The 72,089-nt window shown below is 35.7% G+C and overlaps 1 long non-coding RNA gene across 1 annotated transcript; it reads left to right on the top strand.

Moving 5' to 3' along the window:
* Positions 1–16,993: 16,993 nt before the first annotated feature.
* LOC112661856 (uncharacterized) lies at positions 16,994–58,005 on the top strand. The gene is made up of 4 exons (XR_003138045.3): positions 16,994–17,084; positions 26,350–26,437; positions 30,165–30,265; positions 57,238–58,005. It is a non-coding gene; the product is annotated as an uncharacterized LOC112661856 (long non-coding RNA).
* Positions 58,006–72,089: the final 14,084 nt, after the last annotated feature.

The raw sequence follows: 72,089 nt of genomic DNA, 5'->3' as shown, positions 1-72,089 counted from the left end.
ACCACTAATTTCAGAACCTGAGGCATCAAAGAGCAAAACATTTAGAGAAGATATTCTTTTATGTACTTCTGAAATCATGGTGGGTGAAAACATATTCTCACTAGTACAAGGCTAACTCTCCTTACCATAGTTATATGGTTGTTTCCAGAACCTTCTACCCAACAGCTTCCCAGTTCTGATCAGATGTAGTTGGCAGTCTGCTTTACTCAGCCACTGCATCAATTCCAAAATTGGCAGTGAATCTGCAGCAGTAGGGGTATATGGAGCTGTGGTTTCTAGGGCAAGTCATTTTGGGTCACCATAGACTCATTACCTTACAACATTTCTCTAATTTCCCTGTCTGTATTATTTATTTTTATCACTTTATATCAGCAGCCAGAGTTTTCCTTTAAATACATGTCTCCTCATGTCACTTTATTCTGTTTAGAACTTACTCATGATTTGTTTCTACTATGGTTCATAAGCCCTACATAACCTATACCACTACTGCCTCTCCCATTTCGTAAACCCCATCAGCCTACCAAATTTCTGATTTCATCTCCTCTCCTCTCCTACCACTGTCCCCTTCTCTTTTCTGTTCCAACATTGGTCTCCAGGCCATTCCTCAAACATGCCATGCACATAGGTTCTCTTGGCTTTTGAATTTGTCAGTCCCTCTGTGGGGGAATATTTTCCCCCAGTTATCTACATTGCTTTCTTCCATGTTTCCTTCAGGTCCAGGTTTACGAGCTCTTCCTTGAGTTTTCCATAGAAAGCACTGTACCACCATCACCACACCATCTATCCCCATCTTTCTTTATTTCTTTTTTTTTTAAGATTTTATTTATTTATTCATGAGATACACAGAGAGATAGGCAGAGACAGGCAGAGGGAGAAGCAGGCTCCCTGCGGGGAGCCTGATGCAGACTCTCTACATATTTATATACTTTTGTTATTTCCCCAGATCTGCCCACATTAAAGAATAGAAACTTCACGAAAGAATGAACATTACTGTTTTCATTTATGTACCATCAGTTCTTATACAATGCTTGGCAGATAGTAGATACTCAACAAATATTTTAGAATAAGATGGCTTTTTCTGTGGATCTGTTATTAAATATATACTTGCAATACATTCCTTGCCAACCCCTCAGTGGTAAAGTGGTAAGCTTTTAATTACAGCTTCCTTGACTAGAATCCTGAAATCATTTCCAACTCTTGCAAAAATTTGTCCTTAAGAAGGAAGGTCCTGATAAACTTTAAACCATGCTTAAGTAATGATCTGAATAGACTGACAAGCTAGAACCACAGTGCCTCTTCTGACGTGTCTTTGTCATCTGCTGATTGGAAGCTGGAGTATCACTACTTGATGAATAAATGAAAGAAATCCAGTATGTGTCATCCACAAACAATTTGAAACATGGTTTTCCATGTCTTTAAACTTTCTATGGGTTTTAATATTTTCTTGCCTTTTTTTTTTTTTTTTTTTTTGGCCATCAAAGATAAAGAAAATATCTTAAAACTATTGTAAAATAAAGGCATTTCCTTAGGGAAGAAAAGAAAATTAAAACTGACATCAGGTTTCATAAAAGTAATGATAGAAACGTTGGACTAAATATTCATAATGCTAGAAAAAATAGATCTCACCTATTTCTTACTAAACTATCATTTTTGGATTAAGTATGAAAGAAAGCCATTTTCAGATAAACAAAGAAAAAATGTCGCTGAGAAACTTAGTGAAAGAACTAATAAGGAATGTGTTTCAGAATGAGGGAGTAAAATACATGAAGCAAAAGAATAGGTTAACAATTGCATAGTTCTAAGCAATCATGCCCTGCTTTTTATTTATAAATGTGTCAATTTAGTTTAGATATTATGTTTATCTATTAATGTATTGTCATTTACTTCTCCTATATCTGCCACTATATGGAGTGTGATGAACCTCTCTTGAATTGTCCAGTTGTCTGAAGAACTTTCTGATCATTATAGCCACAGACTTTTTGCTCATTGGAGAGCCAGCAAGGAGAGTGAGAAGGGCAGCTAGAGATGTAAAAGAATAACTTGGATTGAATAGTGCTACTAAAGCTCAAAAAGAAGCAGCTTTCAAGAAAAAGACAACACCAACAGTATGAATGAGAAGACAAGCAAGATGAGGATAGAAGTACATGTAGTAGTTTTAGCAGCATGGCCTCTGTTGGGGACCTTGACAGGAAAAGATTCAGTGGAACAGAAGGAAGGATAGAATAGGTGGGAGAGTGGGTGGGGGAGTCAAACATAGTGGCTTAAATATATGCATTTTGCTTTGTTTCTTTTGCATACCTTATTAAAATGAGAGTAGAGGCAATTTTTAAAGACCACGCCTACTGGAACAAAGTGGATGAAACAGTAGTCAACACATTTTTGAAGACAGATGTTGGCTGAATGAATGGTGAGCCTGGACATGGCAGAATGGGAGAAATGAAAACCTCAGTTTCTTTAGAGAAGGTGATAAAAAGAGCCATGAGTATTCAACAGAAATAACTGGCAAAACCCAGAAATTGGATCCATAATGGACTCCAAAAAGACAAGATGAAAGGGAGGACAGAATAAAGGTGAATCTGTTAAAAATCAGAATTTGACTGGAAGAAAATAACTGGAATTAACATACCTGACAAAGGACTTGTATCCAGAATATATATAAAGAAAAGACAAAATGATAAGCAAAAAAGCCCACAGTAAAACCATTAGCAAAGACTTGAACAAGCACTTTACAAAAGATAAGATATAAATGGCCAATAAGAATAATAAAAGGGGGGGATCCCTGGGTAGCTCAGCGGTTTAGCACCTGCCTTTGGCCTGGGGCGGGATCCTGGAGTCCTTGGATTGAGTCCTGCGTTGGGCTCCCGGCATGGAGCCTGCTTCTCCCTCTGCCTGTGTATCTGCCTCTCTCTCTCTCTCTCTGTGTGTGTGTCTAACATGAATGAATTAAAAAAGTTTTTTTTTTAAGAATAATAAAAATGTATTCAATATCATTTTGCATCAAGGAAATACAAATTAAAACCACAATGAAATACCTCAACATAGCCATCGGAATATGTAAAACTAAAGGAGTGACGATACCAAATGTCAGTGAGGAGACTGAAGGCAACCAGAACACTCATACATTGCTGGTAGGAGTATAACTAACAATCTGTATCGTTATGAATTTACTTGTCTAGATGTTTCATATAAATGGAATTATCTAATATATTACTTTTTATATCTGGCTTCTTTCACTTCCCAGAATGTCTTAAAAATTCATCCAAGAAGTTCTTAATTTTAATAAAGTCTAACTTATCAACCTTTAAAAGAACCAGAATATGAGGCAGCTAGGTTCCAATACCTCTTTCTCCAAAACGTGACCCATTCTTAAGAGTCTTTAGATTTAGTTCTAAATGATTTCAAATACCTGAACAAGGCTTCATTAGATCAGAGTCTAGGAGTGAGAAGTGTTGGCTGGTCCAGTATTATTTTGCTTCAGTCAAGGTCCCAAAATGCTAAATCACAGCAACCGTAACAAATCCTTTTTCCATATATGTTCCAGTAACCTAGGGTCTGGGGAGTGTGTGTGTGTGTGTATCTTTCTAGGTAAAAATAACTATGTTTTTGAAATTATCTTATGATTATTAGTAGTTTAGGTACCTCAAGGGCTAATGGAATCATATAGTAAAGTGGAAAAAATGCATAGTGCTTTAGATTCAAGCAGATCTGGGATCAAATCCTGTGGTCCTACATCTCCTTTAGACTGACTGTCTTCATCTAGATAGGGAAGGCAGGAACATCCAACACACAGAGATATTTGAGGATGTGATGCTGTGCCATATCAAAAGTATCTGCCATAAATTAGACTTTAAATGAATATTAACTCCCTATTCCTTTGACCTTACTGAGGCATCTAACTAAAGCCAAGAAGTGAATCCACAGGAGAATTATACCAAGTGGCATTTGATGAATTAAAAATGAAAATGTGGTTAAAAATAATTAAAGGGTACAAACTTCTAGTTATAAATAAGTCTTGGGGACGTAACACACAGCATTGTGACTATAGTTAACAATACCACATTGCATATTGGAAAGTTGCTGAGAGGACATCTAAAAAGTTTTCATCACCATGGAAAAACTCGTAACTGTGTGTTGATGGGTATTAACTAAACTTATTATAGTAATTTCACAACATATACATATATCAAATCATTACGCTATACACCTAAAACTAATACAATGTTACAAGTAAATTAAAAATAAAATGAATATTTGGAACAATTATAATTTCAACTCTCAAATTTTGATATAAGTAACCAACTGATTTCCCTTTTTATAAAATAAACACTGTAATTATAAATGAAAACAATGCTTTTATGTTTCCTTAGCTTTTTATTTATGGATGTGCTAAACTGTGCGAATAGTAGGATGAATATATCCAGTTTACATATACAGAACTTAAACACTATAAAGCAAATTTTGAAACCCTTGGAAAGTAAAACCAGGATAAAACATTACAGCAATCTTTAAATGGTTTCCAAAAGAAATTCCACACAATTCTTGTTTATTCTCTGCTATCATTTTTTTTTTCAAGAAAATAAAATCTCTTTGGAGATGTTAAGGTCTGTCATCAACTGCTGTAAGAACACTGTACTAAATATTTATATTACCAGGGATACTTTTTAAAAAGCAAACCATAAATTTTTTGTCCATTTTTTTTTCCACCAGAAAGGATACACTTACTTTTCTCAGTACATATAATGAAATAGGTAATAGTGGATATAGTCTGACACCAGTATTAGTGGGAAATGGATATTGCATCTGGCTCATGGCATGACTCCAGTCCAGGGTGATAGTGTTTGCACACCCTATGAATTATTTTTCTCTACAACCAAATGTGTGTTTTAATTCTGAATATAGACCTTAGGCAATTATTAATCTTCAGTGGCAGAAAAACCCAAGCTCAATCTTTTTATGTTACCTCATTATTCCTGTTCATAAATGAAAATTTAATTTCTGTTACAGTGCTTAGTGCAGTCAACTGTTATATTATTAATTATAGAACTGCTGCTAATGCCTAGGGATGATATTTTAATAAGGTTTAATCTCTTTTCCATATTCTAGTGTCTTTCATAATTATGTCTCCATTTTTCTCCTTGCTTGTATTTTATTTGCAAACAAACTCTGCAGTGCAAACTATAATTCTGACCTGGCTGGTGTTCTTGACTCAGCCATATCACTCATAATCCAGACTCTGTGAATTTGTTCAGAAAAATAGGGGCTAGGGAAGAAAGGCAACTTTATTTCAAATGCCAACTGCAATGTTGAACCGCATCTCAGTCTGGTTTTAAGATTGAGTCTCTTCACAATTGCTCGGGGAGATTTTATGTATTCGGCGATCATTCTTGAAAGTTCTTCGACTGGAAATTGTTTTGTGTATCACAAGAAGCATATATATTTTTTTGTTTTTAGTTATGCCTTAAGGCAGTAGGGTATTCTCTAGAAAGGAGGTAAAAAGCAGGTGATCATGTATGCAACTGCACAGAGAAGGTGAAAATTGAACTATTTTATCCTATACATTTGACAGTTTGTTTCTGTCCAAGGGAGGTGACAATTAACATTCCGCAGCTGTGTTATTTTCCTTGATTAGGCATAGACACTGAGATCTAAGCTGTTTTGTTAGTATTATTTCCTCTTTATTATCAAGAATGCATAGTATTTATTTCCCTTATGCTACCTCCATGGTGATCTCTCCAGTTTTCTCTCTTTAGTTCTTAGAAAATTTTAAATTCACTTTGGTGTGATGTATTTGTGTAATTGCTGTATTTACCTGATCAACTCCTGGGAGAGAAACTTAATGGTATTCTTAGTGCCCACGTGTTGCAGGATCAGCCCTACTAGGACGCTTTTATTTGTCTTATGGTACATGACACTGATGAGAACTCACAATGGGAAGGAGGAGTCTCATCTATAGGTCAGTTTCAGGAGAAAGATGAAAGCGAAAGTAGAGATCCAGTCTACTTGCCTACAAATATTTACTGAGTATTCCATGTGTTTTGGTTACTGATCAGGTACAAGGTGCATGGTTAAATGGTTTTAGAAAAGCAAAAAAGAAAGAAAGAAAGAACTCTCTCAATCATTTTTTTTTTTTTTGCAGTGAATTAAGTATGTTGAGAGAAGAATGGGATGGGATGTCCAGACCTATGAGGGACTATTGTAGTCTAGAGGGGTAAAGGAGATTATGTAAGAAAGGGTGAGATTAAAAATTAAGAGACATAGGGATGAAAATTTGGGGATCACCAAAATTGAAAGATTAGAGAAAGAGAATGAAAACTATTAAGAGCATTAGGAGGTATACAGGAGAATGTGGAATTAAAGAACCCTAGGCAAAGAAAGTTACAGAAGGGGGTACTGATCAAAAGCACAACCTGTAGGAGAGAAGGCAAGTTCTATAAGGAAGTATTTCCTACGGATTGACAACTGCCAGAGCAGAGTTAGCCAACTTTTTTTTCTGCAAGGTACCTGTTGGTAAATATTTTAGGCTTTGAAGATCATAGGGTCTCTGCTGTAACAGCTCAACTCCATCATCAGGGGATGAGCAGTCATAAAGAATACATAGATCAATGAGGGTGGTTTCATGCTCCAGCAAAACTTTTCATGCAGTAAGTGGCTCAAATTTAGGCCACGGGCCAGAGTTGCCGGCTACATGGAAAAATTGAGGCAAGAAAACTTAAGTTAGTTGTTTGAGACTAGAGAGCCAATAAGTGACAGAGATAAAGTCGCCCAAACTTTAAGGTTTATGCTCTTTTTATTGTATCATATTGTCTCTAAAGTCCTAATGCTACAAAATTCAAATTTATGACTTTTGCCAGACTGATTTAGGCTTGATCCTCTTATTGAGTATGTAGCCCACATGCATTCAATCGTCTCCTTGTCAGGATCATTTGCTTTTATGCAATGTCTTGCTTACATTCATCTCATTACTAGCCTTGTTATGTACAGCAGCAATCTTGTATGTTGTTCATTCTCTAAAATATTGTCCCTCAAAAGTGCCCTGACACTTGCCAGTCTTTAGGCATTCAGAGATTCATTAGGAAACTCTTTTTAAAATGCAGACACTTTGGGGGTACCTGGGTAGTTCAGTGGTTGAATTTCTGCCTTTGGCTCAGGTTGTGATCCCTGGAGTCCTGGGATCGAGTCCTGCATCGGGCTCCAAACAGGGAGCCTGCCTCTCCCTCTGTTTGTCTCTCCCTTTCTCTCTCTGCTTCTCTCATGAATAAATAAAATCTTAATAAAATAAAATAAAATAAAATAAAATAAAATAAAATAAAATGCAGACACTTTTGCAAGGCAAAATACATTGGTATTGACAACTAAATTTAATTTGTTATATCAGATATTATCTATCTATCTATCTATCTATCTATCTATCATCTATCTATCATCTATCTATCATCATCTACCTACCTATCATCTATCTATCTAGTTTTCATTGAGATATAATTGACGTATAACAGTTTAATGTGTAAATATAATGATTTAGTATATGCATATATTTTGAGATGATCACATATTTTTGAAGCACTACTGGGCATATTGGGGATAAATGGTCTGAAAGAAATAGAAAAATCAAGGGAAGAGGGAATGGAAAAAATTGTTTTCACTTTACTACATAGTTGCTGAAATCATTATAAATTAAAAAATAAATATCTCAGCACCATTCAATATATGTGCTAACATGTACTTCTTTTCCTATAGTTCTTTATTTTATTTTATTTTTAAAGATTTTATTTATTTATTCATGAGAAACACACAGAGAGAGGCAGAGACATAGGCAGAGGGAGAAGCAGGCTCCGTCTGGGGAGCCTGATTCAGGACCCGATCTCAGGACTCCTGGATCAGGACCTGAGCCAAAGGCAGATGCCATCCTCTGAGCCAAACCTCTGCCCTCCTGTAGTCTTTTAAATGATGTTAGTATATACTACCAATAAAAATAGCCAGAGATGTTCTAAAGATTGACTTATTCTCAGATATTAAAGATTTTGGAAGACACAGTTTGTGAAAAGTAAGCTGAATAATGAGTTTCATATGAGTTTTTGATATAAATTTTATACCCATCTCTATTTCAATGTTAAGATTTAGTCCAATCATAATAGTTAAAATCATATTTTTAGTAGGTAATAAAGGTGGCCAGTCTCATAAAAAAGACTGTCACTATTTTCACATAAATCCTAGAAGAGGAAAAGAAGGTACATGATAAGTATATTTATGCTTGTACATATGTGCAAATAGGAGAATTAATGAATGACTAAGTGAATGACCTCTTTAATCATAATCTTCAGAAGGTCTCAAGGTGCAGTCTTATTATTCTATGAAAATCTCACCCAGAGACAGTAATTGTATTTCCTACGTGGGGAAAGTAATAGATAAAACTGCTGGTTAGGGTGACTCTTTGGTAATGCTGATGGAACATTAAGGATCAGCGGGGACCCTCAGGCGGGTTCCACCTCATAGCATCTTCTGGATTGAAAGCAGCAGGGGAATCCTATTCCACATCATTTCCCAAATCATTTCTCTTCTTGAGAAGAATGACTAACAACTGTGAAGGAAAATTGAAGTCATAGTAGACTTTTGAAAGGGGGAAGAGATTATGACATGAAAGCCTGTGGAAATAAATGGATTGAAATAATTTTAAAATAATGAAAATATCTTGTAAAATTTGTTAAACATCTGTGTGCTGTTTAGATTGAGTCTTTTCAATTACTTAGAATTCTAGGCTCAATATTTTGGGATCAATATTTGAGGCTTTAAGAATGATATATTTTGTGTCATTTCTAGTAACAAAGCATTGTCATAGCTGTAGGAAAAAAATAAAGAGAATTTCTTGCTGGATTTTAAAAATTATGTTTGGTGAGTTATCACTTATGTTAAGTATTAAAGAAAATATTCTGATTTCTTGAAGGTTCAGACACATCTGAGAGTTTTCTTGAAGGTTCAGACACATCAACTCTGTGTAGTTGTCATCGAAGCTAGGAGCTATTATTTGTATATTTCCTTTGAATGTACATAATTTGCTGATGGGCTTCTTCTTCGCCTTCTTTTATCCTCTGCTTCCATGAGAACAGAGATGAAAAATTGAATTGGCTTAAGGCATTAACAAAATCTTAACTGCTGGAAGCCAAATAGATGAGAAAGAGTTTGCTGGGTAAGCAAACCTGTACTATGTTGTTCAGGACAAACTTCTGCACCATAAACCTTTGTTGAACTTGCATTTTTTTTGTACATTATAGAAAATGAACAAAATCCACAGAAAAAGGAGAAATCACATTTTTCACAATTTAATTAAACTCACTGATGATCCTACGATGTTATTTCAATGTTCTGACCTAAAATAATACATTATTATGGAAAACAAAATCTTGAAAGTGGAAGAAACAATATGATGCCCTTTACCTCCAGTGAGTACCTGGAATGATGACACAAGCAGCTCAATCTTTCTTTAAAATGGTAATTTTTTTCAAGTATCAAAAGTTACTGACAGATTATCAATCTTTTCTGGTTGTCTTAATGCAGGTGTTTAACCAGATTAGATCAATCCTTCCCAAATTGATTAGTAAGTAATTAATAAATGCAAAGTGCTTAGAACAGAGCCTGGCATAGTAAGCATTGAATGTATAGTAGGCATTCAATAAATGTAAGCAGTCAATATATTATCATTATTATTATTTTTGAATCAAGGTATAATTGACACAGCATTATATTAGGTTCAAGTGCATAAAATAATGATTTGATATTTATGTACACGGCAAAATGATCATCACTAAGTCTAGTAGTTAGCATCTATCATCATGGAAATTAAAAAAAAATTTTTTTCTTGTGATGAGGACTTTTCAGATTTACTGTCTTGGTGACTTTCAAATATGAACTATGATATTGACTATAGTCACCATGCTATACATTACATACCATGATTATTTTATACTTGAAAGTTTGTACCTCTTAACCCTTTCACCCATTTCTGCTACCCTCGACCCCCCTGCATTCTGGCAACCACCATTCTCTTCTCTATATCTATGACTTTTGTTTTGTTCATTTGTTTTTTAGATTCCACAAATGAGTGACATCATATGGTATTTGTCTTTCTCTGACTGACTTATTTTATTTAGCATAATATCCTAATGGGCCATCCATGTTGTTACAAATGGCAGTACTTTATTCTTTTTAATGGCTGAAGAGTATTCTAGTGTGTGTGATTATATGTGTGTGTGTTATTATATATGTGTGATTATATATATGTGATTATCTATATCTTACATGTTTTTCCTTTCGTCCATTGATAGACACTTGGATTGTTTCCATGTCTTGGGTATTTTAAATAATGCTTCAATGAACATAAAAGTGTATATATCTTTTTGAATTAGTATTTTCATTTTCTTCAGATAAATACCAAGAAGCAGAGTTCTTAAATCAAATAGTAGTCTATTTTTAATTCTTTGAGTAACCTTTGTGCTGTTTTCCATAGTGGCTGTACCAGTTTATATTTCCCCAACAGGTGGTTCCCATTCTTCACAGCCTTGCCAATGCTTGTTACTTCTTGTCCATTTGATAAGAGACATTTTAACAAATGTGAGGTAATATCTCATGGTTTGGTTTGCGTTTCCCTGATGGTTAGTGATGTTGGCATCTTTTCATGTGCCTGTTGGCCATTTATATGTTTTTATGGGAAAAGGGTCTGTTCAGATCTTGTGACCATTTTTAAATTGGATTGTTTGGCTTTCTTTCCTATTGAGTTGTAGGAGTTCTTTATATATTTTGGATATTAACTCCTTATGAAATAAATGATTTGCCAACCTTTTCCTCACTTTCTGCAGATTGTCTTTTTGCTTTGTTGATGGTTTCCTTTACTGTGGAGAAGCTTTTTTATTTGATATAGTCCCACTTGTATATTTTTGCTTTTGTTTCCTTTGTTTTTGGAGTCATAGTGAAAAAACCATTGCCAAGACCAAGGTCAAGGAGTTTACCATCTATGTTTTCTTCTAAGAGTTTTATGGTTTGAGGACTTATATTTAAGTTTCTAATCCTTTTTGACTTAATTTTTGTCTATGGTACAAGATAGTAGTCTAGTTTCATTTCTTTGCATATGGCTGTCTAGTTTTCCCAAGACCATTTATTAAAGGAGATGTCCTTTCCCCTTATGCATTCTTGTCTGCTATGTCATACATTATTTAATCATATATATGTGGATTTATTTCTGGACTCTGTATTCTGTTCTATTGGTCACATATCCATTTTTATGCCAATACCATACTATTTTGATGACTATAAATTTGTAATATAGTTTGAAATCAGGAAGCATGATGCCGTCAGCCTTGTTGTTCTTTCTCATAATTGCTTTGGTTATTTGGAATATTTTGTGGTACAATACAAATTTATGATTTGTTCCATTTCTATGAAAAATAACATTGAGATTTTGATAGGGATTACACTGAATCTGTGGATTGCTTTGGGTAGTATGAATATTTTAGCAATATTCTTCCAATCTATAAGCATGTAATATCTCTTTGTTTATTCGTATCTTCTTTAATTTCTTTCATCACTGCCTTATAGTTTTCAGTGTATAGGTCTTTCATTTTCTTGATTAAATTTATTCCTAGGTTTTTGGCTTTTTAAAATTTTTGATGCAACAGTAAATGGGATTGTTTTCTTCATTTCTTTCCTAATAAGTTTATGGTTAGTGTGTAGAAATGCAACAGATTTTGTATTTTGATTTTGTACCTTGAAACTTTAACAAATTCATTTGTTAGTTCTAACAGTTGTTTGGTAGAGTCTTTAGAGTTTTCTGTATAAAATATCATATCATCCACAAATCGTGACAGTTTTACTTCTTCCTTTTCAATTTAGATTTCTTTTATTTCTTTTTCTTACCTAATTGCTTTGTCTAGACTTCCAATATTATGTTGAATAAAAATGGCTACAGTGGATATTCTTGTCTAGTTTCTGATCTTAGAAGAAAAGCTTTCAGGTTTTACTGTTCAGTATTATATTAGTTGTGGGCTTGTCATATACGTCCCTTATTATTTTGAAGTATACCCTCTACACCTAGTCATAAATTGATATTGAATGTGGCCATATGGCTTTTTCTGTATCTATTGAGATGATCACATGATTTTATCTTTCACTTTGTTAAAATGGTGTATCATGTTGATTGATTTGCAAAATCTGAATCATCCTTGAATCTCTGAAATTAATCCCACTTGATCATTGTATATAATCCTTTTATCATATTTGAATTTGATTTGCTAATATTTTGTTGAGGATTTTTGCATCTATGTTTATTAGGAAGCATTAGCCTATATTTTACTTTTCTTTTTATGTGTGTGTGTGTATATCCTTGTACAGGTGAAGCTCTCTTGTCCTGGGCTTTTGTTTGTTAGGTCTTTGATTACTGATTTCATATCCTTACTAGTAATCAGTCTATTCAGATTTATTTGAAGATTTATATTCCTATTTCTTCTGACTAGTGTATCCTTTCTGAGAGGTACTCATGGGAGCTGTGGTGAAGCCAAGGGAGAGCACAAATCTGGCTTCCTCCAGCCTAAATTCCATGAGAGCAGCTCTGCAGCTTCTAGATGTGTGGCAAACCTAAAATCTGCCTCTTAGGCCAAAACTCCAGGATTAGTAAGTAGGCGTTTTTCATCAAAAGACTGCCGATGTGTTTTGGCCTACTGTCCGTGCAGTGCTCTGGGGTTACTTGGCTGCAAGAACTGTCTTTTAATTGTTACAGTGCTATGGGACACAGGAAGATAAGCCCCCGGCCACCAAAGCCTGGTGATTGAAGAAACATCCCTCTGTGGACCACATATGCCTGCTGTCTTTCACAAGGCCATGGGAAATTCATTATTACTAATGGATAAACTCTCAATTGAGTTTTTGCATATAAAGTCTGAGTATCCAAGGACTGAATAAACCATGTGTAATCTGTTTCACCATGCTTCATTCACAAATGTAACCAAGTCTCCTTGCACAAGTAATTTTCATAAAAATTAAAATATAGTACCACTGTGCTTTTACTAGAAAAAGGCTAATAGCAACTGATAGAAAATGTGGGAAAATGACATGTGAGAAAAGATATTTCAAAAGCTCTTTGTAAGTTAATTAGAAACTTAAAGATGCTGTCAAATGTATTTTGCATGATTTAAGATGAAACCTTTAAAAAGAGGGATAATATCTGATAAATTATCCTATCAACTGCTGTACATAATCCTGTTATTTCAGGCAAGATAATTGCATGGTAAACAGCATTAGCTATTCATTAGCTGTAGCTGTTCCAGCTGATTCTTTCTTAGCTGGGCAGATTTAATTTAGTGACAAGAAAAATACTGCATATCAACTGTCAAATGAACTAAACACATATAAAAGTAAGTAAGAAATAATTTATATACATATGAAGACTATGTTTAAAGAATAAAATTTCTCACAGTCTTCATATATGACATTACAACATTGTTACAACATTGGTTGTAACTATCTGTAAGTAATAATATGAGCAACCAATAGAATATTTTGGTGTTATTAATGTATATGAATATGTTAGATGTTACAAAGAATTACTAGCAAAGTAATTTTGTAGTGTGATATTTGTTCAACATAGTCAAAATATTTTTCTGTCTGCTTGAAACCAAACTTTCTTGATCATTCCTGCCTTAGATATATTGTTTATAGGAAAAAATGTGATTAAGTTTATCATGGACATGCAATCTTTGTCATTTACTCTCTTAACAGGGATGTAGATTTACGTGGTATTTTCACAAAATGTTTTTGAGCCAGAACATAAATTCTTATCAGAAATAATAAATATTTTTCTTCCCCTGAAATCTTTAGTCAGGGCACTTTTAGTAACCTGGTTAATTATTTGTCATTATTTTAGACTTTGGAATCTTACTTTTAGAATACATTTTAGTCAGATAGTTATTTCTATAAATTGCCCTTTCAAATTAAATATTTTGCTGCTAATTATGAACAATATTAAATACTACAGTTCATTTATTTTGGAAAAATTCCTAAAGGAGGGACAATTTTAGTTTTTGCACTTTAATTCTTACATCTTTTCAGAGCATATATTGTTGAAATGTTTTCTTAAAAAAATGATATTACAAAACATGGACAGCCCATTAGAAAATCTTGGCCATTTCAACATTACCTTAGGGAAAGTTCCTTAAGTAAATCCATGGGTAGATAGAGTAGAAAAAAGTTACATTAACTTGGAGTAGATTAAGTCAGGATATGCAATAATTGTTATAGTTCAGTACTAGTAATATACTTATACAGGAAATAGGCTTAAATTCTCTGTTTTCTTCTAAAGGAACAGTGGATATAATTTAAAAAAAAAGTTTTGATTTATTTATTATATAATCTTAACACCCAGCTATTAAAAAATCGTTAATGTTTGTGAGTTTTCTATTTTTAATCAGTCTTTTTCTAAGATAGACATTCATCTATTGTATCCATTTATCCGTATCTATGTATCTATCTATGTATCTATCAATCATCATTTATGTCTATCCTCTAAACCTCAATTGAACAAGTAACAACCAGAGTTATAAATCTGGCCTTCACAGTGAATTTTAAGCTGCATAATTGCATTTGGAAGACTACATGTAAGCATGATGCAGACATGGTTCTTGCATAGATAATAGTTGAACAAAATAGCCTCTAAGACCTTTTCATAGGGCTAAGATTCTATGCGCTAACAATTAGAGTGGAACTACAATAAACTTTCCTAGGATGAAGAAAAATGAATATGTAAATAAACTTTAAGTTAAATGTATCCTGGATAGTATTGACTTATACTTTGTGTATTGCCCCTTTGATCATGTTCAGCTTGAAAGTCAGAGAAGTCATCTCCCATTCTCCTACCCAATGTCATAAACTCAGGCTATACCACCATGATTCATTAAGCACCTGCCTTCAGCTCAGGTCATGATCCCAGGGTCCTGGAATTGAGAGCCCCATGTTAGGCTCCTTGCTAAGCCGAGTCTGCTTCTCCCTTTTTCTTTCTCTCTGCTTCTCCCCTGGTTTGTGCTTGTGTTCCCTCTCTCTCAAATAAATAAAATCTTAAAAAAATTAAGATAATATTAAGGAAAGCAGAGAAAGGGAACTTTCTTATGAGCCCTGAAAATGTAAATGGAGATAATTTACATCTAAATTGTATATATGTATTCAAAATGATGCTTAAAAGTTTAAATACATTCATCTATTTAGTCAATTAAAAAAAATTTATTTATTTATTCGTGAGAGACACAGAGAGAAAGAGAGGCAGAGACACAGCTAGAGGGAGAAGCAGGCTCCATGCAGGGAGCCTGATGCGGGACTCAATCCTAGGTCTCCAGGATCAGATGCTAAACCGCTGAGCCACCCGTGCTGTCCTATTTAGTCAATTTTCTTTAAGTATAATCTATGTCAAGCCTTGGGGTATATGCTGTCTATAAAATATTGATAAAACTCAGTCCTTACACTTAAATAATATGCACATAAATTGATTTTGCTATATGCTCAACTGGTCTTTTGAATGCCATTCCATTCCTTTGCTTATAGAGCAAAGACCATTCAAAGCAGCTAATAAATAAACATTATTTTGACTGAACTCTATTCATATAATTATCCTATAGATTAATTTTTCTTTAAAGGTTTTGCCTACTTCTGTGTAACTGTTATTGGTAATTTTAATTTTGACATAATTGTTTATGCTTATAACAACAAAATAAATACAGAAAAAGGAGAAAACAAAATAAAAGTTGAGAGCCTTATAATAAATGAACTTAGATGAACTGAGTTATTTGCATGAAAGGTGTTTTATATCTATAATATCATAAAACACACACACACACACACACACACACACTGGGTTTTGTTTACAGTTACTGTCCCAGGGCTCCTAAAGTCCTCAGAATTTCTTAAGTGATGAATAGTCATTTGTTATTTGAAAGAAGCCCTCGGAATATTACACAGCCAACAGAAAGAATGAATACTGACCATATATTAGGATGGAACTGGAGGGTATTATGCTAAGTGAAATAAGTCAATTGGAGAAAGACAATTATCATATGGTTTCACTTCTATGTGGAATATAAGAGATAGTGAAAGGGACCATAAGGGAAGCAGGGGAAACTGAGTGGAGAAAAATTAGAGAGGAAGACAAATCATGAGGAACTCCTAACTCTGGGAAACAAAGGGTTGCAGAAGGGGAGGAGAGTAGGGGAATGGGATAACTGGGTGACAGGCACTAAGGAGGGCACATGATGTGATGAGCACTGGGTGTTATATGTTGGCAAATTGAATTTAAATAAAAATATTTATATATAAATATAAATATAAAGGAGCTCTTTCAATCATGCCTGAATTTATGCTAATAGAGACTTAGTGGGTGAGGGAAGGGTAAAGGTGCAAGCCCTAGAAAGCTTTAGGATGGGGACTGATCACCACAAAGATCAAACATGTTGTTAGTTGGAACTTTCAGTCTGTGGCCTCCACAGAGAATAGAGGGGCTATAGATTGAATGCAGTCCCCAGTAGCTAATCATTTAACCAATCATGCTTCTGTAATGAAACCTTCATAAAAACCCCTAAATGAGATTGGCAGAACCTATGGGTTGGTGAACACATGAGAGAGTTGGGAATGCACTGCACCCAGAAACAGCATGTGTATCCTTTAAAATAAACCAACGATATTAAGTACTTTCCTGAGTTCTGAGAGTCATTTCAGTGAATTGTTAAACCCGAGGAGGTGTCATGGAACTCCTGAATTTGTCATTAGCCAGGCAAAAATGAGGTTTATGTAGGTGAGATGGGAGGAAGGGTAGGCTCAGGAGACAAGCTGACCAAAGTAAAGACATTTTGGTTTTAGGCTGATCTTTCACCCAAAAGTCAGCAGACCATAAAAAGAATCACAAGATCTGATTCATGGAAAACAAGACCCTATACCCTCTGGCAGTAAAAGCCACAAAGCCTGAACATTCTTTAAAATTGCTCCCTGTAGGTAATTCCACAACCCTAAGACAATGGAAAAAGCTAACAGCTTAATGTAAATAATAAACGCAGAGTTAAAAGGTAAGTCCCTCCTTATATAGTTGGCTAATTTTTAAAACGTATAAGATCCTTTGTTAGAGGCAAAGGGGAGGTCCTCTTCCCCATCTGGGAGGAGAGAACGCTACTTTGTGAAATATCTCCCTTCTTTACTTCTATACTTAATAAATCTCTGTCCCCTTCTCTAGATGGCTTGCTCTTGAATTCTTTTCTCACCCAAAGCCCAAAACCTTCTCCGAGAGGGCCTGAGGTCCTCCCTTTCACGGCCTTGGCCCCTTGGGCAGCATAGACACTCCATTTATATTTGGCATCTGAAGTGGGATCATGCTTGTGAGACTAAGACATTAACCTCTAGGGTTTGATGCTAACTTCAGGAGTTAGTGTCAGAATTGAATCGAACTGTTGGGTACCCAGTTGGTGTTGGAGAACTGGAGAATCGGTGTAGGACACTAATTTGGAAAAAAAAAGCCTCTCATATTCCTAAGAAATAAAGGATTATAAAATAATTTGCCTGATCATTTTATTTTCTTGAGAAAAGCAATTTTAAGTGATTTTAATTAAGTCCTTTTGCATCAAATGTGCCAAAAAGTGAAACAATAGAGCTAATTTGTAATTTTAACCAGCATTTAACTAAGCCCCTACTAAATGCTAAGAATATCACAAAGCCCTAAAAAAATAAAAGAATATGAAAAATCCTTAACATTTAGAATTTGAAGTATAGTGTGTGAGGTGAACATCTAAACAGATACTGACAGTGTAACAAAATAATTGCAAAGATAGAGGTAAGCATGAGGTTATAAGGAGCCTGGGGAAAACTCTGGAGTCCTAGGGGCAGAGGAAAGTTATGAGATGGTAAAGTGGGGAGGTAAGTGAGACAGGAGGCTATTGGAAGGGAGCACTGAGAGGACATGACCACTGTTGACCCATAAGCTGGACCTGTGCGTCTGAGGCCTTTCAACCCCGCCTCTGTTCTTGGAGTATTTGTCCACTTACTAGCAGCCATTTTATGGACATGGCCTTGAGAGTAAGGTGTTGAGACCATCTATACTGAATATATGACTAGTTTCAATATAACTTAAAATTCTGGCAGGCAGGTGTGGGGATTTACTTATCCTGCAGCCACTCATGACAAGCCTCATGTGTAAGTCCCCTTGCTTATTACACCTACTGTCTACGAATGTGACACAACCTGCCTCTTTCTTCCATCTCTCTTTGCTCTCTTGTATGATGATCAATTTCAGATTTCATCCACAAAATCCCAAAGTTTATGAACCAACGATTGGCAAGCCAACCAGGAGACTAAAGAAATGAGTCTTAGGAAGTGAGACATCTGTGGGGGAAATTCTGCATTGACTTCAACCTCTTTGTGGGAAGGGCTGGCTTGAGGACCACTATGTGAGTATTAGGGATGCCTTCACGATGCAGACTGGCATAATGCATGTGTTTGAAGCACTTCACACTTCACATATGGCAAAGAAGGCATATGAAAGGCGGATGCTGTGGTCTGGACTCTGCTGTGGTCAGTTGGTTGGCCACTGATGCTCAGCTAGAAGCCAAAGATGGGGTTAGAAAATTGGAAGAGCTGAAATTAGAGAAAGCCATGCGATTGTCCTCTACTCTGCCAGCTTTGGGGCTGGCAAATAAAGGGTGACAGTAAGATAATGGGATAGAGACCTGAACGTGCAGTTTGATAAAGCTAGAGGGAAGGAGTTGCCATGGATTAAGATCTGGGTGCTTATGACGAAGCCTGATTGAATTGGTAAGGGTGGAAACCCTGAAGATGTGAGGAAAGCGAGAGGAGGATGCTGTGGTGATTGACAATGAAATAGATTAAGTACCACATGCCATCTGACCTCAAATATAAAGGAAGATTTAAATATCAATTACCCTAGATGACTGACAAGAGAGAAATATGCTTTGAAACTCCTAGGAGAAATCTTTTCTGCCCCTTGAAGATGTAAATCTTGTCATTCTTTTACTTGTGACCAGTTTCCTCAACACCATTTACTGAAGAGACTGTTTTTGCTATTAAGTGTTATTGGCTCCCTTCTTAAATATTAGTTGATTGTATGCATAGGTTTATTTCTGGGCTTTCTATTCTGTTCTACCAATCTTTGTGTTTGTCTTTATGCCAATACTGTCTTGTTTTAATTATTTTAGCTTTGTTAAATAGTTTGAAACAGGGAACATGATGCCTTCAGCTTTGCTCTCCTTTCACTATGCAAGGTCTTTTGAGGTTCCACATGAATTTTAGGATTATTTTTCTCCATTTCTGTGAAAAATGCTTAGAGGGATTTTTAGAATCTGCCAAATTCAAAGAAGATTCCTAGTCAAATTTGATGGTAATGGTGCTAAAATTATACATACAATTTTGGTAGAATTAGAATCTGAGAAATATTCCATGTACTTATTCAGTAAAATTGCCATTTAATTAAGTCTTCTTTCAGAAGTCTTTCAGACTTTATAGTTTTCTTCTTTCACAACTTTTCAAAGTAAGTATCTGGCCTTTTCAATCTTTGTTTGCATTATTTGTTCATTTTCTATTTCAAAGAAAGAGAAGAAACATATACAACTGTACATATATGCTCATGTATATGTGAATATATGTATGTATATCTATATATGTCTAAATACAGACTAGATTTTACTTTAATTACTGTTTTTTTAAGATTTTATTTATTTATTCATGAAAGACACACAGAGAGGGAGGGACATAGGCAGAGGAAAAGCAGGCTCCCTTTGGGGACCCTGGGATCCTTTCCCAGGACCCCAGGATCATGACCTGAACCAAAGACAGATGCTTAACCACTGACCCACCCAGATCTCCCACTCTAATTACTGTTTAATTACATGTATTTGCCACGTTTAGTTAGGTCATGATATTTATCTTATTGCCTCTAGTATATTTACCATCTACTATAGTAAGTGACATAGTCTCCTACATGAAATATTTATTTTATGTAACAGATAAAGGAGGAATGGAAAGCAGGAAGGCAGGGAGGCAGGGAGGAAGGAACGAAAGAAGGATTCATTAATTTGGAAAGGACTGGTGTTTCATAGTTTAACCCAAGAACATGATTTTTATGTCTGTCTGTTTTGGTTTCATTTTTTTGTTTTTGTTTTTGTTTTTGTTTTTGTTTTGTTTTTTTACACATACTATTACAAAGTTTTATAATTTTCTTCATACATACCTAACACTTGGATTATTGCTGGGTAAAACCTTCCTAGTTTATTATGTTGTTTAGGTGATTTTCGTGACTTTTAGACACAAAATCAAAACACTATGTAATATTATTTTTTGTCTTTTTCCAACTGACTTTGTCATTTTCTTTTCATATTGTTTGCAGAAATTCTAGAATAAGGGTAAAAAAAAGAAATTAAATATCAGAGCCTGAAAAAAATTATAATGGTGAAATTTGGAAAAACAAAAGGCAAAATATTTAAAAATAAATTACAGTTGTTTCTGCATTCAGAAGTGGCTGAAAGATCACAATCATTTGATGTGGGAAAGCACTTCAATGGACCCTTTCATTTTGTGGTGGTAAAATGTTCGGGCCATGTTCAAAGAAAATAGGATGGTCAAGGCAATGGGATGGTAAATTACTGTGCATAATACTTTTTAAGGGGTCGTTCTTGGATGGAGATTGCTTCATGTGAAGAAATGTTTAGTGTCCCATCGCTACTGAGAGGGCAGGAGTTAGAGGAGCCTCTGGACCTTGAGAAGACGAGAGATTGGAAAAGAGGTGACTTGTGTAATGCATGACAGGAAGTGGATGTCTGAAGGAGGAGAGCCGAGTACAGAAATCTCTGTGAGAAATATGGCTGGGTATTCAGTGGTATATTTTTGCTATGATTGGATTTTTGCTTTCTATGTTATTATTTTTTAGGCTTTTTTAATTAATTCTATTAGTCCTCCTTTGCCAAATGAATGAGACATTGGGGAAAAGAAACCAGTAGGAAAAACAGAAATAAATCCTGTTTATTCTACTAGAAAGTATAGTTTATTAACCTTGACCATTTTCCTACAGTTTTTGTATAAATAAAAAGTGAGTATCATGTTAATGAAACAGTGAAAATTATAACATATAATTTATTTTTTTCTTTTTTCCTTTCTTTTCTTTAAAGATTTTATTTATTTATTCATGACAGATACAGAGAGAGAGAGAGAGAGAGAGCGAGCAAGGCAGAGACACAGGCAGAGGGAGAAGCAGGCTCCATGTAGGCAGCCAGAGGTGGGACTCGATCTCTGGTCCTCAGAATCACACCCTGGGCTGAAGGCGGCAGCAGACCACTGAGCCACTGGGGCTGCCCCTTTTTTCCTTTCTATGAGTCAATATTTTATGAAACAGTAGCCTATTATGTTGACTTGAGAAGAATGTGCTTTGGTATATTTGGATAATAATATTTGTTAAATTCTGTCCCGACCTAAATAACATGTGGTTTCATTATTTTTCTCACTCATTTATAATCTATAAGATTTGAACAAGAATACCATTTTAAAATATTTCTGTAAAAGTAAGAAACACTTTAACTCTTGACCAGTTCAAATTTCCTACTAGCGGGGTGCCTGGGTGGCTCAGTGGTTGAGCATCTGCCTTGTCTCAGGTCATGATCCTGGGGTTCTGGGATCAAGTCCCACATCGGGTTCCCTGGAGGGAGCCTGCTTCTCCCCCTGCTTATGTCTCTGCCTCTCTGTTTCTGTGTCTCTCATGAATAAATAAATCTTAAAAAAACAAAACAAAACAAAACAAAACACTAAATGTCCGACTAGAGCTGTGATTTGTATTGCAATAATCCCAGTAATCAGCCACATAGGATGTTAGCTTGGACCAAGATGGGACTTTAGTGAAATGGAAATAAGTGAGAGTATTGGACAGAATTTAAGAGGTAAAATCTGAAGAATATGGATGTGCATGTTGGTGGATAAATCCCGTTACTGGCTTTAATATCTAAATAGATGGTGTTGCCCATTCTTGGGGCTGGAAATAAGGGATGAGTACTGAATTCCTCTAGAGGCTGTAACCTCTTTAAATTTTCTGAAGCATGATATTAAAAAAGCTAAGTTCCATCAATATTCCGAATTTTAAAAAGTAATATATTATAATTAACTTATGTAATTTTAAGTATAGTGTATATCTAAGTGAACTTTGTTGACAAGAGTAAGATGTGTAGCTGTTTAGATGTTGGCTTTGTATGTGTATATGTGATCATCTCTATATATTAAAAAGGAGATAGAGTAAGATGACTTACCCTCCTAAAACTTTCTTACAAGACAAATGTTTAGTTTCATATTATGTTTTTCATCACTGGTATCCTAGATTTCTTGTGTCTGTGTAAGAGAGTCTGATGAGTTTACAAACTAGTATCTTGAGGGAAATAAAGCACTCTAGTAAAATAGAAAAAAAAATTGTTTGTAGAACAGTAATGGCCTGAATAGTTTGGAAAACATACAATATTGTTGAAATCATGCATTCAGAAAACTGATACAGAAGACCCCCTGCTATCCTTCTGCACATTGGATCTAATTTAAATTCATAATGCCACCTGCTACCATTGCTTTTTTCTATGAATTGTAATGGCTAGATAGGGCATTTAGTAGAGCTTGATAAACTCTAGGGAAAAGAAGAGAGGTGTATTGTTATTTTTTTTTGTTTTGTTTTTGGAAAAGATCTTTTAAAATTCTACAGCAATACAATCTGACAAATGGCATTTGTATACACATATATTCACATGTATATAAATTAAATATACATATTTACAAGAAAACCTAATAAATCAAAAAAAATTAATTTTTTTTAAGATTTTCTAGAGAGAGAGAGAGAGACAGAGAGAAGCAGGCTCCATGCAGGGAGCCCGACGTGGAACTCAATCCCGGGTCTCCAGAATCACACCCTGGGCTGCAGGCGGCGCTAAACCGCTGCACTACCAGGGCTGCCCTAAATCAAATTTTATGATGAGGGAATATACATTGTAATTTGCCCTTATATGACTCCTTATATTAAGCATGGAGAAGGACACCTGGATGGCTCAGTAGGCTAAGGGGCTACCTTTGGCTTAGGTCCTCTTTCCAGGATCCTGGGATTGAGCTCTTCCCTAGGGCACCCCTACTCAGCAGGGAATCTGCTTTTCCCTCTTCCCCTCCCCTCACTCAAGCTTTCTCTTGGTCTCTCTCAAATAAATAAATAAAATCTTAAAAAAAAAAGAGTGGAGAGGGACAAGAAATTAATTTATAAAATGTTGAAGATTTTTACAATGCTATTGTAGAACTGTTGCTTCTAAAATCAAATGACAAAATGTATGCACATTACAATTAAATTAGAGCAATTAGAATTAGGAAAATTGGATTCTCATATTTTGGTTTTGTTTTAGTATGAAACATAGTGTTATAACTATAAAGGAATTCCAAGTAAACAGTTCTGATTAAACATATTCCTTTAGCTGATTAGTGTATACAAAATGGTGCCTTATGATTTTGTTGTCGATCAGTAATGATATCAAATATTTTTCCACGTTTTTAAGTGTAGAATGTAATCAGATGACAACTCTTTATTTTATTTGTTTTTAAAGATTATTTATTTATTTATTTATTTATTTATTTATTTATTTATTTATTCATGAGAGACACAAAGAGAGAAGGAGAGATACAGGCAGAGGGAGAAGCAGGCTCCATAGGAGGAGCCAGATGTGGGACTGATCCTGGAACTCCAGGATCACACCCTGAGCCAAAGGCAGACACTCAACTGCTGAGCCACCCAGGTGTCCCAGATGACAACTCTCTAATTACCTTAGGACTTGACCACTCCATCCATCTAATACTTGCTGTAGCTTCTACACTAATATAGTTGCTTCTGTGCTAATGCTTGTTAACTTGGCGTTTTCCAGATATGTTGACAGGAGGAAATTAAAAATAAATTTTCTAAAGGTTAGTTAATTACAGATAATAAATTTTGTTATGCAAATGTGGAAATGATTTAATTTTCTAAAATCGTGTTGAGCCAGCAAATTAAAGCTTGCCTCTTATTTGCAATGTTAAATTGCCAATCAGACTGCAGGTTACTCAATTATAAGAAATTGTAAGGTTCTAAATAGTTTTGATCTTTTCCCTTGGAAGGAATCTAAGGAGCCAATTTTGGTCCTTTGAGGCATTTGTTAGAACTTTGACTCAATGATACAATATGTTTATACCTAAAATTAATCCCCCAGTGCTAAGCCAGATCTTAGAAGTAGATAGAGCATACCAGAAAAAAATGTTTTTTGTTTGTTTGTTTTTACTGAATCATTCAGCCCACAACATTTTTTTTTTTTTTTTTTCAAAAACATGGTTCCTGGGATGCGTGGGTGGTTCAGTGGTTAAGTGTCTGCCTTCAGCTCAGGGCATGATCCCGCGGTGCCAGGATGGAGCCCCAACATCGGGCTCCCTGCATGGAGCCTGCTTCTCCCTCTGCCTATGTCTCTGCCTCTCTCACTCTGTGTGTGTCTCATGAATAAACAAATAAAATATATATTTTTTAAAGACATGGTTCAGTGTAATTAGTTTTATTTTGCCTTGACAGTATATAAGACAATATTATGCATGTGCTAGGATCATGTATTAAAACATCATTTCTGTTTCTCCTTCCAACTAGAACGATGTCAAGTTTACAATTTTTCTTCCATGGCTTCTTTCTCTCTTCATTTCCCCCACCAATTCTAAAGGGTAATAGAAGTGACTTACTATAAAACACAGTAGGTAACATAAAGAAATTTAGCCTAAAATTTCTCATAGAAAGAAAGGGAATGATAAATATATATTAAAAAACTGGCATTACATAATTATCATGATTTGGTATTAATTAAATTTAAATATTTCTGGAAGATACACATTTACACATATACGTGCACACCAGAACATATAGGAACTTGAAGAATTCTCACTGTTCATGGCTTTCTTTCAATTCTTTCAATAAATCATGCTGCCCTTGACATAGAACCCGACACCCCCACTACAATAATAGTCTTTGCCTATACTTCAATACACTACTTCCCTTTACCTTATGACACCCATTCCGGCCTGAAGCCTGAGCTCAACTTAATTATCAGTCATGTTTCTTGTTATATATGTTTTTAGCATTTTTTGCAGTTTGTAAAAAATACGCTTATTTTATATGTTTGTTACTCCACTGGGTTATAGGCTTCATGAAGATAAAGACTTTCTGTTTTTTAGTTTACTCTTCATTACACATAATAAATGCTCAAGTAATACTCATTTAAGGAGTAAAAATATAAATATTTATATAAGTAAATATATTTAATAAGTTGACATATAAATATATCCTTATAAAACATATCACAAATGTCCTTATAGTTGCAGATTGGATAAAATAGTAAAGTTATTTGTAACAGCTGATTTGGAGAGATATCAGTTTTCCTTTCCTATGTTTCATATGCACTATGATAGAAGCTAAAAGCACACTAAAATCGAAATAATAATGAACGAAGGATTTGTTTCATGTCCTTGTGTGGCTTCCAAAGACAATGAAGTCAAAGTATGTGACCTTTCAGTGATCATACTGGACAGACAGAACTTAGATTGCAGAAAGCAATGGGTGATTACTTCACCAAATGTATTGAACACCAAAGATGCAAAACACTCCACTAGGTACTGTGGGGATAGATTTATTTGCTCATTTGCAAAGAAACATTGAGATAATGTTACAAATAATTTTGCATATACTCACTTAGGTATTAATTCTGTGTAACTCAAATACTCATAATGTTAGACATATTCAGCACACTGATGGGATTTCTGAGTGGGGAATTGTTTATGGGAAAGGTCACCTGAAAATAACTCAACACATAGTGTGGGTGAAATAGCAACCACTATTCTTCAGGTATTAATATTAACTTGACCAATTAATTTAAATGTCTTTGATGATAATTTTGTAAGGACACAAACTGAGTTTCCTGTAGGCCACTGAGCTCATCTTACTTAAGCACTTGGCAACAAATTATAAAAAAAGACTTTTCTATCTTTTGACTTGGCTCTATTTCTCTAACTCAAAGGCATCCCATAATATTATCACTTAAATCTCTCTTTCCATATTGTTATTAATGTTCCATTAGTTCTTATGAGGAGAGCTGAGACCATTCCCTGAATTTGAGGAAGGAAGATGGTTGGGACTATTCTTCTGTTGATTGGGAGGAAAAGCTCTTTTAAAAAAACTTTGGCATTTGACTTCCCTTTCTATATGTCTCAAGATTTCTTTCTTCCTTCATTTTGCTCATCTTCTTTCCTTCCTTTCTGTTGTAGTTACCTCACAGATGCAGATGCAAGATGGATCTTTCACCTAAAATCAGGTTCCAAAGTCAAGACTGATGACATCACACACACCAAGAAGGTGTGAATGACTTTTTTATTCTCATAGTGAAGTTTTGTGTTGGAGAGCAAGATGGGCTTCCAAGCCGGTCAAACAAAACAACAAAACAAAACAAAACAAAACAAAACAAAAAACACAGTTTGAGGGAGTCAAGAAAGAATACTGACTTTGGATTTTAACAGGGATGAGGGTTCCCAGCACAGAGGCTTGCACAGTTTGAATCTCCTGATGGCACTAGGGAGGAAGTACCCAGGCTTTCTTCTCATATACTCATACGTAGGCATAAGAGAAAGAGCAGTCAAACACCCCAAAATGGAGTCAGACTCTTTTTTCCTTCCTTCCTTCCTTCCTTCCTTCCTTCCTTCCTTCCTTCCTTCCTCCCCTCCCTCTCGTCCTTCCTCTCTTCCTTCCTTTCTTTTTTACTTTTCTCCGTGTACATGCACTCTTTCTTCTGACTCTCTTCTTTTTTTTTCTTTTTTTGTTCTCATTTCAATATAATCGTTATGTATCTCTTAAGAAACTCTATGAATTGGCAGAGAAAATACAGCCTTTTTTAAATATACCTTAAGCAAAACATTTCATCCAGGGGAGCAACTCTTATATGTCATGACTTTATGTTTCCCAGAAACTGGACTTAGTAGGGTTTTTTTTCACTTCTCAGCATTCTCAGTAGTGTTTCAAAGGATGTGTCACATGTAGAAAGAAACAACTAGAGTTGATTCATTGACTTAAGCATATTGCTCTGTCATCTGTCTCTGAACTATTGAGACCTGCAACATATAATACTAAATAAAATAATAAGTTGAAAATCTTATGATGAACTAAAATCAAAAACTTTTTTCACAATATGTTGGGCTTCACCATATTCTAAAGCTGATGCCGGTGTTAAGCAAAAAATCATACAATAATCTAATTATCAAAATTCAAGTGGTTATATAACCTGCTCTCAAAAATACTACAGTTTCTCCTTCAGATATTAGGATTTTTCTTAGGGCTTAAAATCTGAGTGCTATTTCTTTATCCCATAATTTTAATCATGAATTTGTAGATAAAATAGAGAATTATAATGTAACTACATTCTTAACAATAGCAAGCTTTATTTTACATATTCATGAAATTCAGTTTTGTCACCATAAGGCAGAATTTAATATTTAATAAAGCGAATAACTGGGTAATGAGTCTACAATCTCAAGTTTATGACTGATTCTTCACAAAGTCAGTCATTTAGTTGTAAAGACGAAAGAGGAAAAGGCATTGCCATGTTCCTATTTGCACCTGTTTCTAAGTGGAGATGACTTGATGTGATTCTCTGTCACAGAGCAGCTATTAGCTGCTTCTGATTTTTCTCTTTCATGGATCCCTTTCTACATGGTGTTTATTTTCAGAAAAATCTCTCACTCTTTTCATCCTTTTGGACAACCTTTATATTTTTTCCAGCATATTTAAATGATGTCTTTTTACAATTTTACACGTACTTTCTCTTGCTATATCAATCACTAACCTATGCATAATTTGATATATTTCTTCTAGTACTGCTATTACTTTCCCAGTATATTTAGCTGCTCCAAAAGATGCCTCTTAAGAACTGCTGCTATTTGTATTAAAGTGAACTCTCAGTTATTTGTGGAATAGAGAGGTAAGTTAGGAGAGTTAGGAGATGATTAAAGTCTGTTTATTGAACCACAGGGACTATATTTGGTACCTTTAAATGTTATCTTATTACTCCTTAAATAACAATCATGATATTATTTCTATAACTGCTAAATCTATTCCTCAAGAAGGATGTTACTTTTTTAAAAATTACATAACTAATGAGTGAAAGAGTAGGGAATTTTATTTTATGTTTATTTAAATTCAAATTAGTTAACATATAGTGCATTGTATGTTAGAGTTTATGTATAGAGTTTAGTGAATCATCAGTTGCATACAACACAAAGTTCTCATTATATCAAGTGTCCACCTTGATGCCCTTCACTCTGTTACACCCTGCCCTCAGCTCCTCCCAGCAACCTTTAGTTTGTTCTCTATAGTTAGGAGTTTCTTAATTCTGTTATGATTTGCCTCTCTCTCTGTTTTTATCTGATTTTCCTTTTCCTTTCCTTATGTTCATCTGTCTTGTTTCTTAAATTCCACATATGAGTGAAATCATGTGGTATTTGTCTTTCTCTGACTGACTTATTTTACTTAGAATAATACCCTCTAGTTCCATTGATGTCATTGCAAATGGCAAGATTTCATTCTTTTTGATGGCTATACACACCGCCTCTTCCTTATCCAATCATCCATTGATGGACATTTGGGCTCTTTCCATGTTTTGGTAATTGTGGACATTACTGCTATAAACATTGGGGTACATGTTCCCCTTTGAATCACTCTTTTTTATTCTTTGGGTAAATACCTAGTAGTGCAGTTGCTGGGTCATAGAGTAGTTCTTGGTTTTAACTTTTTGAGGAACCTCCACACTACTTTTCAGAGTGGCTGCACCAGTTTGCATTCCCACAGACAGTGTAAAAGGGTCCCCTTTCTCTGCATCCTCACCAATATCTGCCATTTCTTGGGTTGTTAAGTTTAACTCTTCTGACAGGTGTGAGGTGATATCTCATAGTAGTTGTGATTTGTATTTCCCTTATGATGAATGATGTTGAGCATTTTTTTTAAAGACTTGATTTATTTATGAGAGAGAGAGAGAGAGAGAGAGAGAGGGAGAAGTAGGCTCTATACAGGGAGCCTGACATGGGACTCCATCCTGTGTCTCCAGGATCATACCCTGGGCTGAAGGCAGTGCTAAATCACTGAGCCACCAGGGCTGCCCTGTTGAGCATTTTTTTAATGTGTCTGTTAGCTATTTGTATGTCTTCTTTGGAGAAATGTCTATTCATGTTTTCTGCCCATTTCTTGACTGTATTTTTTCTTTTTTTGGATGCTGAGTTTGTAAAGTTTATAAGTTCTTTATAGATTTTGGATACTAGCCCCTTATCTGATATGTCTTTTGTGAATATCTTCTATTCTTTTTTTTTAAGATTTTATTTATTTATTCATAGAGATGCAGGGAGAGAGAGAGAGAGAGAGAGAGAGAGAGGCAGAGACACAAGCAGGCTCCATGCAGAGAGCCTGACGTGGGACTCCATCCAGGATTCTCCAGATCACGCTCTGGGCTGCAGGCGGCGCTAAACCACTGCGCCACCAGGGCTGCCCAATATCTTCTATTCTATAGGTTGTCTTTTAGTTTGTTGATTCTTTCCTTTGCTGTGCAAAAACTTTTTATCCTAATGAAGTCAGGATAACAATATTATTAAAAATTATCTTTTATCACACATCTAGAACTATTTTAAATACATATGATCATACATATATAATTTATATATACATTTATATATAAATTATATATATATATAAAATGCTAAAATACCCTGTTTATCCCAAGAGAGATTATTTTACAGTTCAATGATTTTTATGGAATTTATTTTTAAAATAGTTCTAGATGTATGAGAAAACAAGATGGTAATATACAGTTTCCAAATCACATCCAGTTTCCTCTATTATTAGCAGTTTATGTTAGTGTGATATATTGGTTATGCTTAATGAATCATTATTCATTTTTATCTAACATTATTCATTTTATCCAATATTCTTTTTATTGTTCCATAATATATCCTAGGATACTACATTACATTTAGTCATTAGGACTCCTAAGACTCCTCTTGAGTGTGACAGGTTCTCAGACTTTCCTTGTTTTTGATTACCCTAGTGGCTTTGAGGAGCACTGGTCAAGTATTTTGTAAATTGGAATTTGTCTGGCATTGTTTTCCATGGATAACTGGACTTATGAATTTTGGGGAGAAAGACTAGGTAAGATGCTATTTCTATTACCTCATATCAAGGGTTCATACTGTCATCATGATTTATTACTGTTGATATGAACCTTGATCACCCAGTGAAGTAGAGTTTGTCAGATTGCTTTACTATTGAGTTATTCCCACATCCCCTTTCTATACATTACTCTTTGAAAGGAGTATACATACATGGTTGTATGTATGTATCCATACATAGTTCAGAGGGTGGGATATCTCCAGTCATAGGTAGATGGAATAACCATGTTAATTTCAGACAAAGCAGACTCTAGAACAAGAAAATGCTAATGAATAAATAAAGGAATTACATAATGATAAAGTACATTTTTATGAAGAGACATGGCAATTATTAGTGTTTATACATTTTACAAGAGATCATCAAAATACATAAGGTAAAAGACGATAGAACTGTAAGGAGAAATAGGCAAACATACTACCATAGTTGAAAATATCAGCAGTCCTTTTTCAATAATTAATAAATCAATCAGGAATAAAATTAGCAAGGACATACAGTTTTGTTTTTTGTTTTTGTTTTTTAATAGGAACATATAATAAGACTTTAATTGGCATTTATAGAGTATTCCATCCAACAATAGCAGCACACACATTTCTAAGGCTCACATGGAATATCTACTAAAATAAGTTCTGGGCATTGAACAGACCATAACAAGTTTTAAAAAATGGAAATCATACAAAATATGTTCTCTGGTAAAGATAAAATTAAACTAGAAGTCAATGACAGAAAGATAACTGGAATATGCTAAAATATTTGGAGATTAAAAAACTTATCTACTTAAATAATACATGGGTCAAAGAAGTCTCAAGAAAAATTAAAAATAGTTTGAACTAACCTAAAATGAATATATAATTTATCAAATGTGTGAGATGTATTAAAAGCTCTATTTAAGGGAAATCTTTTAGCATTCAGTGCATATATTAGGAAAGATAAAGTATGTAAAATCAATAATCTTACCTTTTGTCTTAACAAGCAAGACAAAGAGGAATGAGTTAAAGATAAAGCAAGCAGAAGAAAATGAAAAATAAAATTTAGAGCAAAATTAAATGATACTAAAAATAGGAATAAAATAGAGAAAATCAATATATCCAAAGTCTCTCAGTGTTTTTTCTTATAAAATGCATTTTTCCCTCCACAAAAAGTTCTCTTACCCTTAAAATAATGTGGGTACTATGGCACAGATGTGTGCCTCAACTTACATGTTAACTAAAGTGCTTGAACCCAAAGATTCAGATACAACTTGGCTATATTTATTGGTGCAAAACTTGTTATTCACCTTTATTCAGCGTCATCACAGAAGGAGAATATCTTTCCCTATAACTCTCCATTTCAGGAATTCAAAGAATCGTATAAGTATACAATGTTAAGGAGCTGGTGATTTTCAACTTTAAGGTTTCAAGCTTAAAGCTTGTGTGAATCATCCATAGATACTGTAAAAGTTATGATTCATTAGGTCTTTGGTAGAGCATGAGATTCTTACTCATACTGGTGCCAATGTTAATCCTTTGAGGAGGAGGGATGTAGTCAGTAATTCTCATCTAACACCAGAGGAAATAAAGTTTCAGAGAGCGAGTTGCAACTTATCCTAAATAATGTCTTTCAGAATTGACTATTCGAATATATAAAAGTCTAAAGCAATTAACTTACACACAACTTTGATTTCATTTCTCAAAGTTACTGTGGTAGAAGGAACCCTCTTGACTAGATCATTTGTTATATTTACTTTCTATGTTTGTTTGTAATATACTCAAATTTGATTTACGTAATGTTTGCTTTTTAATTTGATATAAAATGTTTGTATTCCACAAAGATTCAGTTAAAATCTAAAATATATAATGAGAAAATTTCCAAAATGTCTGAAAGCCTGTAGCATAAAGAAGTCATTATATATAATTCTAATCCTCCAGAATACTTGGGATTAGCTGAACGCTGCCTTCCATATTGGCCAATCTTACCTATCTATAAAAGAGGAGGATTATAGAAGGGAAGTATATGTTGGGTCTGAAATATTCAGAGTGTCCATTGCAAATATAGCAGGTAAGGTTGCAGCTCTTCTGGATAAAGAAAATTAATGATACATTCTTCTGAGAACATTGTGTAAAAAATTATGTAAATATTTAAGAGGAAACAAAGCTGGAGGAATCCTGAAGTTTATCTGAATAACAACACATTTTTCATACCCCACAGAGCAGATAGAAAAGAGTAATCTACTTGCTTTCAATCTATCATAATATTTTTTCAACACTTTCATAAAGGTGAAAACATTAGATTACATTCTGTTTTTTTTTATTTGACATATGAGCTAATATAAGTATAGTAAAGAACCAAATAAACCTGTGTTTCTGGTTTATTGCTCATAAAGTTCACGTCAAATAGTCATCAATAACTAATGGGCAGGTATAGATGTTCTTTGTTTACTAAACCTTTTCAGGGGTAATAGTGGCTTTATTTCTAAAGTTATTGCTTCCACTTTTTATACCCTTTAAGGATTTTATGTTCCTGGATATTGGCAATTAAATCTAATAGTGGCTTTCTGGGTGTTGCTTCAAAAAACAAAAACTCTCATTTACCTGGGCTCAAAATTATTTCTAGTCCTTAGCTACTCTCTCAGTAGTTGAAAAGATTAAAAAAAATGCTGTGCTATGGCTGACATGTATTTGAGTAGGGAATATTTATACAGTAGTGACTCAAAGAATATATGGTAATAATGGAATTGATTTAGACACCTATTCTAAAACTTCTAATTCCGATGTTTTCAGTAGCTTTACTTCAGTAGTCAAGAAGTCTTTTGATTGCTCTGGAATTTTTGATCTCTCAGAGTTTATTGCGGACAGGTCTCCATGAACAGATATAGGAAGTGTGGATGTGTATGATATATTTGAATATATATTTATACAAATATTCATACATGATGAATGAACTTTATACCAGTATTACATTTCTGATTCTGGATAACTAATATTCTCAATAACTCGTTCCTGGTTATGTCCATGAGCTATTGCTTACTTAAACGCCAATGTGTCAGAATTCTAGGATCCCATACTTATCTATTTTATATTTTCCTCAATTAATTATAAGTTTGTGAGAATTAAATTCTATTTAATGCTTATATGACACCAATTTCCACATGCTGCTTGAACTGCCTTACAGATTTATACTCCTTCATTGTCCACTTCAAATCCATGAGTAGATCCTACTGCTGTTCCACTTTGACAGATGAGGGAATGTCCACACAGCAGGGTTAGTATCTTGCTCAGGAAAGGACTGAGATTGAGTTTCATACAATTTTCCTCTCATCACATAAAATAATAGGTGTAGGATTCATTTTTTCATATTCAACACCAAGAACTTTATCACAAATACTACTTGTCCTCTGTATTAGCTCTCATCTTCTGTCTTTTCTTCCTTTTCACCCTGAACATGTTTATTTTACTTAACACAGGTAAAGAGAATAGAAAGAAAAATCTTTAGTAGCACAGTTAAATATGCAGTTGAATTATATAGCTTTGGTTTTAAAATTAGCAACAGTGAAATCACAAGTTTTATTTTATATTCTCCATGGACTACAAAAAGGACTTTTTAAAAAACTGTGTTTGTGGCTCTCTTTCAGCCTTTTTTGGCTCACTTTTAGTAAATCAAATTTTGCAGTTAAACCTTTAAGAATCAACCAAATACTTCTTGAGTGGTTGAAAAATTCTCACTATGTTGTTAAATGTTTTGTCATGCCTCTGACAGCATAAATATTATAGATGTAAAAATAGGCTAATTTTTTTCATATTAAAATAAAAACTAAAATGAGGGTTTGAAAAAACTACAGTTATAGTAAACATCCAAGTATGACTTTTGGTTACTCTTGTATTATGAAATAAAGAAATTGAACACCCCATCAATTACACCTGTCTACCTATTACTATAATTCATATTTATCAGGTAAAATACATACTGGAGTAAAATGACAATTTAATAGTTGCATAATGGCAGTCAGCTACGGTAAACAAAATGAAATGCCTTTTATAAGGCTGCAGGGTCTTTTCAAACAAATAGATCTGTTAAGCTAATAAAATGTTGGAACAATAAAATTATCTACTTAACAGAGCTTTGGTGTGTTTTGCTAAATTGCCCAGACACATTTAAAATCACTGGGCTTGGAGTTTTCTAAGAGTTAATGATTTGAATTATCATGTGGGATATTTAAATGTTTTTCTTCCTTAGTACAAGCTCTCTAGTGTAAATCTTTGTGTGGATGGTTTATGCTTTGAAGCCAGAAACTGTTTCTTTTTGACTCTCAAAATCGCAATCAAAAAATGAAAACTTTATGACTTGTATTCTTCCAAAGGGTCACAAATTCATAGATAAACTGACCAGGTTAAATGTTTGGATAAAGAATTCTTGATTAAACAGAGAGATTTGGGTCAAAAATGGAAGAGAAAATGATTTTCAGTACTTATGCTTTTATTTTTAAAAGCTCTGTGCCTTTTACTTTGAATGACAGTCTAAACCTGAGACCTCAACTCTTGTTTGAGTGGAATGGAAGCTGCAACTCTTAACCAACTCAGATTATCCAAAGGGAAATTAATGAATAATGAACTCACAGGCTCTGAATTTGTTACAAGTTTTACCATGGAAGAAAGAGAAGGGATGCTGAGTTTTGGGATGAAAACTAGTGGACAGTAGAAATTTTTATAAAAAATAGTGGACCCTTGAGCTCTTCTCCAACCCAGAAGCCAGACAACTAACTCTCCCTTTCTTTCCTCACTCTAGCCCTTCCCCAGTCTCTGACCATAATTGTATCTTCTAAGGAAATAAACCATTCAGGACAACAGCTCAGGAACACCAGTTGTCATGGAAATCAACAATGAGTTAGATGGTTGACAATAAGTGAATTCAATGAAAGTCTGCTTACAGAATGGTAGAAACTTCAGTCCCTCTTTCCACCTGATATTAGAACTCATACAGACAGATATGATTTCTTTTACTCAGTATGTTATTCTCCACAAAAAGTGGTTGTAGAGAAAATGTGTGAGATCCTACTTGCCATAAGATTACCTTTCAATAAAGCCTACTAGTTGATAATTAGTCTGGCATGCTAAGTTCTTCCCATGCCATAACCTCTTCTGTATTCATAGTTAGAAAGCTATCAGAGATCCTTTGGGATGAGCAAATATGACCCACTTGTCTTCATTAACTCTGTTCCAGATTTTTTTCTCCCCATCTTTTACAACAGTTACAAATACTTTTAATTTCTTGTATTATAACCACTGAAAGATGTCAGCTGGTTTCTACTTACCTAATTGATTTTGTACCTAAATAAGCAGTACAAAATTTGTATTTGAATTAAGGAAATCAAAATGAGAAGAAACAGTTAATAAGGTAAATCTTGGAAAATGGGTGAGAGAGTAAGATTTTTTAATATCCATATTTATTAATATTATTCTAAATGCCCACAAAAAATTTTAAGGCAGCGAATATTATTTACGCATGGCAAAGCATGTGGTTTCCCAGTGCCTTAATTTCTCAATGCTGTAGTAAAACAATGAAATTCAGATGTTATCCTATGTATACTGGTTTCTATAATATGTGAGGAACCCAGAAAAAAAGAAACTGGGTGCTTTGCTCCTTTGGAAGGATGATTTTGCTCTAACCCTTCAGTAAGTATAAATTTCTCCAGGAGGAAGATAAGATCACTGCCTTTAGCTTTATAACATCTTTGTACTATATCTTTATGGTCCTAGTTCACAAATCCCCAACCTTCCAGATAAATTTCTACGGAATTCTCTTACAATCTAAATCAGTCATAAATTATGCTTTTAAATTTTGTCATATTGTAAATTTCTATAAGATTTACCCAGAAAGCTTTAACTATGCAGAAATATAAAAAACATTTTCTTTACAATCCCACAGAGTATTGTGTTCTCAAAAAATTATGGATTATATGGATATTTAAATTTGTGCATATGTTATTATAATTAGAGTGTGTATTATTAGTTACTACTTTTTTAAAACAATAAATGATCTTAGACCTGGATAAGACTTTGTTGTTGGTGAAGTAGTTACAACCATAAGCAAAATTAGAATTTCAAACAGATCATTACCTGATTTTTAAATAATATTTGCATAAATAAATGAGAGGTCTTTAGGAGTCACATATTTTGTTGAAGGACCCATATGCCCCTTTGTGAGATACACTGTCACAACACCAAAAGACTTTGGCCTATGAAGCCTATATCCAAACATTAGTCTTCAAGAGACTATATGTTGTAAAATTTGCTTTTCATTTTTAGAAAAAATATTTTTATTAAGTGCACTAGTAATATTCCACCCTTGCACTCCACCCCTCCCCACCCTCTCACCTCAGGGCCACAGTTTTAACACAGTTTTTTTAAACTTAAGCTGATAGATTCTGCTTCAATTTTTAGGAAATTAAAAACAAACCAGAAAACCTCAACAAATTAAAACTGAAGCATCAGCAGTACCAAATAGGAGACAGGTCTTAGAAATTGTGAGGTTATTTGCATTCAGTTTATGTTGTAATTCCCAGGAACACATTTGATTTTTTTTTTTTTTTTGCACTCTTCAATGGTAGTATATTTTATTCCTGCTGACAGCAAGAATAACTGCTTTGAACATAACAAAAGCAATTGTGTGAGAAGTTCAACATGACTTTATTGTCCTATCACTATAGTCTCTGCATTTCTTTTTGCATATTTAAATGTGAAAAAGCAGATACATCCCTGGTACTTAAAAAATGAGATTTTGGTCAGGGCAGCATGACATATTCAGTCAGAACATGCACCTTCTTTATTTCCTATTTTTCTCAACTTGAAATATTTTGGGAGAGTATTTTATAGCCACTTGATAATTTGTTATCTTTGTAGAACGATCTGGAGTAGCAATAATTATGTTAAAAAAAAAAAACACAAATGACCAGCTTTTTCTGGTAATACAGATAAAATCAGACCCTGTGTTGTTTTTAACATTTGCTTCCCGGCTTTCCTCACAGCTCTGCTACTCACCGCTTACTCGCAGCTTCACAACATTTCAATTCCCAAAATGAAACCTAATTAAGAGAAACTTAACTGAAGACCATCTCTAAAATTCAGTAGTGGGTCAATCACTTCAAATGCCTATGTGATTTTGTGGAGTTCCTACTGAGGTGATCTCCATTCTCCAGAGTCTCCTGGACAGCTCCTGCACTTAAGACACTTCAAGCACTCCCTCTAGGAGCCATCCCTCCATCCACACTCAGACTGGTTGCCTGTCATCGCCTTCACTCTGTCTATCCCTCTTACAGTTTGATTGCATCACATTAGAGAAGCTTACATATCTGAAAAGTAGATGATTGGAGTGTTTGGATGCAAGGAGTGAGATATCTTTCTTCATATCTCCCTTCAGCTACAAAGGTACAAGTGCATGCAAGGACTTCAAGGATGTTTGCAAAATGGCTGAATGAGTAATTGATAGCATTCCTTGCAGATTCAGTAAGTGAAGGTAGAGATCAAGTAGCCTCGAGTATCATCCGGACCTTGGGAAGTCCTAGCCAGTAGACTCATGTTGCAGCATCATAACACAACAGTGAGGTCTGGCTGAAGCCATTAGAGGCCACCTCACTTTGTTGATTATACTTTAGGGCTCTTTTGGTTGAGTAATATTTTCTAGATATATTCCCACAAACTGAATTTTAACACCCAGAATATTTTATTTCTTTGTTTTTGCTTTATTATAGGGATCAATATAACAGATGCAATGTTGCTGAAAGCAAGATTTAAAGAAATAGATAAAATAAGAAAAAAAGTTTTTAAAATTTCCTGGATCAAAAAAAAAAAAAAAATCAAGGAAGGTAGCTTCTTCTCTTTGATAATCCAAGCTCCCTATTTTTAAGAGCTGCAATATTTCTTCTTCTTCCTTTTCTCCTACTTGTTCTTCTCCTTGTTCTTCTCCTTTTCTTCTTCTTCTTCTTCTTCTTCTAATTCTTCTTCTTCTTCTTCTTTCTTTCTTCTTTCTTCTTCTTTTTTTGCATTGTCCCTTATTTAGTGTGTAACTAGATCCCATGGATTAGCTAATATTTTGGTAAAACTAAAAATCTACTATTACTGAATTTTATTATCTCACTTATTGATTAAACCAGCCTTTTATCTTTATGAATCTTTTATCTTTATTAAGATTACCAAAATAATGAAGGGCTCATCTCAAATGATTTCTGTTGTAATAATGAAAGAAAATAATTTGGCTTGATAATAAGCATCAGCTATTAGTTAACTAAACTTACCCAGGTAGCTTTATATATTGACTCTTAAGTAAATAAAATGAGCAAAAATCATTTCACATCATTTCAATTTCATCATTTAAAATATTCCCTCTAATCTTTAAATTTTTGACATACTTCTGAATTATTTTAGAAAAATTCTTATTCTTGAAAAATAAAAGTTTATTTTTTTAAAAAAGATTTTTTAATTAACTAATTAATTTATGAGAGAGAGAGCAGGGGGAGAAGCAGAGGGAGGAGCAGAGAGACAAGCAGACTCCTTACTGAGCTTGGAGCCCATAGGGGCTCGATCCCATGGTCCCCAAGATTATGATTTGAGTTGAAATCAAGAGTCAAATACCTAACCAACTAAGCCATCCAGATGCCCACAAAAGTTAAAAATTTCCAATCATTGTCATTTCTATGCATTTTCAATTTTCACCTTTAGTTATTTCTTACGTTAGATATTTATAGCTTAGATTCATAACTTTTTTCTTCTGACAACTCCTGTCTCATGTCATAAATTCCAAACAGTAGAATTATTAAGATATCTTGGATCCTTATAATTAAGGTCTTAAACTACTTTTGGATTTTCTGAGAAAACCACCAAAAGGGATGCCTGGGTGGCTCAGTGGTTGAGTATCTGCCTTAGGCTCAGGGCGTGATCCCACCAGATTGAGTCCAGTCTTGGGCTCCCCATAGAGAGCCTGCTTTTCCCTATGCCTATGTCTCTGTCTCTATCTTTCACTCTCATGAATAAATAATTAAAATCTTAAAAACAAAAAGCTACCAAGAAATACGAAACTTTAACCCTTTACCTTTTAAAACAATGCATAATGTAAATTAGTAGATTTGCTTGACATTCTCCATATTTTGGTTTAAAGAATTTAGGATTAAAAAAAAATCTTAACAGGGGCATCTGGGTGGCTCAGTTAAACGACTGCCTTTGGCTTAGGTCATGATCCCAGGGTCCTGTGACTGAGCCCTACCTTAGCCTTCCTGCTCAGCAGGGAGTCTGCTTCTCTCTCTGCCTCACTCCCACCACCCCCCATCACCACTACCCACCCTGTTCATTCTTCTTCTCTCTTTCTCTGTCTCTCTGTCTGAAATAAATAAAATCTTTAAAAATAAACAAATTTCAAAGGAAGTTTACGTTTTCTAGATTAATTTTGTATAAGTAAAATGTGTTAATATAAATACATTTCAGTGATTGAACTTTTTTTTAAAGATTTTATTTATTCATGAGAGACACAGAGAGAGAGGCAGAGACATAGAGAGAAACAGGCTCCCCTCTGGGAGCTCAATGGAGGACTCAAACCCAGAACCCTGGGATCATGACCTGAGCCAAAGGCAGATGTGCTACTACTGAGCCACCCAGGCATCTGTGATTGCACATTTTTAAAGCTAAAAATATACTAAAATTTAAACACACATATTGGTACAATAGTTGTCTATGTTTTCCCCATAGGTTTCAATGATTTTTTAAATGATTGTATTTATTTATTTGAGAGAAAGAGTGTACAAACTGTGGGGAGAGGCAGTAGGAGAGGGAGAAGCAGACTTCTTGCTGAGAAGTGAGCCTAATGCAGGGGCTCGATTCAGGGGCTGGACTCCAGAACCCTGAGATCATGAACTGAGCCACAGGCAGATAGGCACTTAACCAACTGAGCCACCCAAGTCTCCCTAGGTTTCAATGATCTTATTAACCAGAAATACTCATACTATATTTTAGGGTATAAAGGCTCTGAGGAGTTTTTTCAATGCTCCTACTATTTGTAACATATTCTTACTTGCAAGGTAACTATTGAGTATATTTTCATGGATTGATTTTATGTTATGTCTTAAAATAAGATCCTATTCTCCCCCGTTCTCATAATGTTTGTTAACATACTATATTGAACAAGGCTCTTCAATATTATCTTCACAGTAGGTATACACTTGCTGTTATCTTAAAACAATATTCTGAGGAGTGCCTGGCTGGCTCAGTCTGTAGAGTACACAATTCTTGATCTTGAGGTTGTGAGTTTGAGCCCCATGTTAGGTCTAGAATTAACTTAAAAAATATTAGAACAATATTCTGCAGAAACTTTAAATGCATAGTCAAGAGTGGCTGTTGTCAATGTCCTAGGTGCCTGCAACACCATGCAGACAAGTTTTTTTTTTTTTTTTTTTAAGATTTTATTTATTTATGAGAGAGCGAGAGAGAGTCAGAGACAGAGGCAGAGGGAGAAGCAGGCTCCCTGCTAGGAGCCCGATGAGGGACTCCATTCAGGACCTGAGCCAAAGGGAGACAGACGCTCAACCGCTGAGCCATCCAGGCATCCTTATGCCGACAAAATTGTGAAGGTGTGATAGAGACTGAGTCAAACCCTTAAAGCTTCTTTGAGCACCTTCAAATGAATTTTAAACAATTGCTCCAGCAATTGGGGTTATTAATATGTTTTGTTTATTACATATTTATAGTCAAGATGGATAAAAGGCTCAGCTGTTACAGGGATAAGAAAAAAAAAGTTGTTTCACTTTTTAAAAAAATTGTTTGACTTTTAATTTCCTCTCTTAAGGCATCTCAGTGCTCTTTTTCTGAGGATAGATAGCAGCATTCACTGCACCAAAACTGTTAAGGAGTTTTGTAAGTCATTACATTAATTCCAGTGTCCATGTCACTGTCAATCTTCAGATGCGTTAGAAAGGACAAATGGAATTTTTAAACTTGAACCAGCTTTCAGAAACTTTGAACTCTTTGAATATCATTCCCAATCCCAGAGGCTGCCTTAATAAAGACTAATATAGTAAAATATTTTAAAGGCCTCCTGTGATCATATTACTAAAAGATAGCAGAAACTTTTTCTGTGAATATCCTCTGAAATAATTTCTTCACAATTTACAGTCTGGAAAAGACATTCAAGGATGTCTGCCCCTGAGCCTTGAGTGGCTGTTAGGGTGTTGATCCTTGGATTCACATCCCTCAATTAAATAAACATCAGTCATCTTCAAATTATAGGAACTGTATCAGTAAGAGAACTCAAACTGAGGATTTGGGGAGAAGCTTCCAGAAGTATCTGACTGCAGAAAAGAGCTTCTACATGATACTATCTAATCACATAGCTCACTCACAGCTTGAAGTGGACCCCTACTGCCCAAGTTCTGTAGAACAAGATAAACAGAGCTATGGATTGCTATGCCTTAATCTTTGTGCTTTTGTGTCCCTTTATTTCTTAGATATCTTCCTTCCATTTCCTTGTTTAACATTTGTGATTTTTTTACAGACACATACCTTTTGATAGTGATAGTCTCTATTCCTTTTTTTGCAGATAAAATATTTTTGAATTATCATTAACATAAAATATTATATTAGTTTTGAGTTTACAACACATTGATTCAATATTTTTATATATTACAAAATGATCATCTCAATGATGTAGTTACCATTTGTCATTATACAAAATTATTCAAATATTATCAACTATATTCCCTATGTTGTACCTTACATTCCAATGACTTATTTATTTATTTATTTTTTAAAGATTTTATTTATTTATTCATGAAGGACACACAGAAGGAGGCAGAGACAGGAAGAGGGAGAAGCAGGCTCCCTGTGAGGAACCCAATGAGGGACTCAATCCCAGGACCCCGGGATCACCACCTAAGTCAAAGGCAGACCACTGAGCCACTCAGGTGCCCCTTATTTATTTATTAGAAGTTTGTACCTCTTGATCCCCTCACCTATTTCACCTGTCCTCCTACCCCTTTCCCCTCTACCAACCACCAGTTTGTTTTCTGTTCCTAAGAGTTTGTTTCTGGTTCTTTTCTTTCTTTGTTTTTTAAATTCTATGTACAACTGAGATCATGTCACTTGTCTTTCTCTAACTTATTTCATTTAATGCTTCCTAAGTCCTTCCATGTTGCTGCAAATGACAAAACTTTTTCTTTTTTATGCTTGTTTAATATTCGTGACTTCTTTATAGAGACATGATACTTCTTGACAATGATAAGGTCCCTATTCTTAATATTGCCTTTTCCAACCCCTATCGCTCCTTAATATAAATATTAATACCTGGGCAGTATTTGATCATACTTTGGCTAAAATGTGTCATGAACAGACTATTGGGTTTGTGTTCTTTCATTTTGGTGCTTGTTTTTCTTATGTACCAGTTTCTTGTAACAAATCTGCAAGTTTCCTAAGTGACTTTTTCTGATGGCAAACATAAGAGGCCAGAGATCCAGAAATCATGACATATGTAGGGTGGGAGTTTTGTTTCTGCACTGAAACAATCCATGTGGACAGTTCCTATTTGCTAGATATTTTTTAACCAAACTTTTGCAAATTAGAGTTTGGTAAAGAATTAAGGAATTAATGGTGTATATTCCAAAACTGTCTTGTTTTTATAAAGCTTACAAAAAAATGATGCCCCATTTATGCTCAATCTCAAACTCTTTTACTTTAGATCTCTGTGGTGATATTGTTACCAAGAGATTTATCTCCTGGATCTTTCTTGATTGAGAGTTCATGTCAGAGTTCAACATTCCCTATTCAACATTCCCAAGTTACATTTTTGGCTGAAAATGGATCAGGACATAATAGGAAGTCTTACTATATTTTTTTGATATTTGACTACTAACATCTTTTAAGTCTCCAGGCTTCTTCTTGCTCTTCTGCTCCACTCTTGGGCAAACTGATAAGAAAATCTGGGTGCTCACTCCTTTGGTGCTAGAGGGAGACCCAGACCATGTAAGTTCCTGCCCCTGTTCAAGAAATTCACTTTAACTGCATTTTTATTTTCATGTCTTTTGGCACTTTCTTTATTTTCTTATTTAAAAAAAAGACCTTTATTTTACTGTATTAAGAAACTTAACATAAGCTCTACCTTCTTACTACAATCTTTTAAGTATATAATGCATTATTGTTGACTATAGGTACAAAATTGTATGGCAGATCTTTAGAGCTTATTCATCTTATATAACTGGAGCTTTATGCTCATCGATTAGGAAACTCCCCAGGTTTCCCTTCCTCAGCCCCCTGGCAACTACTACTTCACTCTTTGACTCTATGATATTGACTATTTTAAATATCCATATGTATGGAATCATGCAGTATTTGTCTTTCTGTGACTGGCTTATTTCACTTAGCATAAAGTCCTTCAGGTTTATCCACGTTGCTGCATATTGCAGAATTTCTTTTTTTAAGTTCGTATAGTATTCCTTTATTGGTATATACCGCCTTTCCCTTATCCACTCATCTGTTGATAGACACTTGGCGTTTCCACATCTTGGCTATTGTAAATAGTGCTGCAATTGACATGGGAATGTTAATATCTCTCTGAGATCTGATTTCAATTCTTTTGGATATCTGTCAAGAATGGGATTGCTGGGTCATATGACAGGTCTATTTTTCTATTTTTGAGGAACCTCCATACGGGTTTCATTTTGTATTCCTACCACACTGTGGAAGGATTGAAATCTCCCCACATCCTTATCAACACTTGGTATCTTTGTTTGTTTACAGTTTTTGATAATAATCATCCTGACAGGTGTCCTACGATATCTCACAGTGATTTTAATTTGCATTTCCCTGATGACTAGTGACATTGAACATCTTTTCATATACCTGTTGACCATTGGTATGTCTTCTTTGAAGAAATGTCTATTCAAGTCAGCCCTACTTTACAACCACAGTAAAAGATCTGAACCAATCTTCTTTCCTTACTCTTTTAAGCCATTTGGGACTTGCTTAAGAGGTTTACTCTGCTTTCCCTGAGACTTCAAGTCATAAACCTTTCTAATCATCTGGGTATATGTGTTGTGTCACCAGTTTCAATACCCAAATCAAATTTGGGGTGGAATCGATTGTATACTTACAGAATGACCACTAAAATGGTGGTGCCTGGGTGGCTCAGACAGTTAAGTGTCTTTGTCAGTTAAGTGTCTGCCTTTGGCTCAGGTCATGATCTGTCAGGGTCCTGGGATCGAGCTCTGCATTGGGCTACCTGCTCATTGGGGAGTCTGCTTCTCCTTTTCTCTCTGCACTCCCCCCCCCCCGCCCCTGCTTGTGCTCTTTCTCTCTCTCTCTCAAATATATATATATATATATATATATATATATATATATATATATACTCTAGCTTCACCTGGAAAATGACCCAGTACCAAGACAACCTCTGTCAACAAAACCTAGCCATTTGCCCAGGAAATTCTTAGGGAGATAAGACTGCAAACTAGTGAAAAAATTGTTTACTTCAGGAAATCTGCATACCAACTTACCCAAGTTGGCTTGTCTGGGCAAATAGATATCTAATCATGGCAACCAACTGCTCACTTGGACAAACAGTTTGCATGTCAGGACAGTGGCTCACCAAGATTGGTTTCCAGACTTTGGCTTTGCTGTGTCCACTAATCTTAAGCTATTATGTCATGAACTCTGACATGAACTCTCAATCATTTCTCTTGTCTTCTAAGTCCTACATTACGCCCCTGGAGTCCAGGAAGTTAAAACTATGAATATCCTTTCCTTTTCTCACTCTTTAATACTATTAAGAGTTTATAAAGGTGATGTTTTCCATGTCTAAATGTTTTTAATAAAATAAACTGAGCTTTGACTGATCAATAGTCCTTTTTTCTTTGAGGGTATGTGATCTTTGTGGTAAGTCTCGAATTAACATATATTACACATTCCTTAAACTCTTAATTTTTTTTTCTAATTGCTCTTTACTTGTCTTAACTAATTTATAAGTCACTGTTGATTATTCAAATTGCAGCCATGCTCAATATTGACCCCAATATTTCAAGGATAGTTTTTCTGTTCTGATTTATTTTAACTCTCAGTTCAGTTTCATAATCAGGCTAAATTTCACATATATACAGGAATATGAACTCCTTAAGATAAAGAGACTGTGTGTCTGCTATCTGTGACAGTGTTTTACACAGTAAGTACCCCCATGAAATGTATATGATGTTAATCATTGAATATGATGTGAATCTCATTGAATATGCTATTGACAAAATTCTTGACTTTATCCTTCAACATGTACTGCTTCATATCTTGTGTTAGTTGTATTTATGTCATTAATTCTTTAAACCAGAGGGCAGAACCAATTTGTGTAAATTAGGTATAGTGCCCAGAACCAAATCTAATATTCCAAGTAGGGCACAACAAAGAGCTTTCATTCTCATGTTGCAGATACTCTATTTTTACTATAAAACCCAAAAGATTGCATTGGTATTTGATAGGCATATTGTATTTCCTATCAGGTATAGAATTAACTAAATTCTTAATGTCTGTTTTTTTCATCATCCATAGTACAAAGTTAAATCTTGTAGTATTTCTACTCCTATTGTTGTTTTCTGGACCAGGATCTAATTATTTTATTTAATTATTAAACTACTCCAGTCTCTCAAATTCTTGTCAAATCTTGATTCTGTCTAATGCTATATTAATCATTCTCCTTGGTTTTCACAGATTTAGTATTATATTCTCTAAATCTTGATTATTGATGGACTTTAGAACTAAACGGGCCTAAGGAGAGAATTTGTGCCATGGAGCAGAAGACCTACAATCATACTAGCAACATTTGGTCACATGTGTTTATATTGGATACATGAGAGAAAACTGGGTAATTTGGAAAGTTCTGCCCGATGCTTTCCCATTCGTGGATCTGAGTCTACAGATAATCAATATCTTTGAAATGAAACACTAAAACCTCTGGTTTGCGGGTAATTCTACAACCTCATTCACTGATAGAATATTGATTCATTCTTCAAGTCTCATTTTAGACACTGTTTCTGGGAATCTTTCTGATTACATCTTCCAAGAATGCTTAGATGTTCCTATAGGACTCTTTTCTACACTATGACAGAAGTTTTATACCTTTTTAGAATTGTTTGTGCAAATGTTTATATTTCACACTAGAGTGTGAAGGTTATGGGGGGGAATTATATTTGTTTATTAATTGTATCTGAAGCTTCTAGATTTGAGGCTGATATATGTTCAATAAATATAAAATATCATCTCAAACACACTCATTATTTTCTAATGAATGAGGAAACATTAATTTCTTCATTTTCTATGACTTTCCTTAAGAGCCTTAACTTCACTGAATATCAGACAAATCTTAGCTTGAACTGAAAAAAAAAAAAGCCATTTTCCCCCCACTATGTTTTCCAAGTTCAATTTGGTCTCAGGACTGGTATTAAAGTATTTTATGGGGAAGGTCAGTTTTTCTAAGTCCTTTCCCTTTTTCCCCCACTCTCTACCCTCTGTTCTTTCCTTCCAAACTGGTAAAAAGTTATATGAAGGAGAGTGCTGAGTCACATATGTAATGAACAAATGCATTCTTCTAAGCCATGAAGTCTTTTAGATCCTATTTGCTCAATGGAGTGGATGGTTTCTCTATAATAAAGGATTTGGTTGGCCTTTGTCCTCAGTTCTTGGAAGTAGCTTTTAAATCCTTGGAAATTCTCTAAGTACTTATGGTTACTTATAGAGGAGCCTGGTGGCTTATGCTAATGAGTTGACTCATGGTAGGACTCCAGATAGTGCTATTGAGAGAAGATTCTGGATAGTGGCTGACCTGACCAGAAAGACCAACAGTATGGTTAGGGAATTCCAGCTTTGTATCAGCTCGACTTCTGGGGAGGGGAGGATGGGGTTGGAGATTGAATTTACTCTTATAGTCAATGAGTCAATTAATCATGCCTACATAATGAAACCCCAATAAAAACTCTGGAGACCTAGACTCAGGAAAGCATCCCTGGATGGCAATATGCTGTGTGAATTGTTACACGCTGATGTGTGGAGAGGGCGACATATCTTGATTCTATAAGGAGAAGGCACTGGAAGCTTTGCGTTTGTAATCCTCTGAGACTCTAATCTATGTCTTTTCTTTGGTTGGCTTTGATTTGAGTTTCCTCTGCTGCAATAAAACTGCACTAACTGTAGTGCCTTCCTGAGTTCTGTGAGTCAATTGTAGGAATTCTCAAACCTGCAGAGGGAGTAATAATCCTCAAATTTGTAGCCAGTTTGTCAGAAGTAAGGGTGGCCCTGGAAACTCTCAGGCTTATGGTTGGTGTCTGAATTAAGAGTAGTCTTGTGGAGGGCTGCACCCTTAGCCTTTGTAGAATGCCTATGGTCCTTATCCAGATGATTCAGTTAATCTGAGTCCCCTGAAAACCACAGGGACCTGGGTACACTGCTTGAGGTTTATATGTCCATCTGCCAGAGCTTCTGGAATGCCACTTCTCTCTATCTTATTGAAAGTGGCTGCATGTACTAGAAGCTAGTACTACCTAGGAAATTTCTAGAATGGATTTTGTAATAAGCCACCTAGACTCTCTTTCAGGGCTAAGAGACTAAGTTCCTGCGATGCCTGGGTGGCTCAGCAGTTGGACATCTGCCTTCAGCCCAGGGCGTGATTTGGAGTCCCGGGATTGAGTCCCACATCAGGCTCCCTGCATGGAGCCTGCTTTTCCCTCTGCCTGTGTCTCTCCCCTCCCCCTCTCTATGTTTCTCGTGAATAATAAAAATCATAAAAAAAAAAAGACCAAGTCCCTCAGATTCTCATAATGTTGCTACCTAACAATTCTTAGGTGACAGTCCTTTCTGGAAAGTGCCCCATGTTGGAATCAACTGGTTTGGCAAAGGTCATACTGCTTTCCTAGAGATAAGCTGCATGTAACGATGATAGCTGCAAGAACAGAAAGCCTACACTTTACCACAACACATACAATGCTGAAGAGCCATATTAGCTCCAGAGTTCCTTGTAGATTACTTAGGGCTTTGTTTAGATGACATCACAGTCATCCTTTCCTTCTGGCCAATTGTGCTTCATTGCATTTCTTTTTGAGGTTGTCATGTGCTCTATAATAAAGTTCTTGCATGTTAATCTTCTTAGATTCGGTTTCCCAGACCCCAACCTGCAATCATTATTGCCAAGACTGTTCAGAGAAATAAGAGAATTCAGGAGCTTAATCCTTTGCTAGCTCACATCTAGGTCCTGTCACTAGTATTATATTAGCACAGATGACTCTGGCAGAAGGGAGCCATATTGTTTTTAAAACTTTCTCTCACAGTGAATCGGTGGTGGAGGGTTGGGAGTGGTGGTGGGATCAGTGGAAAGGAATCAGTGGAAAGCTAGGGTAATGTATCACAATACTCTTGTGATTAAACAATCTTTTTTTCTCAGATTCCCCCATCCCATCTGTTCATATGCAGGTAGCCCACTCCTGGGGCAGCTAAGTGGCTCAGTCAGTTGAGCATCCAACTCTTGATTCTGGCTCACGTCATGTTCCGGAGGTTGTGAGATCAAGCCTCACTTTGACCTCTGCACTCAGTGGGGAGTCTGCTTGGGATTCTCTCTCTCCCTCTGCCCCCCCCCCCCCACTCTCTCTCTCTCCTCTAAATAAATAAATAAATAAATAAATAAATAAATAGTTTTTATTTATTTATTTTTTATTTTTTTTAATTTTTATTTATTTATGATAGTCACAGAGAGAGAGAGAGAGGCAGAGACACAAACGGGCTCCATGCAGGGAGCCCGATGTGGGATTCGATCCCGGGTCTCCAGGATCGCGCCCTGGGCCAAAGGCAGGCGCCAAAGCGCTGCGCCACCCAGGGATCCCAATAAATAGTTTTTAAAAAAGAATTAGCCTACTCCTCCCTATTAAAGGCTTGCATACTCCTTTCTCAGTAGAATATCTCTGCTGTAGGAACATGTGTATCTCATCCTCCAGATCTACCCTCATCTCCTTTCCTGGTTACTAGGCTGTTAAGATCTCAACAACAGAAATCTCAATATCATTTGGCTATAGGAAAAGAACTGCAGGAAATAGTTTCCCTTTTCCAGGGGAGAGAAGTAAAACATACCTTTCGAATAAGGTTATGAGCACAAATGGAAGTGCATGGCACAAAAATATCATACATAAAACTTATTTTTACATGAATGAATGTAAAATACCAATCACCTTGTATTGACATTTCTATTGGAGGAGTTATTCCATTACTATTATTCTTCAGAGGACTGTCTCTTCCACTACTGGGGGAATTCCGGAGAATAGTGAGTATGGTAGATACATCTTTGAAAGTAGAGTAGAATGTAGAGTAACTAGCACAGCATCTGCTTTTGAGAAGAAACTTGAAACTTACATGGTTTTTTGTAATTCTAAGACCATTTGGACTGAGGAAACATTGATTCATCTTTTAGGTATTCTCCTAAACTCACTTTTCCATAATATGCTTTATATTTTTTGAATTAATGAGTGAATAGGTGAATAAAGACATTTTTTTTTAAATTCAGTTGAGTTGATGGAAACCCTCTTTCTTCAATGATATCTGGCCAGTTAAATGGCTTTGATAGACCAGACATGTGGATATGTTTGGGTTTGAGTTGGCATAAATGACATTTTCTTTCCTATACATCAGTCAGGTAATGTTATGGGGGAGCAAATTCTTCTTATTTGTCCACCAAAAAATACATGAACTTTGAGAAAATGGGTAATCCTAATCAATTCCATTTTGTTTACACCTAGCCATAGTGATAGAATGTTGTCAAAATGCAGCTCTAGAAATCAGGGTCTTTACCTCCTACAAACACATGTGCTCAAACTGCCAATTTGAGGCTTAAGGTAAGCTCCCAAAAGATAGCTGGTTGCATTCCTTTATGTAAGTTGAAGCCAACTAACTTAAAGCCATTTAAAGACATTTCACTGGCATCTAAAGTCAGGAAATGCAGCAATGAGACCATGTTCCTATTGCCTAGAATAGTGGTGAAGCTTCATAATACTCAGCTCCAAATGACAGATGCAAAAATTCTTGGAAATTGTACTAAAAGGGAATTAATAAACTGGCTACGTCATGAAGAGAACACCAAGTACCATAGTGGGACATTCATGAAAAATATGGATTCAGCTGGTGCTGTTTAGAGATCAGAAAAATGTATTTTTGTGTTAAATCCAATTTGTGATGTTCCAATGAGAACATGTGGCATCCAGTAATCCACTATCAAAGCTGATCTGCCCACTCTCAAAATGACCATGCAACAAAAAGAGGGATTAGAGTCTCCAATTTATTTCATTCTCCCCAGTGTTATATTTGGAGGATTAAGGATGACATGCTGATACATGGAAACCACCAGTTTAGGCCAAGTAATTCTGAAGAGAGAGAAATGACAGATTCATCCAACTGTGCACCTGGACACTGGGAAAATACTGATGAAACTTTGCTTCGAGTTTAGAAATGTTCATTCTGATAGATTTTCTGTGCATTTGAATCATGCAGGCAGGAGGAGAGCTATGTTATGTCAATAATAACAGGAACATTTAGAATGTCAAATGGGCATTTCCATAAGTACAATTCCTACTTGAGAATGAAATTAAAATAATTAGAAACATACATTACAGTGTTGTTTATCAGAAAGTGTCTACAAATTTTCTTGCAAAAGAGATAACGCTTTAAAATGTACTAAAATGTATTAGTACTGATAATGCTTCTGGCAGAGACACATTTACCGCAGTGGGTGTGTCAACACAAAGGGTAATCCAAACCTAGCTTCACAATTGAAAACAGTGAGCAGTGCCCAACCTCTTATGTCCTCAGACCCTAGCAAAATGTCTGGAAAATATAAGTATTTGCTTCATAAATGTTTGTTGCATTGAATTACCTATGTGAGGAAGGTCAAGCTGATTACAGATTGCAATTTGCCCCAGAGAGAAACAAAAAACAAAACAAAACAAAACAAAACAAAATAAAACATTAAAGTGTGGAAGACATTGTAATATTTTTGACAATGCTTGAAGACACTAATTTATTTATTAATTGTATTTAGAAATAATAATAATAAATAAAGATAATAAATGTATTTACTTAGAAATAAGACTGAATGTATTTACTCTTATTTAAATAATACTTTGTAAAATGAATATTCTTAAACCAAACGGCTACTCTTTTGCATAATGATGGGGTAAGTGATTAGAAATAGACTCCTTTGATGTGTTCTCAATTCCATATTGATAGATCTCCTGAATAAGCCATCATGATATAACTTAAGAATTCAATTTAATGTTATATTGTCTGTTAAATTGATACATTGACTGGATGATTTAATGCCAGGAGAAAAATGATCTCTTTTGATGAATAGGTATATTGTTTTTTTTTAAATCAGATAATGACAGATAATCTATCATATTCTCATTTTTAACTTGCCAGGATGCCCAGAACTAAATTTATTTATTTATTTATTTATTTATTTATTTATTTATTTATTTTATTTTATTTTATTTATTTATGATAGGCACACAGTGAGAGAGAGAGAGAGGCAGAGACATAGGCAGAGGGAGAAGCAGGCTCCATGCACCGGGAGCCCGATGTGGGATTCGATCCCGGGTCTCCAGGATCGCGCCCTGGGCCAAAGGCAGGCGCTAAACCGCTGCGCCACCCAGGGATCCCCCCCAGAACTAAATTTAATGCTTAACTAATATAACTACTTAAACATAGGTTGATATTTTTTGACACATTTTTATTTTCTCTTTATATTCTAATATTAGTAAAACCAAGTAAACACATATATATATATGTGTGTGTATATATATATATATATATATATATGTTTATATATATGCTCCCTGAAAAAAATCTGTTGATTAAGACAAACAAGACCTGAGGGCACTCTGGGGTGCCTGGGTGGCTCAGTAGGTTAAGCATCTGACGTCATGATCCCAGGATCCTGAGATGGAGCCCCTGCTCAGTGGGGAGCCTGCTTCTCCCTCTGCCTCTCTCCCTGCTTGTGCAGTTTCTCTTTCTGTGTCAAATAAAATCTTTTAAAAAAGACCTGAATGCACTCAAACTGAATGATACAGAAGGAATGACCTTAAAACCAGATAGCACACTCTTCTGGTCATTACAAAACATCACTTTTTTAAAAAAGATTTTATTTATTTTTTCATGAGAGACACAGAGAGAGAGAGGCAGGTAGACACAGAGGCAGAGGGGGAAGCAGGCTCCATGCAAGGAGCCCGATGTGGGATTTGATCACAGGACCAGGGGATCATGCCCTGGGCGGAAGGCAGATGCTTAACCACTAAGCCACCCAGGCGTCCCAAAACATCACATTTTCAATATTTTTTAATGTCGCCAGAATACTGGTTTCTCTTTACCTTCAGTTCCAAAAGGGAAGACTAAATAAACATGTGTTTTTTTTTAAAGAAGAATTTATCTTATTCTTGTAAGAATAATTAATATTAGCTTTCCCTTCTCATTTATAAAAAAAGAAGGCTTAAATACCATCTGGATTTATATATTTATATATTTTATATTTTTCCTTTAATTCTTTTCTATGTAATATGTAAATACTCAAATTTATTTATATGAATTCATTTTATAGCATATACAGTAAATATTATGGTAATTATAGCATATAATATATAGTATATATAAATTTACCAAATTTATGCAAATATACATTTATATGGTATAAAAATAGGGAAAATATTGCCTATTACTTTGTTTTTAAAAAATCAACAAAAATTTGTTAGTCTAAGAAAACTGTGATAATATTTTCTCAGATATCTAAAATTGAAACTTTCCTTTTTTTAAAAAAAAAGACTTTATTTATTCATGAGAGACACAAAAAGAGAGAGAGGCAGAGACACAGGTAGAGGGAGAAGCAGGCTCCATGCAGTCCCATGTGGGACTCAATCCAGGCATTCCAGCCCTGAGCCAAAGGCTGGCCACTCAGGTGTCCCAAATTGAAAATTTACTGAGTGGCATTTGCAGAATTCTTTTTCAACAGTAAAACCTCAAACTACACAAAGATAATAAGTGTCTTCTTTAAATAGGAAATTAGAATAAACCATTATTACTGTTATGTTGAAAGTACTAAAAAAAAAGTTGACTATAGTCTAAAATTAAGCTTTTATAACATAAAGCATTTTATTTACTTTTAACAGAAAGTATTCTAGATAAATTTGTGTTATTTGCTTCTTTGGATAAGATAATATGCTATGGAGTCTTGTGCTAACCAGTTTATAAAAGCAGTTATTTTGGCATGTTATGTGAAAGGTTAAAACTGAGGTCTACAATATACATAAAGAGACTGAAGAGGTAAAGAATATTGAGTGACATTTTTGCTGAGTGGCAGTTGAATTTTGTGCTACTCTGTCACCATCAGGAATTGTGGGAAATCCAAACCCCTAAGAGTATTTTATCGAGATCTTAGGACAATATATGGAACAATAAAACATTGCCTTGAAGCTTTTAGATTTGAAACAGGTGTCATTTTACAAGGGGTTGCTATGTTCAGATGCTGGGTTTCACCTCACTGGAAATCAAATAATGCCTCCAGCACCAGCTGTCTATGGCCATTCAGAGAAAAAATAATAGCACACATGTTTTATATCACACCAGTGCTATGGATTCTACTACTTAGTAAAGATAGTTTTATTCTGATTCCATTTGTAAAATATTTTAAAGGTAGAACTACTTTTTAAAATCATAAAATACCCATACCTTTTCTTATCACTTTAATTCATTCCTGAGGACTCTACACCTAAGTGAAAAAAATTAAGTAAAAAAGATTTTTAGCTTTAATTTTAAACAAATACATACTGGGCGTCTGGGTGGCTCAGTGGTTGAGCATTTCCTTTGGCTCAGGTCATGATTCCGGGGTCCTGGGATTGGTCCCACAACAGGTTCCCTGCAGGAAGCCTGCTTCTCCCCCTCTGCCTGTGTCTCTGCCTCTCTCTTTGTGTTTCTCATGAAGAAATAAATAAAATCTTAAAAAAGATACATACCATCCTAACTCAAAATTCCCAAACAATTTTCAGACAGAAACGAATGTCAAGTGAATATTGAAAATAAGTTTATGTAAGTTATAAATTGAAATTAAATACAATTTTTCCATAAATGAAATGTGGTAGAGTTTAATGTATGCTTTCCTTTTTCTTCTTTTCATATCATGTTCTTTGAAAATTTTTCAATCTTTTAGGAGCTAAAATACATTTAAAATAGATTTTTACCATAGGATAATACTTCTAGGGAAAAATAAAGGCTAAATCTGAAGGCCTGGAAAATCATGGAAAAACCAAATGCACACAACTGACCAAAGTCATAGCATATGGTATCCCATCATCTCTCCCATTTCATATAAGTACACAAAACAAAAAGAGTTTTGGACTCCTCCATATAAGTTGTACAATTCAAATTTGTTTCATAAAACATTTGTCAATGAAAATCTTTGTGTTAAGTAAACTGGTATGTGTGCTTTTTCCTAAAATCATAATGTCAAAATATTGCTTGTATATAGTATTTTTTGGTAAGGTTTCAGATGAAATTTATTAAACAAATAAGAAGACAACATAAAAAAATGCTAAAGTTTTTCAGAAGCTGATGTGGCTAAAAATGTGGCTATTGCAGACTCACCTCATGTAACAACTATTCTGTCATAAATATTAAGTAATACTCTTAATTCATACAACTTCTGAATTTTTGATAGCTCTTAATTTTAGAATTGATATCCAATTAAATTGGTACTTTACATTCATTTGTTTATATTAATTTCATCCAAAATTAGTTTTTCAAGATCCTCTTGATGTTTGGGATGGCTTTAGAGGCCTTAGAATACTCTATTTCAGAGGCCTTAGAATCTCTATTTCCCCTAAATGGTGTATTTTGTGTTAAAATACAAGATACATAAAATTTAGTAGTCAAGGCTTAAATTAAAGCTTTAACATCCTTTACAGGCTCCTTTTTTAAAATGGAAAATATTAAACTACTAAAGATAATGGAATCATGGTGGAAAGGATCTTGGGTTACTCTAGCCTTTATTCCCCACATCCCCAGTAGTTTATATTCACTCATGAAATGGTAATTTCTGTTATTTAACTTGGCATGAACAAAATTCAAGCTGGCATTGCTTATGCTGCTCTACACGATTTTTACTTGACTTTCATCAGCTGCCCACACCAGGAAGACTGAAGGGGAAAGAATTTTCTCTCCTTTGTTATCTTTATTGTCTCCCTATTCCTTTAATCGGTCATAAATGGGGAAAAATGAGAGGGTTATACTGATACTCCTTTTGTTTTCTTCTGTTTGGGCCTAAGTTAACCAAATGGCAGGAATATGATAGAGTAATTGTTTGAAGCTTGAACTTATAAAGACAAATTTTCAGAATCTGGGCTTAAGTGTCTGCTGTGGGAAGGCAGGCGACAAGAGGACACAATGGGTAGGCAAGAAAGGACTATGGTAGTTCCATGATCATTGCTTCTTACAATGGAAAAGGGTTATGTTAGCTGTCTTAGCCTGTCTTGGACACATACCATCGTCTCTGGATGATCAAAAGGGCTAAGGAATAAAATTTCCTTAGGGATTGTTCTCAAGCCAAGCTATGCCTATATTCAGAAAATCTGTTTCTGGCTAACACCATGAATTAGTTTACTAGGGCTGCCGTTTTAGTCCACTAGGGTTGCCATAACAAAATACTTCAGACTGGGTGGCTTAAACAACAGAAATGTATTATTTTTAATAATTCTGGAGGCTAAAAATCCGAGATCAAGGTGTCAACAGGTTCATTTCTCCTGAGGTTTCTCTCCTTGGCTTGCAGATGGCCACCTTCTGGTTAATATCCTCACATGGCCTTGGCTCTGTGTGTATGCATCACTGCTGTCTTTTTCTCTTCTTATAAGGACGCTGATCATTGGAGTAAGGACCACCAAACAAACTAATTTTAACTTAATTACCTCTTTAAAGATTCTTAAAAAAAAGATTTTATTTACTTATTTATTCATGAGAGACATAGAGAGAGAGAGGCAGAGTCATAGGCAGAGGGAGAAGCAGGCTCCCTGCAGGGAGCCCAATGCGAGACTCCATCCCAGGATCCGGGATCATGCCCTGGGCTGAAGGCAGATGATCAACAGCTGAGCCACTCAGGTGACCCTGTTTAAAGGCTCTGTCTCCAAATAAAGTCTGAATTGACTTTATATCAAAATCTGAATTTTGGGAAGATACAATTCAGTCCATAACAACTATCATTTTATATTATATTAAATTACATTATATTATATGTTATATTTATTATATGTCTTTAGGTAAAGATAGTCCCACAACCATAATATGAGGGACACCTGAGTGACTCAGCAGTTGAGCATCTACCTTTATCAGGGCATGATCCTGGAGTCCCAGGATTGGGTCCCACACCGGGCTCCCTGCATGGGGCCTGCTTCTCCTTCTGCCTATGTCTCTGCCTCTCTCTCTATGTCTCTCATGAATAAATAAGTACAATCTTCGAAAAAATTTTAAATTTTAAAAATTTAAAAAAATTTAAAAAACCCATAATATGATATCCTTCCCATGACATGAAAAATTAATTCAAATTAGGCTAGTTAAATGAGGAGTATCAAGCTCCAAAGTTGTTATGCTTGTAACATCATTAAAACTTTTTTTTGTGTGTGGATACCAAGTCAAATGGTACTGAATTAACTGGATATTCATATGGAACAAATAAACCTCACTTTCAACCCCTAGCCCATTTTATAAGCAATATTTATTTCATACTGGATCATGGATCTAAGTATATGTTAGAGCCATAAAATTTATGAAAGAAAATATAGGGGACTATATGTGACCATAGGGACAGACAAATGTTTTATGAATATGGTATAAAAAGAAACTATGCATAATGGAAAAAAAAATAATTTCCTCTCCTGAAAAAATATCATTTATTTTGTTTTTTAGGGAATGAATCAATGGCTTACAAGTTTGTCCACTGGGGAAATACATCTGATTTTTGGATACACACATGGAAGCACATATATATATTTGAATACACTCATATCACCACAAATTAATAATCAGTAATTGGTAACTATAAATCCAGTCTAAGTCTGAAAGCAAACCAAATGCCTGTCAGCATGAGACCAGATAAACACACTGTGGTAAAACCTCATGATGTAGTACTATTCAGAAATCAGGAGAAACCACTACTGAAACATGTGACAACATGGATGGGTCTCTCAAACACTAAAAGAAGCACAAGGAAACTGTAGCAAAAGAAATGTGTTGTGCCTTGTCAAATGTATTGAGCTGAATATGTAGAATCTATGCATTTTGTTGGATAAAAATTTAAAAAAATAAAACACACACAAAAAACTTTTTGGTAATAGTAAAAAGGCTGAACATCTATTTGATGATTATTGGATATCGTTGCATTAAAATTTCTGGAAGGACAGGAATAGGTCTCAACTAAATTACCTATTATAAGCAATAATTAATAACTAGGTGCTTAATGGAGGAGTTATACTGGAAAGGCATTGGGGAATAGGAAGATTCTGAGAAGGTACTTTTATTTTTTTCTGATAGAAAGTCAGCACTTGAAAAAATATGCAATACATACACAGTGTGTGCAGATATTCTCGGAAATGTCTTAGAAGGAATCTAAACACATTTTATTATGATTTTGTTAAAGTTTCAATCTGGGAAGTAGGTACACTTTTTATTCCCATGCTATGGGTTAGCCAATAAAAAATATAACATCAATCCCTGTCATCTGTAAAAATCTCTGATGAGTTGTGAACTTCATGCAATTTATACTTTAATCACTGTTCTTGGTAGTGAAGTGACTGACGGTATTAGAGTCCCCTTGACACAAGTAGAGGTTATAAAAGAAGGAACTGAAATATAAGCTCTATTTGGACCCAATTCTTTTCCTTCTGGGAAGCATATTCTTGATGAAAAAGGGATACGGCCTATTCCACAGGCCCTGTAATACTCAGAGAAGTTTCCTAGGAAAATGTTTTAGTTCCATGATTAAAGATTTGAGCATAATATCAGGGAGAAAAAATTTTATATCGATATATATATATATCAAATTATATCCTGTGGTCCATTCTTCAGACAGAATGATGGGTATATTCAATCAGGTATTCAAACCAGTGCAAGTGTTGTGTTTATATTTCTACTTCATATGGGCTCATTTACAATTGAGTAACTCTAAGCTGCCACTGAGAAACTTAGATTAGGATAAATTACAGGATGAAGAAATTATTTATCAAGCCATAGAATGGACTATTTGATAACCTTTACATATCATGTTAATTTGTGGAAATCTAAATAATCTGGAGAAATATGTGATAAAATAAACAATAGGAAAAATTGTAAAACCCTACACCAAAATTAGCAACAGAAACAGCAAAAATGACAGGTAACATCTATGTAGTGCTAATCCAGTGGCAGGTATAGTTCTAAATAATTTTACATATACTTCAACTCATTGAATACAACATTATGAATAAGTACTAACATTTTCCTTATTTTCTTTGTAGGGTATTTGAGGCCTAAGGTGATCAATTCACCTGCCTAACGCACAGATAACAAAGCCAAATCTAGAACTCAAAACCAAGTTGTCAGGTATCATTCTGCCCCCCATATTGTATGATTCTATACACGCACACATACACACAGACAGCTACAACAATCAATTGGTAAAAGAAAAAGGTGACAGCCACATGCAAATGGAAACAAGTTTCTTTCCACCCAAAAGTCATTCATGGATTTGACTATGTATAATAAATAACATCCATCATCTCTGGATATCTTTTCTCTTCTTATCTATGGTGCTTACAATACTACCTACTTCCATGTCCTTACAACCAGAGCCAGAATCATTCTCCATGCAGAAAATTCCACTGTCATATTGTGCCATAACCATATGGATGAATAAAATAATTGATGAAATTTTAGATCTTAAATCATGAAATGATTTTCAGCGATTTTTTTCTGACTTCTTTAGAATTAGGATAAAGTTATATTTCTTTGTGTAGCCACAATTATCGAAATGCCTCCTAACTGGAAACTTACTTAGTCTCTTTTAACTCCTACTCTGCTAGGTAATTCATGAACCAGGTATGTGCAAACAATTTCCAGGTGACTTTTCCAGTGGGCTCCATCTTGGGTTTCTCCAAGTGGAGGCACTAATGGGAGATCATAAGGCATAAGCAGCAGAGACCCAAAATTTTTCATCTCTGGTTGTGTCTTTCTCTGTTTGTGGACAGTATCTCTTGCGTATCTCTTCCAATCTCAATCTCCGAGACAGCAGTTCCACTCTATCCCTAGTCTCTAGTGCCTGTAACACTATTTCTTCCTCATTTTCCCATAGCTCTAGGGATGATAGTCATCCTGTCAGTCCTCCAGTTTTGTAACACCCCTAGTACCAACAATCCTTTTTTTTTTTTAATCTTATTATTATTTTTTTTATTCATGAGAGAGAGAGAGAGAGAGAGAAGCAGGCTCCCTGCAAGGAGCCCAATGTGGAGTCAATCCCGGGTCTCCAGGATCACGCCCTGAGCTGAAGGCAGGCGCTAAACTGCTGAGCCACCCAGGTGTCCCGTATTACCAACATCCTATGTTAAGCCCATTTTTTGGGGAAATATCTAGCTTGGTTTCTCTATTTTTTAACTGGACCTTGAGCAGGACCCTCTTACACACTCATGCAACAAATTCTTACCAATAAGAGTGGATTCTAGAGAGAGAAGAAAGAGAAGTAAAGACAATATTTTATTATATAATATTCTATTCTACTACTGTAGTATAAAAGATTATTTATAAAATATCTAACACTTATTAATTATGTGCCAATCAGGTGATTTACTTATTTAATTGTCACAGAATTCTTAGAGGTGGATGCTATAATTGTGCACAGTTTTCAGATGATGAAACTGAGGCAGAGATTTTGAAAAACTATTCTTAGCTAATAGAATTGTTATGGGGGCAGAGGAGAGAAGTTTAACCATAAAGGGGGAGAGATACTTGAGGAAGCCTTGTTGAAAAAAATGATAATAGAATTAATATTGATAATAAAAATGAATATTGAAGCATGGTATTCCGATAGCATTAATCTAGCAGAATGGGAAGAGTTGATGGCATATGAAACATGAAGATTGCTGTAAGATTAATTCAGTAGCAGATAAGGGCTTCCATTCAATGAATATGGAGAAGGTTTTTCCTTAGAAAGGAAAGTAAGCTTTAGACAAAGTATACAATAAAGACAGAAATACCTTGATAGGATGGAGGCAAGAACATATGGATATTAATTTTTGATTGTCTCCGTTTTCTAAGTAAATAAGAAGCAAGGCCAATAGCTGATCATAAGCACAGCAAAAGAACATTGGGATGACTAAAAAGAAAAGGGACGTATGATTTGGCCACTTAAAACTGAATGAACTAGGGGCACTTGGGTGACTCACACAACTAAGCCTCTGCCTTCAGCTCAGGTCATGACCCCAGGGTTCTGGGATCCAGCCCTGTGTTGGGCTCCCTGCTCAGTGGGGAGTCTGCTTCTCCTTCTCCCTCTGTCCCTCCCCCTGCTTGCATGCGTGCACACTGTCTCTTGTCAAATAAATAAATATATATATTTTTAAAAATAAAAAAATAAAACAGTGAATTAACAAAGGGAATATATGCTTATATAGTACTAAGAGCTACATTGAAGATATTGGTCATGAATTTAAAGTGAGATGAATCAACATGATTGTATTAGTCAGTGCTTTCTGGAGAAACAGAACGAGTAATATATATAAAAACATATCTATTTCTATATTTTGGATATCTATCTATCTATTAAAAAAGAGTTGTATTATAAGGGATTGGCTCATGTGATTATGGAGGCTGAGAATTTTCGAGATCTGCAGTTGGCAAGCTGAAGATCCAGGAGAGCCAATGGTGTAAGTTCCAGTCTGGATCTGAAGGCCTCCAAACCAGAAGAGCTGATGATCTAAGTTTCAGTCCAAGTCTGTGTTTGAAAGCAAGCTGAAAGCTTGGAAGATAGTCAGAGACAGAGGGCGAGAAGGAGAGGGCATTTTTCTCTCCCTCAGCATATTTGTTCTATTCAGGCTTTCAATGGATTGAATGTGGTCCACCCACACAAGGGAGGGCACTATGCTTTACTCAGCTTATCCACTTAAATATTAATCTCATCCAGACATATCCCTCACAGACACACTCAGAAAAACCTTTAACCAAATATCTGGGCACCCCCCAGTCTAGTCAAGTTAACACATAAAATTAACCAATACAATGGTTGTATGATTTTTTCCAGCCATATACAGCTATAAGATGCAGCTGTGGAAGGGGCAGAAAATGTGCCTTATTCTGAGCTGAGGTTTTACCAGGTGATTAAGACAGAGACAGGAGAGAGAGTCCAAGGAAGTAGAGAAAAAAAATGCACGTGTGTATAAAAATAAACCATGCCACCCAGCTTGTATAATAAAAAGATGTTTCTGGGCAGTGAGAAAGTACAGGACTCATCAGATGGTAGAACTGGTGGGATATGAGACCAAAAAAAATGAGCTAAAAAGAGAGGAACCAGTCGTCCGAGATTGGGACACTTGAAATTCAAGTCAGGAAAGGAGTGCAGCAGTGGGGTTTTGTTTTGTTTTGTTTTTAAGATCTAATTTATTTATTCATGAGAGCAATGTGGAGAAATTTCCAATTATACATTTATTTTACACACACATGGTCATTGTCCCTGCTTTATCTCTGAATATGCACAATGGTATAGAGAGCAGTATCCTCACAAAAGCCATAATTTCTGGATATGGATTTAAATTGCCTTTCATTCATGCTCTCGACTTGCCACTGTCTGGAGTTCCCCAGACTAAGAGAACTTCAACAATGTTAGTTACTTCCCTTGGGGGTTCCCACCATCTCTTCCAATTCTTAGAAGAACAGCTATATTGTGGGCAGTTAACATGATTAACATGATTAAAAATTTCTTTTTTTTTTTTAAATATTATATTTATTTATTCATTCATGAGAGACACACAGAAAGAGGCAGAGATGTAGGCAGAGGGAGAAGCAGGCTCCGTGCAGGGAGCCCGATGTGGGACTCGATCGTGGGTCTCAAGGATCACTCCCTGGGCTGAAGGGAGGATCTCAACTGCTGAGCTACCCAGGCATCCCATTAGTAGTGGGTTTGATAAGACAAACCGAGGAGCATGCAAGAAGAGTGACTGAGGAAAAAAGGGTGATGACCCAGATCTCTGCCTTAGTTGTAAAGCAGGGCATAAAGTGGGTTGGGCCCATATCAACTATTTTATAAATCAGAATGTGGTCAGTGCCATAAGACATGTATGAACAAAGAACAAGTTGAGATCATCTGGAAAAGAAAAAATATTACTCTTGGCTGGTTAATCAAAAAAGAGGTGGGATTTCAGTTCCATTCTCTAGAATGGGTAATATTTGTAGACATTGGAGTGGAGGGGGAAGGGCATTCTAATGGAGATGATGCCACAAGTATTAGCATTTGTGAGCTGACATTGGAGGGCTTTAATGCCAGAGGAAGGAGTTTGGCTTGATCTGATAGACACAGAAGATTACTAGAGGTTTTGAGCAGAAACATCTTATTATCTATTATATAAAAAGAAAGAAGAACCCCAGGGGTGGGAAAGATGAATTGGATGAGGAATGTTGGTGAAAGATTAGTTATCCTATTAATGTAATTGTAACCCAGATAAATATAATAATGTAACCAGGACATAAGGGTAAAAGGCACCAGCTTGGGGATCTCAATAAACTGGGGTTGGCCACTCACTGCTGACAAAATCCAAAGGCAGAGAGGCTAGTGGTGGTAAAACAAGGAAGGGATTTATTTCAACGAGGTCAACACTGGGAAAATACCGACTAATATTTCAAAGACTGTCTCCAAAGAGGGTTTTTGTTTTTATTTTATTTTATTTTATTTTATTTATTTTATTTTATTTTATTTTATATTTTATTTTATTTTATTTTATTTTATTTTATTTATTTTATTTTATTATTTTTTAAAGCTTTTATTTATGTATTCATGACGGACACACTGAAAGAGGCAGAGACAGAGGGAGAGGGAAAGGCAGACTCCGTGCAGGGAGCCTATTGCAGGACTTGATCCTAAGACTCTGGGATCACAGCCTAAGCTGAAGGCAGATGCTCAACCACTGAGCCACCCAGGTGCCCCTACTACTAGGTTTATATAAAGAAAATGTGGGATAAAAGTTGGTGGGTACGTGCAAGTGGAAATAAAGGTCAGATTGATCATTATTTTAGGATCAGTGACTCAGGTTCTAACTGACTCAGGGCAGTCCTTATTGCTTGCTGGAGTAATTTTGGTTCCCATCATGGGATGCTTTGCCCACTGAGTCTTTTGCCTAAATTAAGAGATAAACTGGAAAGAAGAACTTAATGAGTTAGAAAGTCATACTGAGGTCAAAATGGAGGTAGTCCTCTTTCAAGAAACTCCTCTATCAAATCATGTAAGAGGAAAGTATATAGGTTATTAATTGTCATAAATGGTCATAAAACCTCAATAGTACAGAAATTAAGTATTTTGTATGCTAGTTAACTACCCAGGTTGCTCTTGAAGAAGAGCAGAATTTGTCATTCCAGAATATGCCTTTGGCATAAGGTTTATTTTAGGTTGATTATTTTTAAGAGACAACAGAGCAGAAGAAGTTCTGAAAACCAAGTAGAAGTTACCCTTTTGTAAGAAACATTTACATTTATAACAGAAATGTCAGTTCATAAGGATGTCTTCCTTGCTGTCAGAGGACATGGAGAGGATGACAAATTCTCTAGAAATTCTTACCAATAGAGGAGGCAGAGACTTAAATCTGCAAAGCAGTGATATCTTTGTTTTCTGTTTTACCTGAAAACCTCCCATAACTGGCTCCCCACCTTCTGACTATCTTCTTTTGTCTTTAGTTGGAGATTGCATTTAGGGTGACCCCTTGAGCCATGTAGTGGATTTACTCAGTTTTTCTGGGTATTACCTGTAGAGGCTACTTTTAGGCAACCAACCTGAATGATGGAAATCTGAGTAAGGTAGAAGGGCCCACAACGACCCTTTGGCCCCTGCTGAATACAAACAGGCCCATTAGGTGACCTACCTCAAAATATCCATAAACTGTAGCTGACCAATGAGTTATACTCAGACACAGGTACCAACAAAGGAAAGTTCCGTATATTCTCATACCTCCTCACCTTTCCTTTAACTACAGCCCCTCACCACTGCCTCCTGGTAGACAGTCTCTCCTTTGGTGTCCTACCCACTGCTCCTTTGTGCTGTCTTCAATAGACTTCTATCTCCTTTGTTTCACCTTGGGTGAATTCTTTCACCACCTGTGCTATCAGCCTCCACCCAATCGGATTGCCCCATATTTGGTGACCACCCTCCACATCCCCTATGGATACATGTTATCATACTATATGTTATTGAACTTTTGTTTTTTGTTTTTTGTTGCCTGTTAATTTGCCTTTAGTTTTAGGGGGGAATCTCAGCCAAGAACTTAGAAGAGTAGAGGGAAAATTATTTTCTTCCCCTATATTCTTCAGCTTTCTTGATTTTGGCTGGAATCACGTACTTCTCATGACCATTTGACTGATACTGAGCCGGGATGGCCTTTGCGGAAATGACTAGGGCATCTTGACTGAGCTCCTTAAATCTCTCATTCTCTAGCAAGCTAGCCTTGGCATTTCTCATGCTAATGGCAGGGGGACAAGAGCAAAATAGAAAGACCAAGGACTTTTTACAAGTTTCTATTTGAATCATACCTACTAACTTCTTACTGGATGATGCAAGTGCCATGGCCAAGCTCAGAGTCAGACAGTGTTGTTGAAAACTGACCTTCAGGGATCCCTGGGTGGCGCAGCGGTTTGGCGCCTGCCTTTGGCCCAGGGCGCGATCCTGGAGACCCGGAATCGAATCCCACATCGGGCTCCCGGTGCATGGAGCCTGCTTCTCCCTCTGCCTGTGTCTCTGCCTCTCTCTCTCTCTCTCTGTGACTATCATAAATAAATAAAAACTAAAAAAAAAAAAAAATTAAAAAAGACTGATCTCCATGCTTTGGAGCCAGAATATATCTCAAAGACAGAGTTTGGGATAAAGAAGAGCGATAGCTTTATTGCTTTGCCAGGCAACGGAGACTGCAGCAGTCTCTGGCTTTCAAAAACTGCACACCCCTGGAGAAAGGGTTGGGGTTTTTTACGGGGAAATACAGGATCTAGTCAGTTTTGAAGGAGTTATGTAAATACTGCCAGCTTCCTTCATTGTATCTTGTGGTCTACCAGGTTCCTGAAGTGAAGGGCTAACAAGGGAGTAGGGGAGGTTTGCAAAAGAGGGGAAAAAAGTTACTTTAAAATCGAGCCTTCGCTGAAGCATTAGTGTGGCCATTTTGATTTTTGTTCAACTTTATGGTTTTAAGCAGTTTCAATAGCGCACCTCAAAACCATAAGTAACAAACATGATATAGAGAAGGGCAAAGGATTTATTTAGTCCATTTCTGCAATATATTTATCACAAAATGGAAAGAAAGAGACATTTGAATAATACTTTGTATGTGTGTAATAAATGTTTTTATTTTTTTATAAATTTATTTTTTTATTTGTGTTCAGTTTGCCAACATATAGAATAACACCCAGTGCTCATCCGTTCAGTGCCCACCTCAGTGCCCGTCACCCAGTCACCCCCACCCCCCCGCCCACCTCCCCTTCCACCACCCCTACTTTGTTTCCCAGAGTTAGGAGTCTTTCATGTTCTGTCTCCCTTTCTGGTAAATGTTCTTTTCAGTTTAGAAAACAGAGATGAAAAAGTTCATTTTGTTATAAAAGAGGATTTGGCTCCTCCATTTTGACTTCAAGACCATGAGGGCAAAGCATCCCTCGATGGGAACCAAAACTACACCCTTAAGCAATATGGACTGCACTGAGCCAGAAAGGTCCCATCCCTGATTGACTCCAAGACAGAGACAGATTTCACCTGGCTTGCCCATCTGCACTGGCCACCTGCACATACCCCCCCACCTTTGCCTCACGCTTTCCTTATGTAAACCTGGTAGTATTTTCAGCACTTGGGAGACAGTCTTTGAGACCTTAGTCCACTGTCTTCTCAGTGCTGGCATCACTGAAATAAATTCCTTTCTCATTTCACCATCATTTGTTTCTCTACCTTTGGATTTTGCCAGCGGTAGGTGGTTGAACCCGGTGAATGGTTCAACCAGCTACAACTTTATACTTCAAGTAAATAAAAAAACACACAAACAAACAAATTATATTCCAGAATATTTACTAATCGCCTCTAGAAAAAGATCAGTGACAGGACATTGAGATTCTGATGCAAACTGCAGCTATGTTTCCAAGTGCTATGTAAATATTAAAATCTCTGTCACACGTTTTCTGTGACTAATTGCCTATTGATGGTATCCGAGGACTTTCCACACTCATTTTTCATAATTTGTATCATGAATTTTAAGACTGTACAATTTAATTTTGAAGAGACCAAACTGGGTAAAATGAAAATAAGATTGAAATATGTTTTATTATCTTGAGATTAAAGGTGACAACAAAAGGAACTAACAAATCAACAATTGCTCTCTTGAAATAAATTCATAAAAGTGCATGAATTATCAATTTCAACTCTGCAGATTTAAATAAAGATAAAACATCTCTAAGAATAAAGTGCTCCTTTTGTACAAATAGGTAGAACAAAAATTCATTTTGGATTTTTCCAAATTCAAGTGAATACACTTATCAATGTAACTGGCATTGCTTACTGTACCCCACGGTTTTTTAATTGTTATTCAATTTTCTCCTAAACACGTAGCTAACTACTTACACATTATGCATATACATATCTATGTATATAACACACATATATACACACAGACATATATACTTTGTATAAGACCTCTTGCATAATAGGTTACCAATTGTTAGATGAGTCAATGGATGATTCAATGACCATTATTATTAGCAGATTATATATTTAAAACACTGAACAGGGCAGCCCGGGTGGCTCAATGGTTTAGTGCCACCTTCAGCCCAGGGAGTGATCCTGGAGACCCGGGATCAAGTCCCATGTCCGGCTCGCTGCATGGAGCCTGCTTCTCCCTCTGCCTGTATCTGTGCCTCTCTCCAGCACGCTCTGTGTCTCTCGTGAATAAATAAATAAAATCTTAAAAAATCAAACAAACATTGAGCAACATTCTTATATAATAAGATATTCATCTAATTTATTGTGGAGCAAGGTAGCACCTATGATGATTAGTTTTAGGGACGTTGAAGTAAATTTATTTTTCCAAATACTTCTTTAGAAATTCTTAAAATTCTTTACTTAGTTGGGAAGGAAGAGGTTTTGCAAAATTTTTGTTTCAGACACAAATGATTTTAGCAGAGGCTACAATTGATGCTACATGTTATTTGCAGATGAGGTTATTTGTTGACTTCATTTGAAAGTGGCTAAAAATGGAACATGAAGGCAGAAACTCTTCTGAAATAGGTTTTAAGGATGGAGAAATCAGAAGATCCGTCAAACTGAGGTGAGGGATTGGCAAAGAGAAATGTTGCCATTGCAGTTTGGTCAGAGCTGGTTCCATGACACAAGTCCCTGAACTAGAGCACCTCATAGCAGACACATAGACATCAATGAATTTTGAAAAGTTGAGGCAAGTCTGCTAAAAAAATAACCTGATCAATATTTCCTAGGTACTTGAATTTAATAGCCACCATTGGAGGTGATTGTCAATATGACATATTACTCTAGAAGAGTGGTTTTAGAAAAATTGCATTAGAAAGCCAAGATCCTCTGGATACCTGGGTGGCTCAGTGGTTGACATCTATCTGCCTTCGGCCCAGGGCATGATCCTGGAGTTCCGGGATCAAGTCCCACATCGGGGTCCTTGAATGGCGCCTGCTTCTCCTGCCTGTGTCTCTGTCTCTCTCTTTCTGTGTCTCTCATGAATAAATAAATAAAATCTTAAAAAAAAGAAAGCAAAAGACCCTGTGTTTGAGATCTAGCTGTGGTGTCTATACTTGTGGGATAATGGAGAAGCAGGCATGAAGTTAGGACAGGCTACAAAGGGGAACCTAAGTAATAATAGAAAGAAATGAAGATATGTCTGCAAAAGAGCCAAAGTGAAATTCTGAAAGTAGGGGGATGATTCTGGTATTTCTCCTTCATCCTGCACCATGTTGGAGGTGAATTTGCTAGTGAGTTACCAGGGGCTGCACATGGTTTCAGGGAACAGGAGTACCCAAGACTAGTGAAAGGAAACAAGGAATTAAAACCCACTGAAGTGCTCAGTCAAATCAGTGTTGCCTTCCCTTGTTCCCTTGACCTCCTGTGCACACAATTTTAAGATCATCTCTGCTTAGAAGAATTGGTATTAATAAAGTTTAGAGAATTATATGTCTTAATTTCTGTAAAGATACTTGTTTATAAATGCTTAAATTCTAGTCTTTCCTGAAAAAGAAAACCTCCCATTCTTTTTTACCTAATGTATGTAATAAATCACTAACATGTTTTTCGAAGGAAGCTAAATGTCAGGACAAAGGGATAGGAGAGGGGGAGATGTTAGAGTAGGCAGTTAGATTTTAATAAGATGCTGGAGACCAGCAAAGAGGAAGTGGTAGCTAGCTCTATGGCAAAGCCAGAGATCTTCGCTGACAGCAATCCAAAAATAAAGCCACAAGAAGCCAGACAAGGCCCAAGACAAAGACTGGAAATCCTGACCACGTAAGGGAAAAAGGATATGAAATCCTATTCTCCAAACATCCTCCCCCCAGGTAATAAATATTGCATATCCTAGTTTAACAACTGTCAATAAAAGATTGAAACTCAGACCCAGTGAATGTGCAGCTTTTTCTTGACCTTGCCCATGTTCTCATCTGGAGAGTGTACTCTCACTTCATTTATTATTTTTTTAAAGATTTATTTATTTACTTTAGGGAGAGACAGCATTAGCGGGAGGGTAGAGGGAGGAGAGTCTCAAGCAGACCCTGAGGCTCAGTGTGGGACTTGAGCCCATGATTCTCAAGATTCTGAGATCAAGACCTGAAACAAAACCAAGAGTTGGATGCTCACCTGACTACCCCACCCAGGTGTGTAAGAGTGCACTCTTGCTTTAATAAACACTTTTACTTGTACTCCTCAACTGTTGTTTCTGGTCTGTCTGAATTCTTTCTTAAGATGAGACCAAGAGCCTCCCACAGCATTTTGGGGGATAGGCTGGGTGGGGACCTCAGGGCCCCGGGGTCTCCCCAGTCCACCCAGCAGCAGAGAGTTGCTGAAAGAAAATTTTATCACCAAGGAGGGAGGCTAAGGGATTGAGTCATTATTTTAGGGACTCAAATTATGGCTTTATTGCTACCCAAGCAGGTGACCGGGAAAATTTACTTGGCTATAGCTATATCCACAATGTCTTGGAAAAATATACTTTGGATATTCTAATGATCCTCTGTTGTAAGCAATTTCAAACCGAGGTTGTAGAGAATGAGTAAAGAGAATATAATATGTTGATTCATGTGGAAAGTGAGAATCTTGCCAAATTCCACTCTTAAATCTTTACCAACAAGGTTCATGGTGTCTGGAAAAATAGTCATCTTGTTAACTCAATGCCAACCTTAGGCCTTTTTTGCTTTCTCAGCTTCCAGGAGAGAATAGTATTGACACACTTGGCTTTTTGGTCTTCTCGGTGCTCAGATGAATGCTGTGCATTGCAGACCTAGCAATTTCATGTTGCGCTCTTGCAATTCCTTTGAAGTTAGCATCTGCTGGAAATAACACAAAGCTCCTTTCCTGAAGTATTGCGCTATTTCTCTCCCTGACTCCACCTGACTATAAGGAAGCCTGTCCGTGCTCACAGAGATTAGCTCATACTTCCTCCTTAGCGTTGACTTCTTAGTTCTGCCATGGTTTATAGTCCACAATAAATATATTAAGCCCTACAGCATCAAGGAAAAAATGCTCTCTGCAGTCAACCAAACCCATGTCTACGGATTATAAGTGAAAGTACAATTCTTTGTCTTCCATTGGGCAGGGTCAAGCATATATGTATTTCTGAATGAGTGAAAAACCACAGGTATAAAGTTAAAAGAAGTAGTTTTGCTTCTTACGCATAGCATTTTTTCACCTACAATTATTTTAGGGTATGCATTTTTGAAATGAAGAATGGCAAAACAAATCTTGGCTTTTGCAAACAACAAACAACAAAAGCCAGTCTTTTGCATTCAACGCAATATGCAAAAGCTTTCATTTTTGATCTCTGTTACCTTTTGGCCTCAGGCACACCAGCACCATTGATGCTGCCGTGTTTGCTATTTTGTCCAGGTTAAGCTTTATGCAGTGCCTGTGGACAAGAGTGAACAATACAATGAAGGCTGATAAACACATTTAGAGTATTGAATAGAGCTGGCCAAGATCTCTATCTTTATAGTGAATATGAATTTCCAGTCAAAAAAAAAAAAAACTTTGTAGCAATAATTTAATTTTTTAAGTCCTTAAAAAAATGTGGATTCAAATTCAGACAACCACCAGAAACATTTTAGGGCATTTCTCATGAATGGATAAGGTATGGAAATAGCAGTTAAAAAAAAAAAAAAAAAGCTAAACGGAGAAGTTCAAAACCATATGTTTAAGTACATGCTAACAAAGATTGCATAGTCAGACATCTATGACAGGAATGTCCCTGTATGGGATACTTTACTGAATTTGTCCCTTCAAATAGATCCACTTTATATGTCTTTATAAATTAGTAAAATGGTTTTAATGGGAGACATTTTTACCTTGATCTCTCCTATTCTGCAGGTCTGACTTTCTGAACAAAAGCTTTATCGGCCAATTCTCTCCAGACTATGTTTTTAGGACTGCTTGTCTAAGTAAGTCAACTTGAAAGGGAGAAAGGGTCTACCCCTGGAGCAGATTTGAATTCCAGAGTAGTAAAGGTAATGCCTCTCTCCCTGGAGAGGACGTCCTGTGGGTTCGCCAGCAGTACCTGATCAGGGCTCCCTGATGTCAGGGCCTTTCTCTTGTAGTTCATGCCAGTGTTTGCCCTGGTGATGATGCCTCAAACTCACCACGTCGCTCTGTGGGAAGGGCAGCTCAGAGAACAACGGCGGGATGTTACTCTGGTCTGTGCTAAGGCTGTGTGTCACAAACGGTTTCCTTGCTCTGTCCCAGAAAACTCATGCCTTTCTGCCAGTACCTACGAAACTATGAAGAGCTAACTTGTTAGCTTGCAAGTAAGGTAAAATCTGAGACATTGTTTCTGAGGTGACAAGTTTATTTGAACTTTAGGAAATACCTTAACAGTTTTCCTTTGCCATTGTTTTTAGAGAAACATTTATTCTCTTACATCAAGATACCTTATCTGATGGGACTCCTTGACTGGCTCAGTGGTTGAGAGTCTGCCTTTGGCTAAGGTCATGATCCTGGAGTCCTGGGATCAAGTCCCACATTGGGCTCCCTGCAAAGAGCCTGCTTCTCCCTCTGCCTGTGTCTCTGCTTCTCACTCTGTGTCTCTCATGAATAAATAAATAAAATCTTTTTAGAAAAAGATACCTTATCTGATTGAATGATTCATATATATTAATGTTAATATATATTCATGGTAGAAGTTCAGGGGCACTCTAAAAATACATATATATTTTAATATATAAAGTATATATATACATGCATATATTTGCTAGTAAGGATGTAAACACACACATTCATATGCAAAAATATAATTTTATAATGTGGGACCATAATGTATATAGTGTTACATTTTGCCCTCTAATTCTAGAAT

This window comes from Canis lupus, chromosome 31, assembly GCF_003254725.2.
Source record: "Canis lupus dingo isolate Sandy chromosome 31, ASM325472v2, whole genome shotgun sequence".
NCBI classification, from domain to species: domain Eukaryota; kingdom Metazoa; phylum Chordata; class Mammalia; order Carnivora; family Canidae; genus Canis; species Canis lupus.
Note: the sequence above shows the minus strand (reverse complement) of the source record. Positions and strands in the feature narration are given on the sequence as shown.